This window comes from Engystomops pustulosus, chromosome 7, assembly GCF_040894005.1.
Source record: "Engystomops pustulosus chromosome 7, aEngPut4.maternal, whole genome shotgun sequence".
NCBI lineage: Eukaryota > Metazoa > Chordata > Amphibia > Anura > Leptodactylidae > Engystomops > Engystomops pustulosus.
The window spans coordinates 21,652,752-21,724,840 of NC_092417.1; the positions used below are offsets into that span (position 1 = coordinate 21,652,752).

The following is a 72,089-nucleotide window of genomic DNA, read 5'->3' on the forward strand; positions in this document are numbered from 1 at the left end:
ACTCTTGTGCTCTTACATCTCGGACAACACACGGAGAACACAACAGGTGTAATGTATGACAATATATGAAGAGCTACGGGAAGAGATGGAAACCTCCCGGCCATTACAGAACATATCCTCACTGATACACTGACTGACATGGACACGTGACTGATAATCTGCGCAAGTATCTTGTATCCTGTATTCTGTAACCTGGATGACGGCAATAAAGGAGACTTTTTATAAGTATCACCGAGTCCTTCTGGTGTCCACTGAGTGACATATTTTGGGAAGAATCACTTTGACACCAAGTATAGTTATTTGTATCAAATTACATTTAACAATACATAGAACAATAGACAATATCTATTATTAGACTTTACAGTCCTTAACCCCCTCTTTTCAAAATCCATAACTTTTTTTTATTAAGTATTGCGCAGTTTTCAATACATAACAATGTGTACTTCCTAGTCATGCCAATTAATGTACACTTAATGTACTGGGAAGCTGGAAAAAATATAGTGAAATTGACGAAAAAAAGGATGTGTGTCATTTTCTTGAAGGCTTTGGTTTTACAGCTTTCACTATAAGATACCTCCTCTTTAGATTAGAGATATCTCATTTATATACTGTAGGTTTTACTATGTTTTAATATATTTAAAATAATTGAAATATTTTGTAAAATATAATCATACACATTCTCACACCCTTAACTTTTTAATACTTCAGTGTATGGACCTGTGTGAAGCGTCATTTGTTGCAGGATGAGCTGTCGTTTACATTGACACCACTTTTTTTGTTTAATTTTATGTTATTAGGTCCCCTAGGGCAGTGGTGGCGAACCTATGGCACGGGTGCCAGAGGCGGCACTCAGAGCCCTTTCTGTGGGCACCCGGGCCATCGCCCAGCACACCAGACAAGACTCAAAGAATCTTCCTGCAGTTCCAAGCAACTTAAAAGATGCTGCTTTCAGTTGTATTCTGAAATGATGAAAATTTTCCATCTTTCTACTGTGTTGCTGTCCTCAGGAGGCAAATATGATTGAAAGTTGTTGAACAGGGAGCAATAAGTTACCGCTTTAATTTTTGGTTGTCACCTCGCAATAAATAAGCAGGGTTTTGAGTTGCAGTTTGGGCACTCGGCCTCTAAAAGGTTCGCCATCACTGCCCTAGGGTACTTGAACCATAGGGGGTCTGATCACAGGTACAATATACTTTGATATTACTGTATGACTGTTTGTTGTCATTTTACTGCAGAGTATAATTCAGATTGCTTAGATCAGATTGCTCATAGTAATGGACGTCATTGGGGATGACAATCCCAGCCATTATGGTGGTGCACATGCATTGTGCATTGGTCTCTCACCATCTGTCAGGAGGCAGGTTGGAGGTCCTGCTGTAGGAGTTTGCATGGTGTTCAGAGGATCATTCCTAAAACACAGAGATTGCACCAAATTGTACCGCCCATGCAGCAGAGCCAGTCTGGCTCCTCTACAGAAAGGACACTGATTCCAGCCACACAACTACTGGTCCTTGGCTGATGATGTACCAATACCACAGCCAGCCAACTCAATCCAACTCACAGACCTATCACCCTCAATAATTTTGCTGCCAGCCTGTTAATCCGTTGCTGTTGTTGTTATTTCACAAACTCTCTTCTTTATCTTGCTTCACTGTGCTAGTCCCTTACAGGGGTGGAAGAGGCCTACCTTAGGACAGAAAGCTACCGTAACGATTTTATTATGGATTGGGGCTCAGAAATGGGTATTATAACTCAGCTTGATGGTAAGCGTTCCTTCTACTATGATATAACTGTTATGTGATTTCCTTTGTAGGTCATTACATATACACCGGGAAGTGCAAACTATTACCTTATATACTCGAGTATAAGCCTAGTTTTTCAGCACAAAATTTGTGCTCAAAAACCCTAACTCGGCTTATACTCGAGTCAACTAAAAACATAAAGACAAAACTCACCTTTCTGACGTCACCCATAGGTCCTCTTCTGTCTGAGACAGAAGAGGACCTATGGGGGACGTCGGAAAGATGAGTACAGTGTTATTTTTTTTTCTTCTACAGGGGCTGGGTAGGCTTTATGCTACAGGGGTTGGGTAGGCTGTATGCTACAGGGGCTGGCAGACTATATACTGGGAGGCTCTAACCAATGCATTTCCCACCCTCGGCTTATACTCGAGTCAATAGGTTTTCCCAGTTTTTTGTGTTGAAATTAGGGGTCTCGGCTTATACTCGGGTCGGCTTATACTCGAGTATATACGGTAAGTGCAATTTAAAACTATTTCATAATTGCAGAGTTTTTTTTTTAATTTGTTCCTATTTATGAAGAGTTAATCAATACACACCCAACACTAATGCAGATGAGGAATACAGTACAACTAACTGAACTCCTCTCAATGATCAGTCACACATAAAACTGGTAAAATGGCCAACATTATATACAAGGAGGGAGGTGTTGTTCGTTTTGTTCAAAAGATGCCCAACTGCATTCACCACCCATATCTTCAATTCCAACATGGTATAAGAACACACGGGACCAATCTGCTGACATTACTTTCCCCATCTCGGCACTTCTTTTGGAAAGCTCTGGGAGGGCTTTCATCTCCCGAATGTATCTGAAGCTGCTATTGGGTGATATAGAGCGAGTGCACGGTCCTGTGAGGGCTCGCTTGTAGGGGGGGTCTATGATGGATGAGGGATGGAATATCTCCTTTTCTGCACCTTAACTGGTCTCTCCTTGCCTAGGGCATCGAATACCACAGATAGTCCTTCATTTTTCAACCAGGATTGGTAAGATCATTCCTGGTTTGCCAGACCTGAGCCCTAAGTGTGCAGAGACATTGGGCACCTCCCTCAACCTCTTGTGAGCCTGTCCTGTTGTTATGGGGTTCTGGGTGCAGATCTGTAAATTTCTCTTTGATAGGATAGGTCTTGAGTCCAAGATAACCAAGTGTGCCCCCTGCTGGTAGATGTGCAGTGATCCCAGTCTACCCCAGAGTGGACCTTTCTTACCAAAACCATAAGAAAGCATGGTAGCTCAGAATCCTCTAGAGCAGTGATGGCGAACCTTTTGGAGACAGAGTGCCCAAACTACATAGGATAGGATAGGTCTTGAGTCCAAGATAACCAAGTGTGCCCCCTGCTGGTAGATGTGCAGTGATCCCAGTGTACCCCAGAGTGGACCTTTCTTACCAAAACCATAAGAAAGCATGGAGCAGCAGTTCCATCCTCGAGTCGCCATTCACTGCTGTTCCACAAGCCCCGGCCTAGTTAGACGACAATTTACAATCCCTAACGAGTTTGTTGCACAAACTGAAACTGTGACCTTCAGGGTGGAGGTGCATTTGTTTCTTTAAAGCTAAACCATATTATTCCTGAAAATTGACCAAATTTTATGCCTGCATCAGAACTACTTCCTTATTCTCACTCCTGCGACACCAAACTGTGTACGCTATTGAATTACAACTTGTCTAGGCAATCTCGATGTAGGTGTAAGGATCCTGGGTGATGGTAAATGGGGCGCCCTTGTAGTCAGCAGCTTTACACAGGGATCACTCGGAGACAAGGGATGTCAACCATAAAACTTCAGGAACAACGGAAAGAACAAAGGCAGGAACAATTCGACAAGTTCAACATAGCTGGGTGGTTGGTGTTTGGCAGAGGTTGCTGAAAGCCTGGTATAGGTAGCATCAGGCTGGAGATGCGGAGCTGCTATGCAGTACTCCAAGGCAGGCTCTGGTAGGTAGCTCAGGATCCTCTAGAGCAGTGATGGCGAACCTTTTGGAGACAGAGTGCCCAAGCTACAACCAAATTCTACTTGTATGTCGCAAAGTGCCAACATGACAATTTAAGCAGTAACTTATTGATCCCTGCTGTATCACAGGTTTTAATCATATTGGTGTCCTGAGTTCAAGATGGAGAAATTTGGATCGTAGCTTCCCTCCAGGGTCCCCAGAAGAGGAAGAATCAGGGGGCCCAGAGCAGGAGCTCAAATGATAATCCATCTCTATCCAACCCTTCCTGCTCCTCCTGTAGTCCTGGCAGTCAAGGATGTTGCTTTAAAATGTTGCTGAGCATGGTGCGTCCTGGGCTGCATTGGATCACAGGAGAAAGCCTTGAGTCCTAGCTGGCAAACTGTATGTTGGGGTGAAGCCCTGGGTGCCCACAGAAAGGGCTCAGAGTGCCACCTCTGGCATCCGCGCCGTAGGTTCGCCACCACTGCTCTAGAGGTCTGATGGTTGCAGGCCATGTGGTGAGGAGTTCTGTGCCTCAGAAATCACTGGACTCTCCCTGGAAAGACCTCAGGAGAAAGAGCCAGAACCTTCCCTTGTGAGTGTCCAGCTCATTATCCAACCAGCACCTTTGTACAGTACAATAATAACAATGCATTTGATTGGTCACAATAATCAACACTCCTTCTCAGGCAGATATTTACCAGCCGCATTACCGATTATAGACACCAGAGGGCTCACAGAAGTGATCAGTCTTTGTGGCACACGTATCTATTGGGAGCATTATTTCGTAACACACTGCACTGACAGGGGTGTTACAGGTGTCCTAGTTCTGTGATAGTTCTTTGTTCTACTCCGGACCTCATGCTCATCCTCATGCTCTTCTTGTGCTGATTTCCTGTTTTGATGCACTTAGTCTCCAGATATTGGGGCACATTTACTAAGGGCTTTGCACTGCACTTTAGACGGACTGTGGACATTTTTCTAGGCTAAAACGGCTTGCACAGGTATTTAAGAAGTGTGTGCGCTGCTATTGTGGCGCATGTGACCCTTTTGTGGCGCAGCTGCGCTGGTTTCCATGTGACACGTAAATAGCACTTTTAGTGAACTAAACAATTTGGATACAGATTTTATCAGGTGGGGAGTAAAAATATGATATTATTAACTTTTGGGTAATTACCTCTACATATCTAATGAGATGTTATAATATTATTTCAAGTGGTGCCACACGTGGCGTTTTGAACACGTTTTTGGGCCGTTTTTAAGCTGTCTGTTAAAAAACGCATGCGTTTCCACTCTTGCAGTTTTGGGGGAAGACCCATTTGGTGGTAACATTTGTGTGCTGGTACAGTAAATGCCTTCTGCATGTTCTAGATGATCCTTGTATCTTTTTCATTTCATAGATGAGGCTACCCGGAAGTTTTACCAGCAGCTTTGTCAGTATAAAGATTGTGTCCTGAGGATGACGTATAAATATTTCCAGGATGATCTGCTCTACATTGTCAAGAATTTGAGTCTTTCATCACTTCTGCATGAGCTGAATTCCCGAAATATCCCAGACCTTGAGGTGAGAGGAGAAGGTCTACCATCCTGCCCTTACCAAGAGGCTGGATTCTGATGTTGTCTTATAGTAACACATGAGAACAATTTAATAATTTAGTAGATGCAGCTTTTTATATCTAATGGGGAACCCCTCAAATAGAAAAATCTAACACATAGGGGCAGATTTACTTACCCGGTCCGTTCGCGATCCAGCGGCACGTTCTCTGCGGTGGATTCGGGTCCGGCCGGGATTCATTAAGGTAGTTCCTCCGCCGTCCACCAGGTGGCGCTGCTGCGCTGAAGAGCATCGGAACGCACTGGATTACACCGGCCTATCCTGGATGAAGGTAAGTGCAAGCTCCGCGACACTTTCGGTTTTTTAAATGCGGCGGTTTTTCCGAATCCGTCTGGGTTTCCGTTCGGCCACGCCCCCCGATTTCCGTCGCGTGCATGTCAGCGCCGATGCGCCACAATCCGATCGCGTGCGCCAAAAACCCGGGGCAATACTGGGAAAATCGGCGCAAATCGGAAATATTCGGGTAACACGTCGGGAAACCGCGAATCGGGCCCTTAGTAAATGACCCCCATAATCTACACATAAATTAGGAGATAATGGGATATACTTGTGGATTCAGGAATAATTATTTCTCCAAATATTCCATATTTTTAATGTTTTTTGGATCAACACTTTATAGTAAAGACATACATTGACTGTGCAGTTTAACCCTTTGTATAATGACCCTTTATGTGTGATCTTTCTTTTGCTCTAGAAATATCTGAATGTACAAAATAGAAAAATATTGGCCCAGACTTTACTAGAGGATATTTTCCAGAGAGGTAGACAAGCTGTGACAGCGTTGTGGGTCAGTCTTCATGTCTTACAGAAGTATCAATGTTCTCCCGGTCTGAACGCTGTGCTGGAGGAGCTCCATCAGAGAGGTAGGTTCTATGGCTCTTTGTATATTTGAGGAATAACATATAGGATACCTGCGCTGACTGTTAAATATATATATATATATGTACACACACACTGATCGCTATGGGGAATGTGGTAGAAAGGGTTAACGGATGACTTACCTGACATATCTGCTGTCCCGATGCTGGGGTCAAGGTTTCCAAGTCCTGCATACGATGTGGTAGATGTCCGTTTGTAAATCCCTTTTTGATGTGGTCCAATATTTAGAACCTTGCGATCAGGTAGGAGAAGACAGTTCGGTGTGGGACTGCAACACGCAGTAGTCCGGAGTTGGCAGTGACGTCACTGTTAGTACGTAAGGGGCAAACGGACAAGGGTGAACTTGCACCAAATGTGTTTTCGAGAGCAACGACTCTCTTCCTCAGGGTAGAGTTCTACCCCCTCTGATGCTGCTGTGATTTGTCAACCTTCCGTGTCTCCCAACCTCCGGTGTCTTCCCTAAAGCGCTTTTGTAGATACGGTAAGGGAACTTCACATCTATATATTGTCTATTCATTGTTCTCTGTATATTTTTGGACTGTTTTAACCTACCAGTGTGTGTATCTTGACTTATATATGTTGATACAGAAGCTGGTAGGTTAAAACAGTTCAAAAATATGGGGCAGATCTACTTACCCGGCCCTGTCACGATCCCCGTTGTGCTTTGTCCGACGAGGATTCGGGTCTGCCACGATTCACTAAGATTGTGCGTCCAATTTCCTGCATGTGTTGCTTCCGCGCTGAGATCCGCCAGAATTCACCTTCTTCTTCCTGGTGTATGTGAGTGCTTGATCTTGCGACACAATTTCATTTTTAAATTCCGCGGTTTATCCGCATCCGTCAGGTTGTCCAACGGCACAGGCCCCGATTTCTGTCGCATGCAAGCTGACGCCGATGCGCCACAATCCGATCGCATGCGCCAAAAACTCGGGGCAATTTGCCGCAAAATGGAAATATTCGGGAAACCCTGCGGACCCTTAGTAAATGAGCCCCAATATATAGATGTGAAGTTCCCTTATCGTATCTAAAAAAGTGCTTTAGGGAAGACACCGGATGTTGGGAGACACGGAATGTTGACAAATCACAGCAGCATCAGAGGGGGTAGAACTCTACCCTGAGGAAGAGAGTCGTTGGTCTCGAAAACACATTTGGTGCAAGTCCGTTTGCCCCTTACGTACTAACAGTGACGTCACTGCCAACTCCGGACTACTGCGTGTTGCAGTCCCACACCGAACTGTCTTCTCCTACCTGATCGCAAGGTTCTAAATATTGGACCACATCAAAAAGGGATTTACAAACGGACATCTACCACATCGTATGCAGGACTTGGAAACCTTGACCCCAGCATCGGGACAGCGGATATGTCAGGTTAGTCTTCCGTTAACCCTTTTCATCCACATTAACCAATAGCGATCAGTGTGTATATATATATTTTTAACAGTCAGTGGAAGTTTCCTATATGTTATTCCACATTTATGATTTTCCATGAGCTAGGGTTACTTATAATATACCAGCGACGACAACCAAGCGCCACAGTGGGGACTTTCCAATAAATCCCCAATAAATCTCATCACACCTTTTTTTCTGCGCCAACGTTCACTTTTTGGTATGTACCTTTGTATATTTAACCTTGGAAGCAGAAATCTGGTGGAAAGCTTTTAATTTTGCTAGAAATATTTTACTTGTTTCTGCTCAGTGATGCCTCACAGTACCAGGACATGGTGAAAAACAAACCACTTGCTTTAAGTCCTTACCACTTTCTACTCCCCCAATGTTCACACATAAGGTTCTGAAGCCACCTATGTACTAGGAAGACTCACTGTATACATTCAGCACTCATGAGATCTCTTCCCATGAAAATCCTACAAATCTGTCATTACTTTATTAGGTGACTTCCTGGTGGAGCAAATCCTGCTAGATAAAGATGGACACCATCTTCTCCCAGAACTACAAGGTGAGTTCGAAGTACATTCTCCCAGTCCCCATGAATCTAATCCTATAAAACCCAAAGCAGATGAAGCAGGTGGACAGCAGGAGAATGTTCCTTTGTAAAATTTTGGTTAAAACCAGATCCAGATTATCTAGAGCTTCATCTTTACCCTTATTGTCTTTTTCCTATAGACATCCAGAGCCATCACAAGAAACACTTATATGAAATCACTCATGAACTTCTAGAGAACAATCCTCCACGATGTAACCACGAGGAACTGAGCTTTTCCTTCTGCACACGTTATGTGAACCTCATCATATTCTCCACTGATCACTTTAGGGAACGCTATGAGAATGAACTCATAAAGACCGGGCTAAAACATGCCGAATGTTTAAAGAAAAAACAAAACAAATTCCTACACATTTCTCCTGACAAGATTTTCCGCTGGTGCCATGAATCCAGACTGGTACCACATATGGTGCTGGTGAGCGGAGTGCCCGGTATAGGGAAGACCACGCTGATGCAGAAGTTTGTCTATGACTGGGTGAAGGGAGATCTCTATCAAAGATTCTCCTTTGTCTTTTTCTTTAAATTTCGGGAACTCAATAGACTGGATAAGGCAAGTCTGGAGACCATGATCCTCGGTCAATACCCATATCTGTGGAAGGAGCTTGGGAACATCTTACAAGATCCTGAGAAACTTCTCTTTATATTTGATGGATTAGATGAAAGCAATCATACAATGGACTTCACATCCCACCACTTGTGCTCTGATCCTAAAGAGCCTGAAAATTGTGGTCAGATTGTGGTTAGTTTGGTAAGAAAGTCTCTTCTTAATGGCTGTTCTGTTCTTATGACCAGTCGCCCGACTAGACTGGCATCAATAGATTGTAAGGTTTTCCAGCGAATTGTAGAAATCATTGGATTTTTTCCGAAACAACGACAGATTTACTTTGAAAATTTCTTCCCTGACCTTGAACTGGCAGAAAAGGCTTTTACCTATGTGAAGCAGAATGAGACGTTGTACACGTTCTGTTACCTCCCGTCCTACTGCTGGATCATCTGTACAGTATTATCTAAAAGCTTCCAATCAACGAGCAATGATCAGCAGGTCTCATTATTACCCAAAACTGTGACACAACTCTTTGCCATATTTGTCGCCAACATCCTGTCCAATCACAGCCTGGAGAAAAGTGGCGCCCAGAAGCTCCTGCAGTCCATCGGATGGTTGGCAGAACATGGAGTCATGAATCACAGGGTTATATTTGATGCTCAAGATTTAGAGTCTTTTTCTGTGGACAATAAGTCAAAGCTTTTGTCAAGCTTTTTGATAGAATCTGCGGAACCTGTGACCTTTTCCTTCTTACATCTCACTGTCCAGGAATTCTTCTCTGCCTTTGTGTATTATGCTGAATATTCTTCAGAGAAATTACAGAAATCATTGACTAGAGCCATGTCCTATCCTGATGGACGATGTGAGATATTCCTCCGTTTCCTGTGTGGTCTATCAGATGCCTCCACCAGGTCAATACTAACTGAATACCTGGACAAACAAGCAGATCAGGCCTCCAGAGAAGTCATCACTTGGCTGAAGAACCTCATTCTAGAAGAACAAGACCTGAAGGAAGGAGAAGACAAGAAACAACATCTACTGAGGATATTCTTCTACCTCTTTGAAACCCGGAACAAGGTTTTGGTGCAGAAATCATTACAATCATATGTAAGGATAGACCTTTCTGGAGTTCACATGTCAGCTGTAGACTGCACAGTGCTAGCGTTTATCATGGAAACCTGCACGTATATAGAGGATCTAGATCTAACTGGATGTTCTTCAGGCCTGGAAGGGTTAGAAAGACTTGCACCAGCATTACATAACCTGAATTATCTGAGGTAAGATAATCATTATACATTATATTTCTGTGATATTAACATAAATCTAGAACCAAAATCAAGCATGATAAACCAGGGATACCTACTCATAGATACAAGTATCTAGGCTCATTGTGAGATACTGTCGATAGGGATATTTTATGCAGGGCCCCAACAGCCTTCTTGACTTTTGTAAGGTGAGTCCTAATTAACCCATGATTGAACATGAAGACCAAGACACACGTCAATCTCTTAGTCAAGATCTTCTACCCTTTAATAATCAAAATGCATAATATATAACAGACTGGGAAAAAAGTGAATTAATTGTGCTCAGTTCTCAGAGACCTTGTACACAGATATTGTTTATACTAATGCTGAGAAGAATAAGATAAGTGGCTCCAGAATCACAATATAAGGTAGCATCAAGGACAGACTGGCTTCTCATTAAATGTCAAAGGGTATTAGCTGACAGGCAGCAAACAGGTTACATAAAATGAAGTTTGAATGATGACATTAACTTGACAATGATCAGGGAACATGGCCGCTGTATCTAAGATGGCGGGCAGTAGTCAAGATGGAGTCCGAAACCAGTGCGACCTCCTTAACACTGTCTACTGAGCCAGCGTATCCACTGTAAGTCCATCATGCCTGCTGACACGTCTTTGTCTTTTTATTCTTACAGCTTTTCTTATAATAATCTCCAGGACACAGCCTGCATCCATTTGGCCTCTGTATTAAGGAATAACCCCTACCTAAAGATATTTGACCTGTCTGACAACAGTCTGTCTGGTCCTCACCTTAGTGACTTGATGGACGCCTTGTCCAGCCCGACCTGCAGGATAGAGGCATTATTGTAAGTATAAGGGATGTGTACAGAACTGAGACATACGGGGCAGTATATCTAAACCTACAAATACTTGTTAGTGTAACTTATCATATGAGACATGTCACCCACATCTCATCTTCTTTCTTACAGTTTGTCTTCTAATTATCTACAAGACACTTTCTGCACCCAGTTGGCATCCGGAATAAGGAATAACGGCTCGCTGAAGAGACTTGACCTGTCTAATAATCGTCTGGCTGGTCCTCACCTCCGTGACTTGATGGAAGTTCTGTCTAGTCCAGCCTGCAAAATAGAGTTACTATAGTAAGTAGAATCGAGAAAGCAATCTCTCATCGGTCAATTTTCATGATCATTCGCAATGGCCGCCTTCATTGCTGCCTAATCTGAAAATGAAGTAAAGTATATTCCTGAATGGTGATGCCCAGAACAATTTTCACGGGTGCTCCTGCAACCCACATCCCGGGTCGCAGACGCACTCGTGCCCCTCTCCAATTTGTCACTTAACTCTCCACGCTCCTGCTCCCGTCCCGGGTTCCCAGCGCACGTGTCCCCGTCCCCTAGGGCGTGCGTCAGTACTAGTAAATTTAAAGGATGCCGCTTACTGGCACTGGCCACTTCCTTGAATTAGTTAAAAGCCGGCCCTTCCCAGCATTCCCCACCAGATCTTTGCTCTCTATGCCTCTGAGAAAGCTGTTACCTGTGACCTGTTTCTGTGTTTTGACCTCCCGTTGTGACCCCGGACCTGTTCCTGATTTTGCTCCTCTGCTGCCAGCCCTGACCTGCTGCTCCATCTCTGACCCGAACCTTTGCCGCCTGCCTTGACCCCCTGACCACGAGATTGCTTGCCGACTTTGTACCTCGACCTTTGCTGCCACCGTGGACAAGTCGCACCTGTGGTACGACCTCTTGGTACCATGCCGCAGCAAGACCAACCCGCTTTGCGGTGGGCTCTGGTGAAGACCGGGTGCCACTTAGACTCTGGTCCCAGGTGTCAGCTTGTGTCATCGTCCGCGATGGTCCAGGGGGTTCACTACCCCAGAAGCCTTACAAAAATGTAATATACGGAGCTCTGACAATCTTAAAATCCAATATATTTGTAAGTGGACAACCGAAGTAATCTAGGTCGGTCTTGGAAGGAGAAATTAGGCATTGAAGAGGTATCTGAGCCATAAACCACATGGTCAACTCAAAGACCATCATGATGTTGCTCTGATTCGCTGACTAGTTTGCCAACACAATCTACACTTGTAAGGAACAGGATCAAATCACAACTCCATTAGTTCAGAATTCTATCTTCAAAGGAAAGGAAATTGGTCTTCCAGAGCCTGGGAAGAGACGCTAACTATACATTTTTAAAGCTTAATCTATAAAAAAAAAAAGTCTTTTCTTGCAGGTTGTCCAGCCAGTGTAACTAAGCCCATTGGGTTTGATACTAATTCCGAACACATAACCTACATATCATCTGCTTATTCTTAACAGTTTGGATGGTAATGACCTACCGAACACGGCCTGCACCCAGTTGGCATCTGTAATAAAGTCTAACCTTTCCCTGAAGACTCTTTACCTGTATAATAACCGTCTGTCTGGTCCTCACCTCAGTGACTTGGTGGAAGCTCTGTCCCATCCGGCATACCGGATACAGGAAATACGGTGAGTGAAGAGATGTATAGAGATGGACACATGTGATGTACAAGGTATACGTGGATTTTATTTTGTTTATGTTTTGCACCAATGTTACATATTCTTCCCTATGGGCTGAATGTTCGGCCACAGCAGCTATTGTGAACCCCATCAGTGACTTTAAGAGGCTCTGGTGCTGTCACCTACATCAAATCATCAGCCAAGCAGGTCCTATGACCTCAAACACTTTTGGAGCACCAACAACCCCTGTGAGTGGGAGTCTAGTGAATTTGAATAAAAACATTTGCACAAGTTTCAAAATGTGCAAGTAATTAAAAAATGATGGAATATTAAACTCAAAATGCAGAATCCCCTTACCCAACAAAAACCTTTAAACTGTGTTAGTCATAAATTGGTCACACGCACAACAGATAGCTGGTCTGAGGTAGGACTGGCTCTATGCATGATCTGTCCCTGGTAGCAGACAGGGCTGAGGTAGGACTGGCTCTAAGCAGGATTTATAACTGGTAGCAGGCAAGGCTGAGGTAGGACTGGCTCTATGCAGGACTTTTTGCTGGTAGCAGGCATGGTTCAGGCAGTGCTGACTCCATAAAGGATCTAACTCTGGTAGTAGGCAGGGCTGATGTGGGGCTGGCTCTGGCTGTATGCAGGTTCTATCTCTGGTAGTAGGCAGGGCTGAGGTAGGACTGGCTGAATGCAGGATCTATCCCTGGTAACAGGCAGGGCTGAGGTAGGACTGACTCTATGTAATATCTATCCATGGTAACAGACAGGCCTGAGGTAGGACTGGCTCTATGCAGGATCTATCCCTGGTAACAGACAGGTCTAAGGTAGGACTGGCTCTATGCAGTATCTATCCCTGGTAACAGGCAGGCATGAGGTAAGACTGGCTGTATGCAGGATCTATCCTGGGAGCAGGCATGGCTGAGGTAAGATTGGCTGTATGCAGGATATAACCCTGGTGACAGGCAAGGCTGAGGTAGGACTGGCTCTAAGCAGTATCTAACCCTTGTAGCAGGCCGGCCTGAGGTAGGACTGGCTCTATGCAGTATCTATCCCTGGTAACAGGCAGGACTGAGGTAGGACTGGCTCTATGCCGTATCTATCCCTGGTAACAGGCAGGGCTGAGGTAGGACTGGCTCTGTCTGTATGCATGATCTATTTCTGGTAGTAGGCAGGGCTGAGATAAGACTGGCTGTACACCTTGTGTGGCTCAGACCTGGATAACTCTCTTGGGCTGTAGCTCAAAAACTGTGGATAAGACTGTTGTAGCTCTGCAGGCCGTCTGCTGTCTTCCTTTCTCTAGACATACCATTACTAACTCCCAAACCAGACCCAGTGAGAAACACTATGTATAACCTTGTCAGGCTTGTCCACCTGAAACTACAGAGGTTGCTTAGAAATTTTTAAGGGCCCACTCTAGGTCACTACATACTGTATATACACTAGAACCTAAGATAGGGGCCTGTGATGTGCCGATCGCCCTTCAGCATCTAAAAGTGACTCATCTCAGGCAAAATACTTGTACTCTTCTTTGCTCCTTTGCAAATGGCTTTAGAAGCAATTTATTTTTATAGCTAAACAATGTGAGGGAATTTCAGGAAGGACATTTCTTACCCTTCATGATAGAATCCCTTTAAGAAATAACCCTCTAAATTGGTGTTTGTTTTATTTTTTAGACTGGGGGACAATGGATTTACTAAGGAAGAGATTGAAAAACTAAGAATGGTGGAAACACTCCAGCCAGATAAGAAGATATATTACTGACTCTCCATCAGATGAATTTCTAGGTTGCTCTTATTCCAGCATAGTAAACCAATGTATTATACAACATCTGGACTGTACAACTGTATGATAGGCCAGAACCATAGTTCCTAACCATTGAGGATTCAGTGGGTCAGTCCCGGATTTCAGGCTTTGTCCAGGGACATCAACTCTATCGTTGTCCCCCAGATGTTGATAGAGTTGACTGAAGTGATAACGCAGAGAGCCGCAGCTATCACTGAGCCTCGGGTGTTGCGTTTAGCAGAGCCGCACGCGCAATTATATGATGTCATCCTGCCTCCTGGAGGAGAGGAGGACGGCAGCTGGGGGGAGGACGGGAAGAGGTAAGTATCTAGTCTTTATATATTTTACTAAGCAGTAAGAAAAATGAGAGAAGGCCACAGTACGAAGGGGAGATGCTGGTGGGGTCCAATATGAAGGTGAGCTGCTTTGGGGGCACAGTATTAATGGGATCTTCTGGGGGGACAGTGTAGGGGAGCTGCTGGGGAGCACAGTATGAAGGGGAGCTTCTTGGGGGGCACAGTATTAATGGGAGCCGCAGGCGATCAAAGTATTAATGGGAGATGGTGAGGGGGCACAACATGAGGGGGAGCTGCTAGGAGGCACAGTATGAAGGGGAGCTGCCGGATAAGCACAGTATGAAGGGGAACTGCTGGGGAAGCAAAGTATGAAGAGGAAATTCTTCTAATTGGAGGTGCTAGGGCAAAGTATGAAGAGGAGCTGCTGGGGGACAGTGTGAAGAAGAGCTGCTGAGGGGCACTGTATGACAGGGACCTGATAGTGAGGCATGGTATGAAGGGAAGCTGTCAAGGGGGCATAGAATGAATGTAGACAAAAAAGATGTTTTCCCCATTCCAGATGTAAAAGGAACACAAGGAGCCTCAATATTTGAGTCTTCTATGCTTTACCCATTTTGCTCTGAGACAGGGGCATTGTCCTGTATGAAAATTGCCGCTGTATGAGAGGTCCAACTCCTGCTGCAAAAAACATTTCCCAAACTATGACACTTCCTCCACCACCTTTCACTGACTTATTTACACACTTTGGGTTAAGTCTTTGTCAAGAAACTTGTTCCAAAAAGTGATCAAAAAAAGTTGCACCAAAATAGTATCACTGAAAAGGACAACTCAGCACGTAAAAAAATAAGCTCTGTCAACCAAAAAATATTAAAGTTATGCCTCCGAAAAGATGGCGATATGAAAAGAAATGAGATTTTCTCTATATTAGTTTTTCTCCAGTAAAAATGTAAAAACATATACAAAACTATATAAATGAAGTATCACCGTAATCATAATGATCTATAGGATAATATAGATTTTTAGTGTGTACGGCCCCCAAAAAAGACCAAAATTGACGATTTTCTTTTCCTCTGTATATTCAAGAGTTAATAAAATCTCATCAATAAGCTAATGACCTACTAAAATGAAGTATTTGTAAAGTGCATTTTATGTCACAGAAAATAAGCCCTTAAATGTCCAGATTGCCCAAAAAATGGCATTCAAAATTCCAAATCTCGTGGATATGTTAAAGCGTTACAAAGTTATAACCACTTATAGTGACACAGGGCAGATTTGAAAAAAATGGGCCATGTCAGGAAGGTGAAAAGTCACTTCGGGGTTAAAAGTTGTGACACCATATGACGAGACAGATCCATACCCTGTTGAACTGGCGGCAATTACAGCTGCAGTGATGAAACAATTACCCATGGAGATTCTCCGCATTATCCTGTCCTCTCTTGCATTTGTCTTGACTCCCAGTCTTCTTGGGGGACTTGAATGAGTTTCTGATGTTGTAGAGATGAAATATTCTAGAAATCACAGACTTGGAGCAACTTTTCTTGCTATGGCTGATAGAGTCACCTTTGGCTTTCATCTGGACAACCTGCTGCTGAAAGGTTTCAACCACTTTGGAACAGAACAACATTTTTGCCATCAGTGAAAACTGGAAAGTTAGGCAACAGTTACATAGGGCTTGTCAGATAATTAAGGAAATTAGCACCTGATGCCAGATAAACACCAATAACTTGCAGTTATATGAAAGTTTTCTCTAAATATGATCAGTATTTTACAATAATCTCATTTACATTTTTATTCTGTCATTTACAATATGTACAGTTTATAAAATAAGCCTAACATACTTCTAAATTACTCATGTTAGGATACAATTACATAGGACACACAATGGCCTGGACATTTAGGAAATTTTGTGTTCTGTAATTCTAATCGAATCCCTGAGCCGCAGAGCTAAACCTGTATTTAGAGACTTTTGCCTCAGTTATGGAAAGTTCCAGGGAGCTAGCCATTAACAGCCTGCTTTACCTCAGGAAAGATACAAAGTTACTATAAAATAAACAAAAGCATGAACTCTTTGATAGTAACAGAACAAGATGACATGCTTGTGCAGGCACTGGATAGTATATGACAGTCTAGGACAGTGGTGGTGAACCTTCGGCACGGGTGCCAGAGGGGGCACTCAGAGCCCTCTCTGTGGGCACCCAGATCATCACCAGAGGACTCCAGGTATATTCCTGCAGTCCCAGACAGCCCAGGACTTGCTGTGCACAGAGCTATTATAAAGTGACAGGACTACCTGGGACTACTGGAGGAGTGGGAAGGTGTGGACAGATCTGGATTATCATTGTAGCTGTGACAGAGCAGGGAGTGTAAATCACTAATTACATTTCTGTGTTGGCACTTTGCGATAAATAATTGGGTCTTGGTTGTAGTTTGGGCACTCTGTCTCTAAAAGGTTCGCCATCACTGGTCTAGGATTACTAGAGGAAAGCTGTCATAGACCAGATGTCCAATCATAGCCATGAATAGTTGCTAAGGGTTTTGAGAGATATCATATTTCTCTCCAGACGCCATCTTGTTCACCCTGACGCAATTTTGTTCAGCCAGAAGCCATATTGTCCACTGCCATCCATTTCATGATTCCTACTTGTCCTTGACTCCTATTGTCCTTCATCCAGCCTGTTTCTTCTACTTATCTTATTTTGACGACTGAGGAGCCTTCTTCTCAGTACATTTTGTAGCTGGGATAGTGAAAACCTTCTGTTTCCCTTAAGTCTAGTGTTTTTCCAGAAGAAACTATACATAAAGTTCATTAGGGAAAATAGCTTAAAGGGGAGGTTCTGGTATATTCAAGCTAGCCTATATTATTTCAGTATTTTATCTTCTTTTCACACCCTCTGCAAAGCTTTTTCTGCTCGGTTGTGTAGCTTATGACCGTATCTGTGTCATTTTCTGTGCTACGTATCCCAGTGCTGGGAACAAAGACCTATAAATTTGGCGACCACCTTACAATTGTAAAAGGGTCATTAGAGCCCTGGATAAAAAAAACCCTTACAGGTGTCAATTCTCTGGATTAGCTATTCAGCACAGCCAATCCTCACATGCCTGGTCCACAAATCGGTAATCACAAGTAGCTGTATGTTGTGGTTCTGTTAACCTGTGTGAATAGCAGTCTGAGCTGAACTCTCTCCATAAAGGACAGGTGTCTGCTGGATTATACAGCAGACACCTTTTGTTAACTGGAACCCGATCATGACACCTAAACAGTGTTGTCGCATGTGCAGCGATTGGTTGCCATGAAAGCTGATCAGAAGTATTGCAGCATAATTCATGTACCCTAAGGGCGCATTCACACGTGGCGCTGAACGCATGTGTTTCAAAATGGAATGGATCATCTGAAGAGAGATTTGTCTATTCTAATGGCTGTAAACATTTGCGCTTATAAAACGCAAGTGTCAACACAATGTTAACATTGCATTAATACATAATACATAATTAACAGCCATTTAATTAGGCAAATCTCTCTTCAGTTGATCAATTGCCTTGGTTTTTCAGATGCAGTTTTTGACGTCCAAACCAGGAGTGGGGCGAAAAAAAACGAGCATTATCTCACCCATTATCATCAGCTTTAGGCCTCAAAAACTGCATCTGAAAAACTAAACATGTGAACGAGCCCTAAGGGGCTGTAATAATAATAATAATAAACTGAATAATAAATGTCGCCACTGTCATCCTGTAAGGGTTGAACTGAAGTGTGTGAACAGGTACTTATTTAAATATAATGTATTCATTTAGTAATTAGAATCATAGACAATACAGTATGATTATTTTCACCAACTTTATTTATAACCCCCCGCTGACCCTCCCCATTCAGTAGTACACAACACAGCGCTATCGCCATTCACAAGTCACATGGAGTAGGGGCGTGTCTCACTACCGTCAATCATATCGTAACCCCTCCTGATTATTAACATATCACTGTTACTCTGCCGAATCGCCACGCCCACTCTATTGTATCCCCTCCCAAAACAGAAGAGCGCGGGATCTTTGCTCCGCCCAGTTTCTAAACACCGCCTTCTCACAGTTTTCGTGCCGCTTCCTGACGTCACTTCCGTCAGCGGCCACAGCGAAGGTTCGGTTCCGGAGGAAGACTTCCGGCCCGTCACCCCGGCAACCGGAGCTAGGAAAAGAAGTACCGGGAAGAAAAACGGAACCGGGTGGTGCAACAAAGAGCGGGAGTGTGCATCTGCCGGTATGGAGGCCGCGCGTACTGCTCCTGTACCGCATGCGTCTTTATTGTGTGTGTGTGTGTGTGTGTGTACAGATAATAGCACAGTCCGGTGTATTGGCGGACAGTGCATTTATGGGACGTCACAATTTTATGGATTTTAGGTTATTTTGCAGGGTATTATCGCAGGATTATGAGGGGGGGGGTGCAGAATTTGGAGGGAACCTATAGAAAATATATGTCATGTATCACTTTACACTACAGGATTGGACCTGATGCTTTTGGCTACGCAGTCAAGTCACGTCTCTGCAGCCATTGGATGATGTGGTCACATGACACTGCGTTATGTTTGACACCGTTCAAATTGGTAAAACCTGATGGCGACTTCTAGTCGTCCGATTTTCCATCAAACTGGGCGTCCGGTAACATCCGGTAAAAACGTTCTCCTGCCCCTGATGTGTAAAAGGGGATTCTGAATTGTAATCCATAAAAACGGACCACGTGCTTTAGGATTTCTCATTTTTTGGGGGGAGAATTTGGGGGGAGAATAACAATAAGTTCTCCACAGCAGATTGATGGGGGTGATGAGACGGCCTCAGATCTGAAGAACGGGGTCTGTTGTACTTCTAAAAGGGCATCTACCACCAGGATGAAGGACTGTATGCAAATGACCCTGATGGGCTCCAAGCTCCCTTAACACCTATGGAACCTGGAGCCCCTCAGGCTCATTTGCATACAGTCCTTCATCCTGGTGGTAGATGTCCTTTAAAAGGATGGAGCTGGTCAGACATGTACACTGCCGCTTCAATCACTGACAGATAGCAGTGTATGGTGCTCAGCCATCTCCGCCACAAGATAAATAGTTTCAAGTGCACATGTGATCGGCTGCTCTGCTCATGTGAGGGACCCCCATTTCCCTGATCCGTCAGTGTGTCATCACTTAGACCCCCACCTGTCAGAATGATGTCCCCTATCCAGTAGAGAGAGGCCATTTTCACCCCATCATGCCATCTAAAGATAATCTACCATCAAAATCCATCATGATAAACCAGGGACATAACTCATAGATCCATGCACCGTTACCGTGGTATCTTCTTATGTTTTTTTTATCCAAGGTCTCCTTCCTTCAAAAATCAACTTGTATAATATTGCTAATGAGCCTGAAGGGCTCTGGTGGGTGTTTTTCCCTCCATACTCTGGCTTCACACACTGTTATACTGTCTCCCCTGCTCCCTCACCACTTCCCATCTGCTTGAATGTCACACAGTTGGGAGGGGAAGTGCTCCTGGACAGTGATGCAGCTTGTGAATTTGCAGCATGGAGGGGCTCTGGTAACGCCCCCCTAGAGCTCTTCTGGCACATTGTCATTATTATGAAAGTTGGTTGTAAAAGGAAGGAGGCCGTGGATAACAAATATAAGAAGATTACACGGTGCCTGGATCTATGAGGAAATCTCCCTGGTAGTAGTGCCTGGTACTCCATTCTGTTATGGAGTAATATAATTGGCGCCTTAAACTGATGGTCAGTGGAAGACCCTCCATCATTGGCTTGCATGGGATTAGGAAGGGGGGACTTTGACAACATGGATGGGGCAAAATAGAAAACTGCAAAATGTAGGGGGCATAGAAAGAAAGAAGTAGAATAAAACTTCAAAGCAGGGAGGAGTAGGGAACTGCACAGAAGACTTGGCATCTAGTACTAGCAGGACAAGACAGGAGGAGGGCACAGGACGGGTTAATGAGGAAAGAGTTGGAAGTTTCATGCAGTTAGGGAATGTGATCGGCTGGCCTGAAGAGATGGGTATTAAAGCATGTTTGATAATTTAGTATTACTCTGATAGTCAGTGGTAGGGCATTCCAGAGAATTGGTGCAGTTTGGGAGAAGTCCTGGCGGGTTTGAATTGAGGAAGAGAATAATCTAAGATTGCTGGCAGATTGAAGAGCACGGGTTGGGTGATAGATTGAGATGAGAGAGGAGAGGTAGGGTGGTGCAGCATTGTGCAGAGCTTTGTGGATGAGGGTGATTATAAACTGAATTGGTCAGTGCGGCTGCAGCATCACAGGAATTCATTCAGGATTTTGTGCTCGATTACAGGTTTCAAGGGTTGTCTGAGATCAACTATTTTTTTTGGGTTTATTAAAATATATATACAGGCAGTCCCCGGTTTACGTACAAGATAGGTTCTGTAGGTTTGTTCTTAAGTTGAATTTGTATGTAAGTCGGAACCATATACTTTTAATTGTAATCCCAGCCAGAACTTTTTGGGTCTCTGTGACAATTGGATTTGAAAAATGTTGGATTGTCATAAGAACCAGGACTAACACTAAAGCTTCATTACAGACACCTGTGATAACTGTTACAGCTGATTATTGTAGCCTAGGACTAAAGTACAGGAAATTACCAACATCCAGAGGTCGTTTGTAACTAGGGGTCGTATGTAAGCCTGTATATAATTTTTTTTTTTTAGAAAATATAATACAGAAAGGTAAGCCCAACAATAGCAAATCTATAACTAGAACCATTAGTGGCTTCTCAGTATCTACACCTTGTATGTGTGTGGTCACTTGGATCCTTATATTCTGGGGTCTATATAGATATATATCTAAGGTCACATAGACATTATAAAGGGGGGGGGGGGGCTGCAGTAAGATCAGAGCTAAGCATTGATTTTCCCACAGGAGTTTACAAATTGAAAGCTGATCTCTGATTGGTTGGCAGCTATAGCAGTTCTGCTGTGACACTTCTGGCAAGTCTCCCCCAGCCTATCACTAGCCTCATCGGCTGTAGACTGCTGAGACCAGTGATGGGTATTATTATTCTATGACACTCACTAGTGGTTGGACCTATTATTATCCCCCTCTCCACTAGTCTCTGTAATGCCACATGTAAAACATTGTGGTTGTCATAATAGTGTCTGACCGGCCGCCCTTCATCCATGTCAGAGCTGTCACATACCACCATTGTAATGTAACCCGTGCCAGGAGATAAGGGTGTTCCCCAACCCATGTCTAGGGGGTCTGCTAAAAATGGATAATCTGCTGCCTATTGTCATGTAATACCCAGTCCCGTCAGCAGGTATAGTTGTGTCATGTAGTTTTGCCTTGTTTCTGCTTCCATGGGTTTCGTGATAAGCAATCAAAGCTGGATCACCAGGGTCTGCTGAATAGCTGATCACAAAGAAAATATATAGCTTATAGCTGTCACCTGATTGTATCCCACACTAAACTACCAGACTCCGCAGGTAGGGAATGAAATGTCCTTTCTGGAAGTCCTACTTGTATGAAATCTCTTTTAAAAATTATTTTCTTCCAAAGAGCAGAGAAGAGTGACTTTTGGAGGCTGCCAGTGGAGTGTCACTTCAGATCTGTAACACCTAGAATAATGTTTCTGGTATCATATAGCAAGATAAGAATCTCTCCTTTCAGATCAGATCCCGTGGTTCTGTGATCTACAGAACCAGAGATCCAGGCAGTTAAACAAAGGGTCGTTATTGGATTTTTACCTGCAACTCACCTTTCCAACTATGTCTTCGACTTTTCTACATCACAGAAGCACAATCCTGATGGGATCTGAGAGATGAGATTGTTAACTTTAAAATGGCACCATCGTGCTGCACTACCAGATGCCTAGAACTCTGTGCCAGTCCTAGAATTGTGCTATAACCTAGGCCAGTGATGGCAAACCTTTTGGGGACAGAGTGCCCAACCTACAACCAAAACCTACTTTTGTGTCGCAAAGTGCCAACATGACAATTAAAGCAGTAACCTATTGATCCCAGCTGTATCACAGGTTTCAACCATATTGGTGACCTGAGGACACAAATACAATAGAAAGAAGATTGAGAAATTTGGATTATAGCTTCATTCCAGGGTCCCCTGAAGAGGAAGAATCAGGGGACGCAGAGCAGGAGCTCCAGTTATAATACGCCTGTCTCCACACCTTCTAGCTTCTTGTGTAGTCCTGGCAGCCAAGGAGATGTCGGTTTAAAATAGCACTGAGAGTAGCACTCAAGCCTTCCTCCTTTGATCCAAGACAGCCATGGGTCTTGGATTGCAGGAGGAAGGCATGAGTCACATCTAGCAAATTCTGTGCTGGGGTGAACGCCTGGGTGCCCACAGAAATGGCTCAGAGTGCCACCTCTGGCACCCGTGCCATAGGTTCGCCACCACTGACCTAGGCTATAGCTATGGATGTGCTGGTGATGCTCACCTTCACTCCCCTCCACACCCACTTGGACTACATGCTTTGATAACCCCCACCCCCTGTTCCAAGGTGCTATAGAACCGAAGAAAGGGGTGTTCCTAGGTGCTGTAGAACCAAAGTGACGCTCCCCCTGCAGCCTCTAGACTTGACTCCTCTATGGTAAATATGACTTTGGATGATATTTTTTAATATATATCTAAAAGAGATTTTACATAAAAGAAGGAATTCTAGAAAGGACATTTCACCCCTTACCTAATAATAATAATAATTTTTTTATATAGCGCACACAGATTACGCAGCGCTGCACAGAGCTTGCCCAGGGAGCTTAGTTTAGTGTAGTAAAATCTGATGACGGGTTCCCTTTAAAAGGGAACGTTACAATGGTCTGACATTTAGATGTAAAGACCACATGGAGAATGCAGGATTTGTGGTCCTGCAATCCTGCACCACGTCTCTTTGCAGCAGATGTCACTTTCCAGCTTCCCCCATTATGGGTGTGTCCTGTGAGTAGGTTACAATAGCTCCATTGTGTAAGAGGTCCCCCTCCCCCTCCTGAGGGTTTGTGGTTTATGAAGGTTTCCCGAGGTTTTGTATAATTGCTTTGCTCTCTTTGTACTTGACAGCAGGATTTCGGGCTGACGGGGGAAACGCGCTGCAGGCAGCCGAGGGAGGGAACAGGATGGGGGGATGGGGAGCAGCGATAAGGAGGAGCCAGGAAAGCAGAGCAGCCAAGAGTGGCATCACATTACTTCAGCTGCTGCAAGAGGTGGGGCTGCGACTGCCTGCTCTGCCGTCATGGAAGAAGGAAGAGCTGACTGCCTGGCCACGGCCGCCTCTCACTGCTGGGACTTGTGGTGCACCCTAGATGTCCGACCTTGTAACACCACCGTGATCAGCGCCAGTGTGTCAGGAGAAGCGTAGTGTGAACAGAGCTCAGTCTCCTCTGTGTGGGTGGGGATATAAATAAATGGACCAGCAGGGGGCAGGATCGCTCAGACCTGAGCAGGGAGGAGGTAAATCCTTCTGGAGCAAGGGGGCTTTCCTCTGGATTGGGGAGGTAGATCATAGCGCTGTAGGTGGGTGCAGACCATTGTCATGGTACGGGATGGTAGATTGCTGTGTAGACCCCTCACTGCTGCGTCCATGCCCGGAGGCCCGGGCTGGCGGTGATGACTTACAAGGGGATGCTATGAGATATCGGTACTGGGGGTCCCAGAGGATCCGATGTATATAGTGACCTATTTCTGTCTGGTTGCATTGAAGTTAGTGAGAAATTTGTAAAGGCTTCTAAATAAGTCCCTCCTCTGTTAACCCTCACAATCCTCAGACCAGGACTGAGTCTCCCCATCCCCCGCTCTGTTTACAGTCAATTTAGAGAGGGTACATCGAGCCCTTCCTTCTGCACCTTCCCCAATGCTATACTGTCTGCCAGTACCGGGAGCTGCACACGTGATTTTCCCATGTTGTCCCGCAATGTCTAAATCTCTTCCTAATCTCCATGGTTTGTCTTCTGCCTTGTAGTCATGGAGGATCCGGAGATGGCAGAGCTGGAGGGCATGGTGGTGGACGAGCTGGGCATATCCATGAAGGAGCTCCGGGAATTCATCGACCGGGAGGTGGAGAAGAACGAGCTGGTGAAACAGAAGAAAGCTCAGCTGCTGGAACTGGAGCAACTGGTGAAGCAGAAGGAGGAAGAGGTGGCCAGCGTGGACAGCCTGTATGACAATGCGTCAAGGTGAGGCCACAAAGCCGAGATTATCCGCTACGCTGTCTTATGCACACACCAGTGACTCCTTCATTCCTTGTCTCCTGATCTGGCGACTCTTCCCGTAGACTGATGGACAAGCTCCATTGCATTGTGTCTATAGATGGGCTATAACATGGTCTAGATCTGGAGATGGGCAGGGCACTCCTGAATCGCTCTGCCCGATCATAGAGATAACTGTGCAGTCATGCTCCTCCTATAAGGAAAACGCATAGAGCTCAACCATCAATCTCAGTGTATTTTATTTCCCTGCAGGATAAGGGACAGGTGTGTGTTAGGGACAAGTTACACTCATTACCTCCCTTTCTCTCTTTGGTTGGTTGGTTGCCATGTGATTCCGTAGCTAGACAGAGGAGATCAAGGGAGATAAGGCTGTGGGGGGAGGGGTCACTAGCACATCAGGATCCATAAAAGCTCTCAGCACCTGCAGGACCTGTCGTGATGTCATAAGCATGTGACTGATCACATTCTTCAGGTTATCCAATTGCATACCAAGAATGGGATGTAGCAGGGCTGTTTGTGTTTGAAAGTTTGCATATACTGTAGTGGAAAAGTGTATGTATGAAAGTGTGAGGGCACAAAGCCAGAGCTCAGGCTCCCCATCAGTTGTAATGACTGGATCAGATCCTGCACACACAGCACAGTGTATATACAGGGAGACCTCTCCGAGCAGATCTCTTTGTACAGGAAAGTGGGGTCTGTGGATAGGGGACAGCTTCCATAGTGTGTGTGTGATACATATATACACACACACCTACAGACGCAGCCATGTGTTCATCTTTTTATTCCTATGTAGGTGGGCATAGTTTAGGGTGCATTCACACGTGGCAGTAACGCATACATTTTCAAACGAATCAGAACAGCTGAGGACAGGAGATTTAACAAACGCATGCGTTAACGCCATATCAACATGATGTTAATACAATGTAAACGGCTATGTAATCAGGCAAATCTCCTCATCTCAGTTGTTCTGATGCGATAGGAAAACACATGCGTTACTGCCACGTGTGAATACATTCTTAGTATATCTTTTTATTTAATGTGGTAGAGAACTGTGTGATGGCGAGGTCACTGCTCTGTGTCTTCCCTGCCTTGCTCTGCACTAGATCTCTGTACAAGGAGTTACACTGATTCTGTGTCCTGATTGGCTGAGCGGTTTGTGCACGTTCATGTTAATGCCCTGAGTGCTATTGGCATCACTGCCCTGAGCTGATGTCACAACAGGAAGTCCCGCCCACTTCAGGAAAAGCTGAGAGTTTTATAGATGGCCTCATATATCTATTTCCCCTATGTCTCAGGATAGGAAGAAGCCAGCAGCATGATACCTGTATCGTTGGAATTATTGTCAGTCTCTCTCTTCAGCTGTGCTAAAGCTAATTTTTTGTCAGTAACTTTATAGATGCGCTTTGACCCCTTTATGTCCGTGCACACTGAGGCCTGGAGAGGTGAGTAACCCACTGGACCGCAGGTCATCCCTCCTCCACCTCTGCTATAGCCACTTTCCTTAATCTAACACATCAAGGTTACATGCAGTAGCCCCCTTCCAACCTCAGACCACTAGGGATACTGGACCATGCAAGAATAAAACCATGTCTATACCACAGCTTGTAAACCTGCAAGTTGTTGGATATCAGTAATCTTATATACATATATGGCGCTTGTTCTATTCTCAGAGCTCTAGGTGATTGTGAGACGCTGGTGAAGACCCTGTATAAAGAGATGGGCATCCCCTACAAAGAGAGCAGCTCAGACGATGACGATTCATCTAAGCCGGTGGAAGTCATTGAGATTCCAGATGAGGATGATGACGATATTCTGAGTATAGGATCAGGTAAGAGGTGTTGTCATACACGTGGAGAGTGGCTGCCCAGGCAAAAATATCTCCATCTGGCGAGAGGAGGTGCCATACAGTCACTACAGTTGGTGTCAGACAGCCACTAATCGGATATCACCTATTGTAAGTGTAGCTGATTAATATTTTATGTAACTGACCTTGCAGCTCTGCCGCACTGGGGGACCTGACGATCATGTGGTGCAATAGGGGCAGCAGCGTATTGTAGAAAGAGAACATGAGCTGTTATATACCACCTTCCCGCTGTCTGGCAGCTTACACCCTTCCTGTGCTTACTAGGAAACAACCAAAAATCACTACCTGGTTCACCCACATTAAAGGGAAAGTGGTTTGTTGTTAAGGGTTTAAAAGTGTGCACTGAGAAAGGGACTGTTTCATTGGGTTCTGCGCAGTTCATGTCAGTGCTGCAGTGAATATGATGACGTGAAGAGAAATCTTGGCTAAACCTGTTTGCCCCCTTTAGGGGTGTCACCTCTACTATTATTGATACAGTACGTGACATCCATTTTGGAAGAACTTTTTGAAGTGGGAAACGTGTGTTTTGTTTTCTTCTCTAAACTTTTCTTTAGAGAGCAACAATAGTGAATCTTTATCTTTTCTTACAGATGATGCGGTTGTTACTAAAACGCCAAAAGAGAAACATCTGGTAAGTACAAAGCGGATCATATGTGGAAGGGGAGGGGGGTGGCAAATAATGGAAATTTATGGCAAGAAAACCATGCAGATCTTCATCTCTAATAAGACCTAGAATCCCCTCTACTCCTCCCCATCCCTATCCTCCACTCCCTTTCACCAATATCCCACCTCTTTCCTACCTTACATACCCCACCTTTTTTGTGTTTTCTTGTTAAATAATAATTTTGTAAACTACTATTTGTAGATACTATAGTGATGTTAGAACATTATTCAATATACCTAATTTTCTGCAATTCCATAACAAACTGTATAATAATGGTGTACATAACCTGTATCCCATATACAATTGTTCTCACTCAGCAAATGCATTATAACTGTTACCTGTATTCTCTTTTCAATAAACAAGATTGATAAAGAAACCTGCAGCGATTGTTGTACCTGCAGAACCATCTAAAATCTGACATCATTCACTTAAGTTTCTGCTGCCATAAATTTGTCCTAAATTGTATCTGGATGACTTTTTTTTTATTGTAGTTGAAAAATGCAATGGCTGCCATGAAGAAGTGCAAGCAAGATGTGCAGACCCTGGTGGATGCAATCCAGAAGAAGTCGGGTATATATCACACCTATCCTCACTATTCTCTATGTATCTGCTCCTATTCCTTGTGGTAGGGCAGCACAGGTAAAGATCTGGGTCCAGTCTGAAATCCCAGTCTTGTCTTTGACTTGCAGATGGGCCCCAGACAAGACTTTCATCTCACCCGTCATCACCTACCAGTTCTGTGGGTGGCTCCAACCAGGCAGGCACAGCCAACGATGTGAACAAAGATGGCGATCTGGTTGTGGGTATGCGTATACTGGGAAAGAAGAGGACCAAAACGTGGCACAAGGGAACCCTGATTTCCATCCAGATGGTCGGTGAGTTACAGAGTTGGAGCTGGACAAGGGAACCTAAACAGGAGGGTGTTTTCACTAATGTGCTGTGTGGCATGTGGTTCAATGCCAACGGGCCATCTAGTTTGTATCGGGCTTCCCTGATGGCACGTGTCAGGGTGAAAAATGGGTTTGGAAAGTTGAATTTTCAACATGCCTCATCCTTTTCTTCTCAATAAGATAGTGGCTTTATCCACACTGCCAATTACAAACAAATGCACCCTCCACTGAGAATGTGTATGGGAGGGCCGCAAAGAAAACCTCTTGACCTACCTGGTATAATGAGGTATAGGGCACAGGGTTACCTAGTATCCTAATCTATCAGAATTATAATAGAAAGTGGAGATCATAGTTGAGACAATTGTATAACAGCCTGCCATGTTAGTGCTGGCTCTGTATAGGTGGTTATTATATATGTGCTGTGCTATATTGTGCATTCATTTTTTTTTTTGTCATTGTGTCTGTAGATCACTAATTCTAATGTCATTATGTCTCCTCCTTTCCAGGGCCCGGAAAGAAATACAAAGTGAAATTCGATAACAAGGGGAAGAGCCTGCTGTCTGGGAACCACATAGCCTACGACTACCACCCTGCGCCGGAAAAGCTGTTTGTAGGGAGCAGAGTGGTGGCCAAGTACAAGGATGGGAACCAAGTGTGGCTGTACGCCGGCATTGTAGCCGAACCCCCCAGCAACAAGAATAAGATGAGGTATCCATACTAGTGGCGCTCAGCGATGCCGGATAGGTCGCCAGTTCCAGATGCACCAATATACCCATTACCAAGCTGTTTGACCGGGTGGTTGTTGCCTCCTTTTTAGTGTTGCCAAGACACATACATTGTACAGTAGCAGTGCCTGGTGTAATAATTTATGAACAGAACTTAAAGGAAACCTACCACTTGAAGTGGCAGGTTTCAGAAGAAAACACAGAGCACCAGCTCAGGGTGAGCTGGTGCCGGAGCTTATTTTTGTTAGTGTTTTAAACCGCTGTATCGCGGTTTAAAACACTTTTTAAACTTTATAGCCGGCGCAGGGCGTACCTCCCTGCGCCGGCTATAAAGTTTAAAAAGTGTTTTAAACCGCGATACCGCGGTTTAAAACACTAACAAAAATAAGCTCCGGCACCAGCTCACCCTGAGCTGGTGCTCTGTGTTTTCTTCTGAAACCTGCCACTTCAAGTGGTAGGTTTCCTTTAATGGGGTTCTCCCAATGTAAGTGAGCCCAAGGATAAAACTTTGTCTGGCAGCTGCCACCACTCGGCAGAGCCTACGCGCACACAGCAACTAAGTTAAGAGGTTATGTTACATATAACCAGTCAGTTATCTGAGGCCGGTCCACCTATTAGTGAGAGCAGGATCCCCCTTTCCATAATTGCTGAATACTGAACCCTTACCGATTAGGAAGCCATTCCCTATCCTGTGGATTGGGGATAACTACTTCATTTGAGACCAAGGGAAATTTGTCATCACAAAACCAGATAATCCCAGAGCAGTCTATGGCCAGCTTCAGCCAAAATAAGTTTCTTAAAAGAGTTTTAATACTTCCCTCTATGGGCCACTAGAGGGAGCTGCAGCTTTGTTCTGGCCCCTGCACACTATAATCACGGCTCATAGGAGAGAAGTTTCGGATTGAGACTCGATCTCCTAAGCAGAAGCAGGCTGATGACATTGGAGTGGGGGGGAATAGAAATGTGCACCCATTCAGTGTCTGCATCTGGGCTTTTAGTAGATATCCTAAAATATGAACAAATCTCCAAGGGTTTTGTCACCTGTCAGTACAGGCAACCTCCAGAAGGCTATGGATGATGACTTCTGCTCTGGGCCTAAGTGATTATGTGATAATGTATTTGGGTGCCGGTCTTTGCTTCTATTCTGTGGATCTTTTAAATGATAATAACATGTGATCTCCTGTCCCTCTCAGGTTCCTCATATTCTTTGATGATGGCTACGCTTCTTACGTGACACAGTCAGAATTGTACCCTGTCTGCCGGCCACGTAAGTAATATTCTTTTACTTCAAGTAGCTCTTAAAGGGGTTGTAATCTTTTGCAGAAGCCTTTAAGACCTCTTAAAGTTGTGCAAAAAGGAATTGTAATTGGATGTGTTCTCCACCACATCTTCCACCATTGCAGCTTCAGTCCTCTCCTCCAGGCTTTGCCGGATACAGTGTGGGGCTGCGGTGTGTGGGGCTGCGGTGTGTGGGGCTGCGGTGTGTGGGGCTGCGGTGTGTGGGGCTGCACACAACATAGTGAGCGATGATACAGGCTGAAGGAGGAGGAGAGCACGTACATGAGGGAGCATTGGTGGGATGACGCATCTATAGAGTCATTGTGCAGAGAACCTTCCTCCAGTTGGGGTTTACTATAGATTACTATTCACTCCGCTTTTGTTTGTCTTCACTGCTTTTAGAAGCCAAATCCTGGGAGGACATTGAAGACGTGTCGTGTCGAGACTTCATCGAGGAATATGTTACCGCCTACCCTAATCGTCCAATGGTTTTGCTCAAGAGCGGTCAGCTGATCAAGACCGAGTGGGAAGGGACCTGGTGGAAATCCAGGGTGGAGGAAGTAGATGGCAGCCTGGTGAAGATCCTCTTTCTGGTAATCTTCATGCCGCACTTTACTTGGTTGATAGAAGTGTATATGTTGTCCTTCACTCCCTTGGATAGTTATGGTACAAGCATGTTATGTAACCTGTCACTCATAGCTAAAAATCATTGTTCTGTGCAACATGGCCTCTATCTAGCTGCTGTGTGCATGTATGCTCCCCCTAGTGGTGGCTTCAGGAAGACAAATTTTTATCATCGAGTTTAATTAAAATGAATGTAGGCTGTGCAATTCAGTATCCTAAAAAGACAGAGCTTTGAGGCTTATAAAAGTGACATATTCAGTTGAAGTCTACCCATAAGAGCTGATGCTCCAAATGTTATAATTATAATAATCTTTATTTATATAGCGCAATCAAATTTCACAGGGCTTTACACATCATAGAGGACGCATACAAATATAATAATACATTACAGAGTACAAACAGTCATATGGAACAATAGGAGTGAGGGCCCTGCTCACAAGAGCTTACAGTCTATGAGGATGAGGGGTGACACAAGAGCTTACAGTCTATGAGGATGAGGGGGTGACACAAGAGCTTACAGTCTATGAGGATGAGGGGGGACACAAGAGCTTACAGACTATGAGGATAAGGGAATCACAAGAGCTTACAGTCTATGAGGATGAGGGGGTGACACAAGAGCTTACAGTCTATGAGGATGAGGGGGTGACACAAGAGCTTACAGTCTATGAGGATGAGGGGGTGACACAAGAGCTTACAGTCTATGAGGATGAGGGGGGACACAAGAGCTTACAGACTATGAGGATAAGGGAATCACAAGAGCTTACAGTCTATGAGGATGAGGGGGTGACACAAGAGCTTACAGTCTATGAGGATGAGGGGGTGACACAAGAGCTTACAGTCTATGAGGATGAGGGGGTGACACAAGAGCTTACAGTCTATGAGGATGAGGGGGTGACACAAGAGCTTACAGTCTATGAGGATGAGGGGGTGACACAAGAGCTTACAGTCTATGAGGATGAGGGGGTGACACAAGAGCTTACAGTCTATGAGGATGAGTGGGTGACACAAGAGCTTACAGTCTATGAGGATGAGGGGGTGAGACAAGAGCTTACAGACTATGAGGATAAGGGAATCACAAGAGCTTACAGACTATGAGGATAAGGGAATCACAAGAGCTTACAGTCTATGAGGATGAGGGGGTGACACAAGAGCTTACAGTCTATGAGGATGAGGGGGTGACACAAGAGCTTACAGTCTATGAGGATGAGGGGGTGACACAAGAGCTTACAGTCTATGAGGATGAGGGGGTGACACAAGAGCTTACAGTCTATGAGGATGAGGGGGGACACAAGAGCTTACAGTCTATGAGGATGAGGGGGTGACACAAGAGCTTACAGTCTATGAGGATGAGGGGGTGACACAAGAGCTTACAGACTATGAGGATAAGGGAATCACAAGAGCTTACAGACTATGAGGATAAGGGAATCACAAGAGCTTACAGTCTATGAGGATGAGGGGGTGACACAAGAGCTTACAGTCTATGAGGATGAGTGGGTGACACAAGAGCTTACAGTCTATGAGGATGAGGGGGTGACACAAGAGCTTACAGTCTATGAGGATGAGGGGGTGACACAAGAGCTTACAGTCTATGAGGATGAGGGGGTGACACAAGAGCTTACAGTCTATGAGGATGAGGGGGTGACACAAGAGCTTACAGTCTATGAGGATGAGGGGGGACACAAGAGCGTACAGACTATGAGGATAAGGGAATCACAAGAGCTTACAGTCTATGAGGATGAGGGGGTGACACAAGAGCTTACAGTCTATGAGGATGAGGGGGTGACACAAGAGCTTACAGTCTTTGAGGATGAGGGGTGACACAAGAGCTTACAGACTATGAGGATAAGGGAATCACAAGAGCTTACGGTCTATGAGGATGAGGGGGTGACACAAGAGCTTACAGTCTATGAGGATGAGGGGGTGACACAAGAGCTTACAGTCTATGAGGATGAGGGGTGACACATGAGCTTACAGTCTATGAGGATAAGGGAATCACAAGAGCTTACGGTCTATGAGGATGAGGGGGTGACACGAGCTTACAGTCTATGAGGATGAGGGGGTGACACAAGAGCTTACAGTCTATGAGGATGAAAGGATGACACAAGAGCTTACAGACTATGAGGATGAGGGGGTGACACAGGAGCTTACAGTCTTTGAGGATGAGGGGGTGACACAAGAGCTTACAGTCTATGAGGATGAGGCGGGACACAAGAGCTTACAGTCTATGAGGATGAGGGAATCCCAAGAGCTTACAGTCTATGAGGATGAGGGGGTGACATAGGAGATTACAGTCTATGAGGATGAGGGGTGACACAAGAGCTTACAGTCTATGAGTATGAGGGAGTGATACAAGAGCTTACAGTCTATGAGGATGAGGGGGTGATACAAGAGCTTACAGTCTATGAGGATGAGGCGGGACACAAGAGCTTACAGTCTATGAGGATGAGGGGTGACACATGAGCTTACAGTCTATGAGGATAAGGGAATCACAAGAGCTTACGGTCTATGAGGATGAGGGGGTGACACGAGCTTACAGTCTATGAGGATGAGGGGGTGACACAAGAGCTTACAGTCTATGAGGATGAAAGGATGACACAAGAGCTTACAGACTATGAGGATGAGGGGGTGACACAGGAGCTTACAGTCTTTGAGGATGAGGGGGTGACACAAGAGCTTACAGTCTATGAGGATGAGGGGGGACACAAGAGCGTACAGACTATGAGGATAAGGGAATCACAAGAGCTTACAGTCTATGAGGATGAGGGGGTGACACAAGAGCTTACAGTCTATGAGGATGAAAGGATGACACAAGAGCTTACAGACTATGAGGATGAGGGGGTGACACAGGAGCTTACAGTCTATGAGGATGAGGGGTGACACAAGAGCTTACAGTCTTTGAGGATGAGGGGGTGACACAAGAGCTTACAGTCTATGAGGATGAGGCGGGACACAAGAGCTTACAGTCTATGAGGATGAGGGAATCCCAAGAGCTTACAGTCTATGAGGATGAGGGGGTGACATAGGAGATTACAGTCTATGAGGATGAGGGGTGACACAAGAGCTTACAGTCTATGAGGATGAGGGGGTGATACAAGAGCTTACAGTCTATGAGGATGAGGGGGGACACAAGAGCTTACAGTCTATGAGGATGAGGGGGGACACAAGAGCGTACAGACTATGAGGATAAGGGAATCACAAGAGCTTACAGTCTATGAGGATGAGGGGGTGACACAAGAGCTTACAGTCTATGAGGATGAGGTGGGACACAAGAGCTTACAGTCTATGAGGATGAGGGGGTGACATAGGAGATTACAGTCTATGAGGATGAGGGGTGATACAAGAGCTTACAGTCTATGAGGATGAGGGGGGACACAAGAGCTTACAGTCTATGAGGATGAGGGGGGACACAAGAGCGTACAGACTATGAGGATAAGGGAATCACAAGAGCTTACAGTCTATGAGGATGAGGGGGTGACACAAGAGCTTACAGTCTATGAGGATGAGGGGGTGACACAAGAGCTTACAGTCTTTGAGGATGAGGGGTGACACATGAGCTTACAGTCTGAGGATAAGGGAATCACAAGAGCTTACGGTCTATGAGGATGAGGGGGTGACACGAGCTTACAGTCTATGAGGATGAGGGGGTGACACAAGAGCTTACAGTCTATGAGGATGAAAGGATGACACAAGAGCTTACGGTCTATGAGGATGAGGGGGTGACATAGGAGATTACAGTCTATGAGGATGAGGTGGGACACAAGAGCTTACAGTCTATGAGGATGAGGGGGTGACATAGGAGATTACAGTCTATGAGGATGAGGGGTGACACAAGAGCTTACAGTCTATGAGTATGAGGGAGTGATACAAGAGCTTACAGTATATGAGGATGAGGGGGTGACACAAGAGCTTACAGTCTATGAGGATGAGGGGGTGACACAAGAGCTTACAGTCTATGAGGATAAGGCGGGACACAAGAGCTTACAGTCTATGAGGATGAGGAGGTGACACAAGAGCTTACAGTCTATGAGGATGAGGCGGGACACAAGAGCTTACAGTCTATGAGGATGAGGGGGTGACACGAGCTTACAGTCTATGAGGATGAGGGGGTGACACAAGAGCTTACAGTCTATGAGGATGAGGGGATGACACAAGAGCTTACAGTCTATGAGGATGAGGGGTGACACAAGAGCTTACGGACTATGAGGATAAGGGAATCACAAGAGCTTACGGTCTATGAGGATGAGGGGGTGACACAAGAGCTTACAGTCTATGAGGATGAGGGGGTGACACAAGAGCTTACAGTCTATGAGGATGAAAGAATGACACAAGAGCTTACAGTCTATGAGGATGAGGGGGTGACACAAGAGCTTACAGTCTATGAGGATGAGGGGGTGACCCAAGAGCTTACAGTCTATGAGGATGAGAAGGTGACCCAAGAGCTTACAGACTATGAGGATAAGGGAATCACAAGAGCTTACGGTCTATGAGGATGAGGGGGTGACACAAGAGCTTATAGTCTTTGAGGATGAGGGGGTGACACAAGAGCTTACAGTCTATGAGGATGAGGCGGGACACAAGAGCTTACAGTCTATGAGGATGAGGCGGGACACAAGAGCTTACAGTCTATGAGGATGAGAGGGTGACACAAGAGCTTACAGTCTTTGAGGATGAGGGGGTGACACAAGAGCTTACAGTCTTTGAGGATGAGGGGGTGCCACAAGAGCTTACAGTCTGAGGATGAGGTGGGACACAAGAGCTTACAGTCTATTAGGATGAGGAGGTGACACAAGAGCTTACAGTCTATGAGGATGAGGCGGGACACAAGAGCTTACAGTCTACGAGGATGAGGGGGTGACACAAGAGCCTACAGTCTATGAGGATGAGGGGGTGAGAGAAGAGCTTACAGTCTATGAGGATGAGGGGATGAGAGAAGAGCTTACAGTCTATGAGGATGAGGGAGTGATACAAGAGCTTACAGTCTATGAGGATGAGGGGGTGACACAAGAGCTTACAGTCTATGACTTTATATTTCAGGATGATAAGCGATGTGAGTGGATCTATCGAGGATCTACTCGCCTGGAGCCCATGTTCAGCATGAAGACATCCACAGCTACTACTCAAGAGAAAAAACAAGCAGGACAACAGAGAACTCGCCCCAATGTGGGTAAGTATTCCCCCCAATTTTTTTAAATATTTTTCTTTTCCCTCTCTTTTTGGGTGTAATATATATATATATATATATATATATATATATATATATATATATATATATATATATATATATATATTTCTCTTCCGTGTATCCAGGTGCTGTCCGGAGTAAAGGGCCTGTAGTACAATATACACACGACCTAACCGGAAGCGAATCTCCATTTAAGCCCATGGAGCCCTCCTCTCCCCAGTCAATCCCGTCACCACAGCTTATCGACACAGAGTAAGTCTGGACACTACTTAGACCTTCATGTTTACAGTCTACTTGTATGACTGTCAGTTATGGGGGCTTCTAGGTTGGCAATATTGTCCCCTGGTTTACTTGCTATATTTTTATATAATGATATACTCATGTATTGAGTTGTATTAACCCCATTATCTTTCATTTCAGCTCTGACAGCCAACAGGCACAGTCTAAAAAGCAAGTAGCCAAGAAAAGTACAGCATTCCGTCCCGGGTCTACGGGTTCTGCACAATCGGAACCAATCCCTATTGAGCCCGTCGCTGGATTACGCCCTGTTGTTTCAAACCCTCCCAACCAGACCTTCCAGCCCATTCAACCCATTCAGCCTACCCAGCCCATTCAGCCCATCCAACACATCCAGCCTACCCAGCCCATCCAGCCTATCCAACACATCCAGCCCATCCAACACATCCAACCCATCCAACAAATCCAGCCCATCCAAACCATCCAGACCATCCAGGCAATCCAAGCTTTTCCCACTATTCAGACCATCCAGTCTATTCAAGGAACTCAGACCATCCAAACTATACAGCTGTCACAACCCAATAGGTGAGTCTCTTTTTACTACTAGTCCTCAACATCTCATCACTACTTAAAGGCATTTCCCGGAGGTTGAATAATACGTCTATGTATACAATACTTTTTACTATACGTTCTTCTAGGAATATCTCCCCTCCTGACTACGGCTTATGCATGGTGTTGCAATTAAGTTCCTCTCTATAGAGCTTAGTTGAAATACCAGCACTATCCCTGGTCAGGTGTGATGCTATTTTGTAGACATAAGCAGCCATGTTTTTAACCTCTGAACCCCCTTTAGGGTGCTGGTTTGAGTCCGTTTTGAAACGGAACCAAAACCCACAAGGCCAGAAAAGCATCTGATCGGCAATCGGCACCTCTTGTCTTGTCTTAACGCAAGACATCAGGTGCTGGTTGCCGATTGCATGCATTTGCATTCAAACGCATATCCGATCGGTCTTGGCCCACCCCTGTGCGTTTTGAATTCCTCTGTAAACGTGTGACCACACCTTTGGTTTATGACTTGCTTCAGAAGTAACACATGCTGCATTTTTGGAGTACATAGTGTTTGTTGTAGTCTCTAAGCAAGGTAACCTATATATCTGCGTTTGAGCTGTACGCACTAAGCGGTAGGGCAGAGGATACACTACGTTTTTGTTTTTTTTTGGTGGAGAAAAGTATCACGCGTCTTAATATGCAATCTACTTTTTAAGGAGTAAAACTGTCTATACAAGTGTCTATGAAGCTTGTACAGGTGTTAATGCGACCTCTATGTTAGGAATATTTTTATCAGGACTATTTGTACTCTTGATATAGTATTTCGTCATGTTCTTCTATTTTCAGCATCTCCCATTTCTATCTACAGGTTTGTGACCACCAATCCCACGTACCAGATCATCCAGACAAATCAGATGCCGACAGAGATCAGTTACAGGGCCCCAATGGACAAGCCCTTCTACCTACCTCACACCTGCAACTATAACTGCTTGTCGCGCGTCCGTTCTATCGCCCACAGGGGCAAAAACCCGATGCTGGTCCCGCTGCTCTACGATTTCCGCCGCATGACCGCCAGGAGGCGCGTGAACCGCAAAATGGGATTCCACGTCATCTACAAGTCGCCCTGCGGCCTGAGCCTGCGCACCATGCAGGAAATAGAACGGTACATCTTCGAGACAACCTGTGACAAACTCTTTTTAGAAATGTTCTGCCTGGACCCCTACGTGCTGGTGGACCGCAAGTTCCAGCCGCAGAAACCCTTCTATTACATCCCAGACATCACGTACGGCAGGGAGGATGTGCCGCTCTCCTGTGTGAACGAGATAGACAGGACACCCCCTCCACAAGTGGACTACAGCAAGGAGCGCATCCCCGGCAGAGGGGTCTTCATTAACACTGGCGGAGACTTCCTGGTGGGATGTGACTGCACAGATGGATGCCGGGACAGGTAGGTGGCCTCACTGCTATGGTGTATGCTCCGGTCACTGCGGGAGTATTCATGCATTATTAGCATCAATGTATAAGCCCCATACACCTTAGATGGATATCTGCTGATAGAGCATCTGAAGTGTATGGGGCTGAAGATACTCTCCTTACACTACACACCATCCTCTGAGCCACTCGTATGTGTGTAATGAAAAGTTATTCTGTTTTCCAGTATATTTTCTCTATCATTTACTGAATTACTGGTTTTAAAAAATCTGCTTGCCATCATTCTATTGGAAGCTTCATTGTTTACTTCCTGTGGATAAAAATGTGATGTCACACAGGTGCACCCTGGTCATGTGATGTCACACAGGTGCATGGCTCGTTATATCCCTGTTTATGTGATGTCTCAATGATGCACGGCTTGTTATATCAAATAACCAGGGATATAACGAGCCGTGCACCTGTGTGACCTCACATGACCAGGGTGCACCTGTGTGACCTCACATGACCAGGGTGCACCTGTGTGACCTCACATGACCAGGGTGCACCTGTGTGACATCACATGACCAGGGATACAAGGAGCTGTGTGATATCACCTGGGGCTGGTGTTTATCCACAGGAAGTAAACAATGAAGCTTTGTATAGAATGACAGCAAGCACAATAATGTTATTAGCTATGATCAGCCTGGAGACGTCACTTGTATGCGAGGCATGAAGCAGAGGCCGTCCTGTAATGTCTGTGCACTTGTGTGATTCTGATATAATTCTCTTATCGTAGTCTGCGTTTTCCTCTCCGCCTCTGACTACTTGTCTCATCACTTTCCACTCACCGCGCTCCAAGTCTTAGGGCAGCGGCTGAGATGCACAGGAATATGAAGGGCTGGCCAGTGGTCCTCCCTGGGTACTGCACATATATACAGCAGCATATGGCGCACAAACATCTGCAGCGTGTATTTTTTTTACGTTCCCGTAGACTATGCGGCATACGGAAAGAAATACGGGGGAAAATAGGACGCGCTCTATATTCACTCACTGTACGGTGGACAATATGGCAATGTACATGGATGGCCGTATTGCCCATTGGAATGCATGGGGCTGTATGTATGGCGGTTTTTATACGTTCTTTAGACGCTTGTGTGCATGAGGCCTAAGTCTGCTATGCCACAGGCATGATGGGAAATGTAGGGGGTCATGTAAGAGGAGGCTAAAGGATCCAAAGTGGCAGAAAACCAATTACAGCCGTTGTACAGAAGCTTCTCCAGTACATGAAATTGGCTTCTATGTATATTTCTGCCTCATCATTGATGTGAAGTTTCCACCTTTCTGATGGTTCCAAATTTGTCAGGACATAAAGATATCATCCAAAATATGGACCCACACTGCCTTCCCCCTCCCCTCTGCCCCTTCAGCACTTCCACTGCCCTGTGCCTAATGTAATCTCACACAGTGAGAAAGGGAAGTGCTCCTGCACAGTGTCGTTACAGCGCGGAGCGGCTCTGGTAACACCCCCTCCCCCCAGAGCTCTTATGGCTCATTATCATAATTATACAAGTTGATTTTAGAAAGATGGAGACCATGGATAACGCATATAAGAAGATACCACAGTCCCGGTGCCTGGATCTATGAGTAATGTCCCTGGTTTATCAGGATGGATTTTGATGGTAGATTTAATATTTATTTGCCCTTTAACCCCTTCCCGACATTTGACGTAATAGTACTGCATGGCGGGAGGTGCGTTCCCGCAAAATGCAGTACTATTACGTCAAGCTTCTGGCCCCGGCTCCTGAACGGAGCCGGGGCCAGAAGCTGCGGGTGTCGGCTATATATTATAGCTGACACCCGCCTCTAACACCCGCGATCGGAGATTTCTCCGATTGCGGGTGTTAACCCCTAACACGCCGCGGTCGTGCTGACCGCGACGTGTTAGGGGCGTTTCGCAAGAATCAAACCCCCCCCCCGCGGCGCTTACCGGGGGGGTCCGTGGTTCCGATCGCAGCCCCGGGACTGCCGGTGCCCGGGGCTGCGTGATCCTCCTTCCTGTAGCCGGGTCCGTGCCTTCTGACAGGACCCGGCTGTAACACACTGAGCATGCGCAGCATGCTCAGTGTGTTACATTACACAGTGTAATACATCTGTATTACACTGTGTAAGGTGAAGAAGAGCTTGAACAAGTGATCAGTGGATCGCTTGTTCAAGCTAACCTGTAAAAGTTAAAAAACACAGTTAAAAACATTTAATAAAAGCATTTTTTAATAAAAAGAATTAATTAAAGTTAAAGTCCCCTAAACACAAATATTCCCTATACATATGCAATAAAGTGAAAAAAACACAAAATCGCCAAAAACCCACATATTTGGCATCGTCGCGTCCATAACAATCCGTACAATAACTCAGAAACATTATTGGGCCCGCTCGGTGAACGCCGTAAAAAAAAAACCCCGAAAAACACGCCAAAAATGTAAATTTTTCATAAAATCTCTTCACAAAAATGTTCTAAAAAGTGATCAAAAAAAGTTATGTGCGCCAAAATGGTATCAATTGAAAGGACAACTCAACACGTAAAAAATAAGCCCTAAACTAGCTCTGTCAACCAAAAAATATTAAGGTTAAGTTCCCGAAAAGATGGCGATGCAAAAACAAATGAGATTTCCTCTATATTAGTTTTTATCCAGTAAAATTGTAAAAATAAATGAAAAACTATATAAATGAGGTATCACCGTAATCGTAGTGACCTATAGAATAAAGATTATATAGTATTTTTAGTGAACGGTGTACGACCCCCCAAAAAAACAAAAAGAAAGGAAACCCAAATTGAGAATTTTCTTTTCACCCATACATTTAAGAGTTAATAAAATCTCATCAATAAGCTAATGACCCACTAAAATGAAGTATTTGTAAAGTGCATCTCATGACGCAAAAAATAAGCCCTTAAATGTCCAAATTGACAAAAAAAATAAAGATTGTATAGCCAATAAAAAGTGACAATGCATAATCTGTTCTGAATGGCGCAGCTTCCCCTCGATGCCCTGGCGTGTGCCCATACAGCAGGTTACCACCACATATGGGGTATTATTATACGCGGGAGGGATTGGGGATCACATTTTGTGGAGCGTTTTGGTATTTTATCCACTGAGAATTTGTACATTTTATGAAAAACATATTAATTTAGCCAAAAACAATGTACTTTCAAAATTGTATCCGATTTTGTTTTAACCCCTGTAAAACAATTAAAGGGTTAACAAACTTCATAAAAGTTGTTTTACGTACGTTGAGGGGTGTAGTTTCTATAATGGGGTAATTTATGGGGTTTACTTTTATTTAGGCCTCTCAAAGTGATTTGAAACCTGAGCAGGTCCCTCAATAGCAGGATTTTGCGTTTTTTATGAAAATGTGAGAAATCGCACCTAACGTTCAAAGCCCCAGAACATCTTACAAAAATAAGAGTGTGCATAAAAAACCACGGAGGTATAAAGTAGACATTCAGTGAATGTTAGTTATTAAGTTTTTTGTGGTTATGACTCATGTGTGGAAAAAGTAGAACATTTTGAAGTTTGAAAATCGAGAATTTTTCCAAATTTTCACCAAATATCTGATTTTCTCATAAATAAATGCAAAACATACCACCAAAATTTTTCAACTAACATGAAGTACAATGTGTCACGAGAAAATAATTTTAAAATCACTTGGATATGTTAAAGCGTTCCAAAGTTATAACCACTTATAGTGACACAGGGCAGATTTGAAAAAATGTGCCGTGTCAGGAAGGTGAAAAGTGGCTTCAGCGTTAAGGGGTTAATTTATCCATCACCTTTCTTCTTAATAACCAGCTCTCTGCTGCGCTGCTGTTCTGTACATTGTAAGGGGGTTATGAGCTGATGTCTGGGTCCCCGATGATGTGACTATCTATCATTTATAGTCCAGACGCAGGAGACGACAATCCCCGACCATGTGACGTCGGCCTTGAGAGTCACTAAATGCAGAGGGAAAGTCACACATTACTTTGTATTCAGTTTTCATGTTTGTTTCAGGTCAAAGTGTTCATGTCACCAGCTGACGATTGAAGCCACACGCTGCACCCCCGGGGCTCAGGCAAACTTCTCTGCAGGGTACACTCACAAGAGGCTGGAGGAATGTCTACCTACAGGGTAAGAGGCCCACACTATGGGAAACTCCCATCTATACAATGTATCTCGCAGGAGCGTCAAGTGCACAACCAGCGGGGTCTAATGATGCCAATCCGGGTTATTGTATGTGGTCTCTTACAGGGTTTACGAATGCAACAAGAGGTGTAAGTGCAACAAGAACATGTGCACCAATCGCCTGGTACAGCACGGACTCCAAGTGCGACTGCAGCTCTTCAAAACCCAGAACAAGGGCTGGGGGATCCGCTGTCTGGACGACATAGCCAAGGGCTCCTTTGTATGTATATATGCAGGTATGTACTGTATACAGGTCATGCTGCGGGAAGGTCCTCTGGGGGCCACGGTGCGCACCCACTCCTCTTCTACACTCTCCTTCTATGCTAGGGGTATAATATTGCAGATATGATGGTTTTGGACATCTCCGTTCTCACGCAGGTAAAATCCTCACTGATGACTTTGCTGACAAGGAAGGTCTAGAGATGGGCGACGAATACTTTGCCAACTTGGACCACATAGAGAGTGTAGAGAACTACAAAGACGGTTACGAGAGCGACGTGAAGTCGTCCTCCGACAGCAGCGGCGTGGACCTGAAGGAGGAAGAGGAGGAGCGCAGCGTCAGCGACGAGCAGGAGGAGTCCAACGAGGAGAGCTCCGACGACAACTTTGGGAAGAACGAGGACCTCACCACCAGCTCCGTGTGGAGGAGCTACGCCACCCGCCGGCAAACCCGGGGGCAGAAGGAAAACGGGACGTCGGACGCAGCCTCCAAGGACTCTGCCTTAGCCAGACAAACCAGCCAGGAGGAGAACACGGACTGCAAACTGCCGGAGGAGACCTCCAAAAACAAGGTGGCTTCTTGGCTGAGCTCCAACACCATGACTGACACATTCATGGACTCGGACAGCCGCTCGTCACTCCGACTGGGAGAAGCTTCCGATGCCGAGAAACTGCCAAAGAAGGAGGAACACGGCAAGGTAAGGGGGGGGGGGGTCTTGTATTGTATCGAAAACCCATAGGCTCATGTACCATATGTAGAGGTCAGCAAGTTTTACCATGAAAGTACAGAGCCCCTAATGGTGATATATGTTACTAGTGATAGGGATATTTGTCAGGGTGAATATAAATATGTATATAATGTCTTTATGTATTTCTCATAATTCTTATTTCTATTGTCACATAGGATGCAGAGGACGCTGGAAAGCCGCCTGGGTATGTACAGATAGGATCGCCTAATGCTTAGAGGATGGGGATATGGGGAGGGGAGGATGAGGAGGAGAGGATGAGGATTATCATCGTACACAATGTCTTTGCTCCACAGGCACGGAGAAGCCAATAAATTATACGGTTATAACCCAAGCCCAGCGCAGCCAAAGGGTATCAGGAGACCCGTCAGCAAGACGGCTATGCACCAGAACCGGCGCCAGTCTAATGCCCAGACCCATGATGTGAGCAGCAGGTGTTATACATCCGATGCCTGCGGCACAGGCTTGTCTCCGATGCCATACATATACATTTTCTATCTTGTGGTTTTTTGCAGGACGTCCTGACGTTATCCAGCAGCTCAGAGAGCGGCGGCGGAAGAAAGAAGCCCGCAGCCCAAACAAACGCTAACGACAGCGACGAAATTCAGACCATCTCCTCCGGCTCTGACGTGGACGAGGACAAGAAGAACATCCCCTTCAGCGCAGGTCCAGGTCTGTACACGGCAGGGCATGGTGGACTCATGCCATGTGTGATGTCTCAGGAGGTGACAGCTGAGATCAGCCTCTGCACTCAGCCGTCATCTTCCTCCGGGGAGCAGGATACTGGTCAGATGGTACAGAACAGTAGATAGTCTGCCCTCTATATCATAGACCTGGACGACCCCCATACAATTATCTTGTAGTGTTTTTGTGCGCATCCAGTTCATGTCCTATTATTTGTCCAGGTGGGCCGGTGGTGAAGAGACAAGTGGCGGTAAAATCCACCCGAGGATTTGCCTTGAAATCCACTTACGGGATCACGGTAAAACCCAACATGCAGTCAGCTGAAGGGGGACCCGGACGTAGGACGACACGCCAGTTTTACGACGGCGAGGAATCCTGTTACATCATCGACGCCAAATTGGAAGGAAACTTGGGTCGCTACTTAAATGTAAGTTGCTTATATGTGATGTATGTCACATCTGTCTATACACGAGGAGGAGCCATTCCTGTAATGGGATTGCGTTAAGCCCTAGGATCACAGAAGCCTGGAATCATGTCCCCATCTAGATGTCACATCCTAAATGTAATATTGACCACCTATCCTTAGAGAGGACCTGTTACCAGGGTCAGCCCCACTAAACTTAGGGGATGAAATGTCCTTTTTAGAATTCCCTCTTGTATGTGAAATCTCGCCCATTTACCAATCAAAAAACATATAATTTCCTCCAAAATCAGGCAAATATGACACATCTCAGCTCATTTTCACATAAGAAGAGTCATGTTTAGTGGTTGCAAGGGTAGTGTCCCTTCAGACACCCCTATCTTCTGTTCTATAGCACCTAGAAACAAGCTGCTGGTGTCACATTAAAGATAAGTATCAGGCTTGTGGTTCTGTGAATTGGATATACAGGCAGCTACAGACATGGTTGGAAATACAACATGCAGATGATGGAGTTTCCATCTATATTTTGTTTTACCGCCTGTATGCCCAGTTCTGTAGCTCACAGAGCCACAAGCCTGATGGGATTTGAAAGATTGGATTTTTATCCTTACTAAAGCACCAGTAACGTGTGTGTGTGTGTGTTACGTGCTACAGAACAGAAGTTAGAGACTTCTGAAGTGACGCTCTCCTGCAGCCACTACTGTAGTGATCCTAATCTGAGGCCTTACCCGCCACTTTGTGTCCCCCTCACAGCACAGCTGCAGTCCTAACCTGTTTGTACAGAACGTGTTTGTGGACACCCATGACCTGCGCTTCCCCTGGGTGGCCTTCTTCGCCAGCAAGTAAGTAATGATGTGTCATGTATGATCATGTCTATAGCAATCTACAGTTCAGGCTGGCTCTGCCTGTGTAACTTGCCCGTCTGCACCCAGGATAAGACTGGTGGTGCTGGTGTCAGACATCCCTGTGCCCAGTATGACAAGCTGGGACTAGGTGCACTCTACCCGGGGACTACTGCTCGATCCAGAAGGACAGTCTAATAATGTCTAGTAATAGGAGCAAGGACAGAGTTGGCCTCTATCTAATTGTAACCCATGCAAGGCCTGATGGGACAGTACAATATTCTGGCCGCTGTGTAATTCTGCTCTTACAATACTAAACATCTGGAATAAAGCCTAGTGTCCACATCACTTCTCCTCCATAACCCTCCTCCTTTGTGTCCTGGTAGGAGGATACGAGCCGGCACAGAGCTGACCTGGGACTACAACTACGAGGTGGGCAGCGTGGAGGGCAAGAAGCTGCTGTGCTGCTGTGGGTCCACAGAATGCAGGGGGCGACTGCTGTAACTGCACTTTGCCAAATCTTCAATCCTGGTGCTGAAAACCTCCTCCCCCCAACTCCACGTCACTGCAAGATTTCACATGTCCAACCCAGTCCTCCTCCCGCACGGCACTGTGTACCCCATTACAGGCTCCTGGGGGAGAGGAGAAAAACTTCTTAGTCTTTATTTGTAGAGTTATGTTTTTTCCATGTCAAAATAATAAAAGTTAGTTTCATTGTTTAAGTTCCATGTTTATATCACTTTGCAGCCACAGGATTGGACAGGTGTTAACAATTTGGAGTCAAGAAACCAGGGGACAACAATTTAAAGTTCTGACATTTAACTTTATAAGCCAGTGATGGAGAACTTGTTGCAATATCAGGTTTGTGAAATGCCAAGAGTCACATGCTGGGACTACACTTCCCAAGAAGACTTGCACAGCAGGCTGGATGGCAGTGAGCTTCATATAATCAAAGCTGTCTATATATCACCTACTGTAATCCTAAGGAGGGTAACACTTTTTAATAAACCTGTTCTATGATCCTAGCACACACAGATCATGCAGTGTGTGTTTATATGTGGAGACTCCAATTCCAATGAAGACTTGCACAACAGGCTGGATGGTAGTACGCTCCTTCTCTTGCACTGCAGCCATTTATCAAGGCCGGTTTTTTTTAACAGCAGTCTTGGTAATCCCTTACCCCTGCGTAGTGTGCATCTAATAAGTGAGCAGATACTTGTCATTATTTGGGCATACGGCTCCCTGCAATCAAATCCAGTATTGGAGCTAAAATATGGTAAGTCCAGTCGGGTGGCTCTGCCTTTTTCCATGCCCCCTTTTAATGGACTGTTTCTACACCAAATGGGGATCGACAAAAGGTTCCTGTGAACTCCAGCACAGGAAGTAGAACTCCAGCACAGGAAGTAGAACTCCAGCACAGGAAGTAGAACTCCAGCACAGGAAGTAGAACTCCAGCACAGGAAGTAGAACTCCAGCACAGGAAGTAGAACTCCAGCACAGGAAGTAGAACTCCAGCACAGGAAGTAGAACTCCAGCACAGGAAGTAGAACTCCAGCACAGGAAGTAGAACTCCAGCACAGGAAGTAGAACTCCAGCACAGGAAGTAGAACTCCAGCACAGGAAGTAGAACTCCAGCACAGGAAGTAGAACTCCAGCACAGGAAGTAGAACTCCAGCACAGGAAGTAGAACTCCAGCACAGGAAGTAGAACTCCAGCACAGGAAGTAGTTCTCAGCTCACCCCACTCTGTTACTGTGCGGTTTCTCAGTTAGATCACCCTCCCTGCACAGTATCACTACAGCCGTCCCCTCCTGGCCCCAGCTTCTCCTCTTCACTTTCACTTGCTTGATAAGTCTTGGTAAATACTTTTTGTGCCGTCCTCTGAAGAATGTACACACCCAGTTAGCAATTGACTTTAACTTTTCCTAGGGCCACCACTGGCTGTGGAACTACAGATGGCCCCACTCAAATACACGAAGTTAGCCTCTACCCCCCTGCCTGTCCTGGCACCATTAGTGTTAAGACAGACAAGGGACTGCGTTCCTAAATCAGCACTGTGCTCCCAAGTTTCAGAATCCAATGACAAACAATGTCCCCATTTCTATGGCTTTTTCCCTGTGAGGTTAAAGATATATATATATATATCTATATATATACACACACCTATACAGTACAGAGCAAACGTTTGGACACAACTTCTCATTCAAAGAGTTTTCTGTATTTGCAGGACTATAAAAATTGTAGATTCACACTGAAGGCATCAGAACTATGGATTATCACATGTGGAATTATACACTTAAAGGAGTGAAACTACTGACAATGGACCACATGTATCACTTTTGTGTGCCTTTGTGTAGTAGTTGTGCCAGAATCTGTGATAAGTTAATTTCCTGCCTCTTATTAATCACTTTACTTTAACATCCCAGCATGAGAATGACCCCCACAGCAGCACCCAGGTGTGTGACACCCTGCACCGGCTTCTCCTGGAGGGGATCCCCCAGGGCAGATCTCCTGCTGCCCCCCTGCAATTCAGCACAGTATCCCCCTCAGACACCAGTGTGATCATCCTGCTACACGTGGGGACACTTGTCTGTAGTATCTGCAACATTCCGCAAAGTCCTCTCTTGCTCTGAGCTCAGGATTCTGCAGAATGTTTTGTAAATAGTGATGAACTGTAAATAGAGTCTGCAGCGTCTGTATTATCTGTACTAGTGTCTGGCTGAGCTCTGCTGCTGGGGATGAATTGTTCTGCACAGGGGCTCAGTGTCACTTCTCAGTTAACGCCACCTTCGGGCTGGAGTGTTTTTGCGCCCGTTTTTGCACCTGAATGAAAGTCCCAAGTGATGAATATCATTAGGCGCAGCAAAACATCTGGATTGGTAAGATAGATGAGGGAAACCTTATTTTTGCTGCGCAGCTAGTTTGGCATCTAATCGCAAAAATGGTGCAAAAACGGTGCGCCTGAATGAAAAGGCGCAAAAACAGAAAAAAAACGAGTGATACATGTGGCCCAATCTGTCTTGTATTCCAGGTCCTTTTGCTGTGGTTGCTGCTTTGTACACTCTTGGCTTCTCTTGATGAGATACAAGAGGTAGTCACCAGAAACACACAGGTGCCCAGTCAGGGGTAATAAGTGGGATTTCTGCCTTATAAATGGGGTTGGGGCCATCAGTTGTGTTGTGCAGGAGTCAGGTGGATACACGGCTGATCCTACTGAATAGACTGGTAGAATTTGTATTGTAGCTCGAAAAAAAAGCAGCTATGAAATAATGAAAAATGAGCGGCCATTGTTACTATAAGAAAGGAGGGCAGTCTGAAAAATAGGGAAAACTTTGAAAGCGTCCCCAAGTGCAGTTGCAAAAACCATCAAGTGCTACAAAGAAACTGGCTGACATGAGGAGCGCCCCAGGAAAGGAAGACCAAGAGTCACCTCTGCTGCGGAGGAGAAGTTCATCCGAGTCACCAGCCTCCAAAATCACAGGGTAACAGCCGCACAGATTAGAGAGCAGGTCACCGCCACGCAGAGGTCTAGCAGCAGACACATCTCTACAACAACCGGTAAGAGGAGACTGTGCAGCAGCTTCATGGTAACTTACCTGCGATGAAACCACAGCTAAGGACCAGCACCAGAGACACAAGGAATGGACATTGGACCATGCTTTGGTCTGATGAGTCCAAATGTGAGATCTTTGGCTCCAACCACCCTGTCTTTGTGCGACGCAGAAAAGGTGAAGGAATGGACTCTACATGCCTGGTCCCCACCATGGAGGAGGAGGTGTGATTGTGTGGGGGGGGGCTTTGCTGGTGACACTGTTGGGTGTGATGGTGGTGGGGTATTAGCCGGTCACACACTTGCTCACTCTGGGGTTTTTAGAGGGAAAACACCTTTAAGTTTTAAATCATAACATAAAATCACCAAAATCTTTTCTGAACAAATATTTTATTACATCGCAATTAATTAGTTCACTAGAAAGATGGCCGCCAGCCCCGCCCTGAGGCAGGACAGTCACATGTAATAAAAGATGATGGGACCGGGATATACTTCAAGGGTTAAAAATAACATCTAGGGAGGTTTGGTGTAACCGGACTCAGCCTGGCCAAATATAAGGCAACGTTTGGCTCCGATCGGCAATAATGAGACATATAAATCACAAAACGACTACAATAAATACATCCGATATCATATAAGACTGAGGCAACGAGTTCCAGACAGTGGTAGGTGGTCCGCCAACATGGAGGATGTGCAGTATTCACATTGATTGTCATAAGAAGGGTCATGTCCAACATGGCAGAACATCAGTTCAGGGCACCCCCTTGAATCATGAAAGTGGTTCAGCCCTTGGATTGGGCATCAAAACTCAGGACCGTGCGGTATCCAGGTCATACAACTCTCCTCCTCCAGCCCCAACGCAAAGGAAAGACGAGAAGAAGGTCATCTCTGGAATGTACGTGGACGTCTACGGCGCAGGAAGGTGACCCCGTAGTCGTCCTCAGGAGGTCCGGAAAGTGGTTTCATATACTTGTAGGGATTCACAGGAGCGAGCAGGAGGCGTACACTGAGATCTCTAGTTTATTTTAATTAAAGTAAAAAAACAAACAAAAAAAAAAACCCTCAAAAAATTAAAAAGTTGTCCAGTGGAGGAGCTTCACCCATCGCCTCCCGTGGCAGAGCTCCACCCCTCGCTTCCCGCAGCTTACAGGGGAAGGTCTATGAGATGTTGGCAAGGTAAGACGTCAGTAGTGTGTTGTAGGGGGCGGAGGGGGGAGGTCACTCCGCTTTGTGGTGGTTGTTGTTTTGCATGGAGTGACCGTTGGACACTGATCCGTTCTTGGTGAGTTCTTCATCGTCGTCATCCGGAATGTCGGTTTCGTCTTTGTCACTTCTTTCATCTTGTTCCAGCTGGAAGAGGAGAGTAGAAGTTATTAGAGAACGCTTATGTTACCAATTAAAAGCAAAGAACAGCTCGGAACAACAGGGAACCCGTCAGATAAACTAAACTAAATATATATATATGAAACCTGTTATTATACAGCAGTACAACTATCCCTATATTGTTCCTCTCCATACCTGTAAAAGTTCCATAGTCTGTTTGTAAAGTTAACTCACTATCTATGTAAATGAACCCATTTAAGTCCGATCATCATCTTCCCTTTCAACCGAGTCGAGGATATTTATGTTCTTCTGGCTCAGCCGCGCCTCCTGCTTCCTGATTGACAAGGGGGCGTGCTTTCTCTTTAACAGAGTCACCGCTTGACTCTGCTCAACTACCTCATTTTCCCTCAGGAATGAGAGATGTTGGCTGAGATTTGGCCTGAGGAAGGGGGAAAGGAAGGGGTTGATTTCTCTTCAGCGAGTCACACACAGCCAACAGCTCTCACTCTTGATGGAGGCGGAATGAGGTACACAGTGACTCAGCTGAAGAAGAAAGCATGACCACTGTTAAATCGGGAAGCTGGAGGTGTAGCTGATCTGGAAGAACATGAATATGCCAGACTCTGCTCAAAGGAAAGACGATAATCGGACTCGCATGGGTTCATTTGCATAGATGGCGAGTCAACTTTACAAAATGACTTTGGAACATTAAAGGCATGGAGAAGAACAATATTGGGATAGTTGTACTATAGTAGAATAACAATTTTTATAGATATGTTCAGATAATCTAAATGACAGGTTCCCTTTAAAAGGGGTATTCCAACCCAGCTGTGTAGTACCTTTAACCCCTAGGCGCACCAGGACGTTATAGTACGTCCCGGTGGCTAGATACTTAGCGCACCAGGACGCACTATAACGTCCTGCTTCTGGCACCGGCTCACGAACGGAGCCGGTACCAGAAGCAGCGGCTGTCAGCTGTCTAGTACAGCTGACAGCCTGCGCTAACACCCGCGATCGGAGCCGACTCCGATCGCGGGTGTTAACCCCTTACACGCCGCGGTCAAGCATGACCGCGGCGTGTAAGGGTCTTCCCCCTATGGATCGGATCCCCCGTGCCGCTTACCGGGGGATCCGATCCTCTCCTGGGCAGCTCCGAGGACTGGCATGTGCCCCGGAGCTGCCCGGTTTCCATGGCAGCCAGAACCCTTCCGGGTCTGACTGCAAACTGTCTGAGCATGCGCAAGCATGCTTAGACAGTTTACACTGCTCTACAATAAAATAGTATTGTAGAGCAGTGTATTGAACTTAAACCAGTGATCAGAGTATCACTGGTTTAAGTTCAAGTATGTAGAAGTAAAATTATGCAAAAACACTTAACACTACACATTATAATAAATAAAAAATAAATACATAAAAATATAAGCCCCTAAAATGTCACTTTCCCATAAAAACACTTAATAAAGTATAAAAAACATAAAAACACAAAAAACCCCCGCATGTTTGGTATTGCCGCGTCCGTAACAATCTGCATAATAAAACAGAATTGTTACTGGACCCGCACGGTAAACGCCGGAGGAAAAAAACGCAAAAAACGTTCCGAAAAAAAGATAATTTTTAATTAATACCCTATAAAAAATGCTCTAAAAAGTGATTTAAAAAATTTTATGCACTCTAAAATAAGCCCACTAAAAAGAACAACTGTTCTCGCAAAAAATAAGCCCCTAACCAGATTTGTCAGCCAAAAAATAAAAAAGTTATGCATATGAATAGATGGTGATGCTAAAATGAATAAGATTTTCTCCAAATTAGTTTTTATTCAGTACAATTGAATAAAATACACAAAACCCCCACATATTTGGTATCTCTGCGTCCGTAACAATCTGCATAATAAAACAGAATCGTTATTAGATCCGCAAAGTGAACCCCGTAAAAAACAACCTCAAAAAACTCTCTCTGAAAAAAAGATGATTTTTTATTAATGCCCTTTAAAAATGCTCTAAAAAGTGATTTAAAAAAGTTACGCAATCTAAAATAAGACCACTAAAAAGAACAATCCTTCTCGCAAAAAATAAGCCCTTAAACAGATTTGTGAGGTGAAAAATAAAAAAGTTATGCATATGAAAGACGGTGATGCTAAAATTAACAACAATTTTGCCAAATTACTTTTTATTCAGTAAAAATGGGAAAAAATTAAAAATATATATAAATGAAGTATTTTTGTAATCGTGGCGACCCATAGAATAAAAATAATATACTATTTTTATGGTATGGTTAACGGCCAAAAAAAAACCACATAAAAATGTTCCTAAAAATTGACGATTTTCATTTCCTCCTCCAACAAAGCTTTAATTAAATCTCACCAATTAGCCTGTAGATTCCCCCAAAATTATGTACCAGAAAAGTGCATCTCATGTGGCAAAAGAAATAAGCCCCTATAGGTCCTCAATAAAAAAAGAAAAAAATTATAGCCTGTACAATGTGACATAGCAAATCTGCTCTGCATGGCGCCTCCTTCCCTTCTATGCCCGGCCATGCGCCCATACAGCAGGTTACCACCACATATGGGGTATCCGTGTACTAGGGAGAAATTGGGTATCAAACTTTGTGGAGCCTTTTTTCATTTAATCCATTGTAAATGTTTAATTTTCCACCCAAAATGAGTGTATTGTGAAAAAATATTACAATTTTCAGACTGCACCTCCGTTTTGTTTTAACCCCTATAAAACACCTAAAGGGTTAACAAACTTCTTAAAAGTGGTTTTTCATACGTTGAGGGGTGTAGTTTCCACAATGGGGTAATTTATGAGTCTCGCTATTATTTAGGCCTCTCAGTGTCAATTAGAAGTTGAGCAGGTCCATCTAAGTACGGGTTTTGGTGATTTTACAAAAAATGTGAAAAATGATACCTAAATTCTGAGCCTCAGAACATTCTAGTAAAATATGTGGAATCTTAAAAAAACCATGCCAACATAAAGCAGACATTTGGGAAATGTAAGTTATGAATTTATTTGGGTGCTATGACTATCTGCATCAAAAGTAGAGAATTTAGAACGTTGAAAATATAGAATTTTTCCAATTTTTTGCCAAATTTTGTTTTTTTTCATAACTAAACGCAAAAGATTTCATCCAAATTTTTAAACTAATTTGAAGTACAATGTGTCACGAGAAAACAATCTCAAAATCCCCTGGATTTCTCATAGCGTTCCCACGCTATAACCACTTATAGTGACACAGGGCAGATTTGAAAAATGGGTCCGCGTCCTTTAGGCCAAAAGATGCTGTGTCCCGTAGGGGTTAAATGTTAACACGGCTTTGAAACACCATATCAAATTTAATGACTCCAAAGAGTAGCCCTTAAAGCATCAGGAGTACCCCAATACACACCACATTATAGAGTGATGACACAATCCTATACGTCCTAAGAATAATAACCCCACGACTTACCTTGCCCGTTAGAAACTTGTGGGCCATACCAAGGATGAGGTAAGCCCAGAATATGTGCAGGCACTGCAGGACCCACAGCATGACATTGAAGAAGTAGTAACCGAAGAAAGGTGGGTAGATCTCCAGAGGATAAACCCAGGTACAATGCAGGATCCTGCACATGATGGAAAGGCAAAAGATTAGGATTTGGCTTTGAAGTTCTGATGTAAGTGAATCTGCAATGTGTGAACAACACCATAATCCAAGCCGCTACTCACCAGAAGGGGAAGATTATAATCCTGGTGATGATAAAGACAAAGGCAAACACTACAAAGATGCCGTTACAGGTCTCCTTCCACCCCGCGTAGTTAAACATCTTTGCAGACTGTAAAAAAAAGGTAATTTCATGAAATCAGCAGGACTGTATGCATACAGCTCCCTCTAGTGGTGGCTGCTGGAAGCCGGAATTCTTTCAGATACATTTCAGGCTACGCAGGGGATTTGGAACACAGTGTCAGATATGTTGCGATTTTATAAATATGAACGCATCCTTACTATTAGAAGGGAGTATTATATATTGTGAGGAGAGGAGATAACTCTTTAGCGGCACAACCCTAAATAATTGCCCTGTGGCCTCACCTCCAGGAAGAAGTCAGAGGCGTCATGAATGGCCAGCACCAAAGTGCCCACACGTATGTAGTTGGCGCACCATGAGAAGCTGATGAGTACAATCGTGGCCACATGGTGGATGATCTGTTCCTTAAAGTCCTGCAGGTGACAAGAACAAAGAGAAACTTATAAGAATGGTCAAAAATACATTCAGGGGTGAGGAGCAAAATCTGACATTTCACTACATTTCTCTATAGCTCTATTCACATCCAGAGCTGCACTCAGAATCCTGCTAGCTCAAAGGTGCGCAACGTTTTACATTACATGCAGGAGAATATCATATACAGCCTGCAGAGAAACTGCTATAAATATCAGTACCTACCTTCCGCTTCACATCAAACGCCACCCTGAAGAGAAGAGACCAATAGAATCCCAGAGAGATCATATAATACCAGTACTGGGACTGCAGCATAGTCTGGAGGAGGAGGAAATAATAATTTATTCTAAATCTATAGAAGAATATAACTACTATAATACTGCCCCCTATGTACAGGAATATAACTACTATAATACTGCCCCTATGTACAAGAATATAACTACTATAATACTGCCCCCTATGTACAAGAATATAACTACTATAATACTGCCCCCTATGTACAAGAACATAACTACTATAATACTGCCCCCTATGTACAGGGATATAACTACTATAATACTGCCCCCTATGTACAGGGATATAACTACTATAATACTGCCCCCTATGTACAAGAATATAACTACTATAATACTGCCCCCTATGTACAAGAATATAACTACTATAATACTGCCCCCTATGTACAAGAACATAACTACTATAATACTGCCCCCTATGTACAAGAATATAACTACTATAATACTGCCCCTATGTACAGGAATATAACTACTATAATACTGCCCCCTATGTACTAGAATATAACTACTATAATACTGCCCCCTATGTACAAGAATATAACTACTATAATACTGTCCCCTATATACAAGAATATAACTACTATAATACTGTCCCCTATATACAAGAATATAACTACTATAATACTGCCCCCTATGTACAAGAATATAACTACTATAATACTGCCTCCTATGTACAAGAATATAACTACTATAATACTGCCCCCTATGTACAGGAATATAACTATAATACTGCCCCCTAGGTACAAGAATATAACTACTATAATACTGCCCCCTATGTACAAGAATATAACTACTATAATACTGCCCCCTATGTACTAGAATATAACTATAATACTGCCCCCTATGTACAAGAATATAACTACTATAATACTGTCCCCTATATACAAGAATATAACTACTATAATACTGCCCCCTATGTACAAGAATATAACTACTATAATACTGCCCCCTTTGTACAAGAATATAACTACTACAATACTGCCCCCTATGTACAAGAATATAACTACTATAATACTGCCCTCTATGTACAAGAATATAACTACTATAATACTGCCCCCTATGTACAGGAATATAACTATAATACTGCCCCCTATGTACAAGAATATAACTACTATAATACTGTCCCCTATATACAAGAATATAACTACTATAATACTGTCCTCTATATACAAGAATATAACTACTATAATACTGCCCCCTATGTACAAGAATATAACTACTATAATACTGCCCCCTATGTACTAGAATATAACTATAATACTGCCCCCTATGTACAAGAATATAACTACTATAATACTGCCCCCTATGTACTAGAATATAACTATAATACTGCCCCCTATGTACAAGAATATAACTAATATAATACTGCCTCCTATGTACAAGAATATAACTACTATAATACTGTCCCCTATATACAAAAATATAACTACTATAATACTGCCCCCTATGTACAGGAATATAACTACTATAATACTGCCCCTATGTACAAGAATATAACTACTATAATACTGCCCCCTATGTACAGGAATATAACTACTATAATACTGCCCCCTAAGTACAAGAATATAACTACTATAATACTGCCCCCTATGTACAAGAATATAACTACTATAATACTGCCCCCTATGTACAAGAATATAACTACTATAATACTGCCTCCTATGTACAAGAATATAACTACTATAATACTGCCCCCTATGTACAGGAATATAACTATAATACTGCCCCCTATGTACAAGAATATAACTACTATAATACTGCCTCCTATGTACAAGAATATAACTACTATAATACTGCCCCCTATGTACTAGAATATAACTATAATACTGCCCCCTATGTACAAGAATATAACTACTATAATACTGTCCCCTATATACAAGAATATAACTACTATAATACTGCCCCCTATGTACAAGAATATAACTACTATAATACTGCCCCCTTTGTACAAGAATATAACTACTACAATACTGCCCCCTATGTACAAGAATATAACTACTATAATACTGCCCTCTATGTACAAGAATATAACTACTATAATACTGCCTCCTATGTACAAGAATATAACTACTATAATACTGCCCCCTATGTACAGGAATATAACTACTATAATACTGCCTCCTATGTACAAGAATATAACTACTATAATACTGCCCCCTATGTACTAGAATATAACTATAATACTGCCCCCTATGTACAAGAATATAACTACTATAATACTGTCCCCTATATACAAGAATATAACTACTATAATACTGCCCCCTATGTATAGGAATATAACTACTATAATACTGTCCTCTATATACAAGAATATAACTACTATAATACTGCCCCCTATGTACAAGAATATAACTACTATAATACTGCCCCCTTTGTACAAGAATATAACTACTACAATACTGCCCCCTATGTACAAGAATATAACTACTATAATACTGCCCTCTATGTACAAGAATATAACTAATATAATACTGCCTCCTATGTACAAGAATATAACTACTATAATACTGTCCCCTATATACAAGAATATAACTACTATAATACTGCCCCCTATGTACAGGAATATAACTACTATAATACTGCCCCTATGTACAAGAATATAACTACTATAATACTGCCCCCTATGTACAAGAATATAACTACTATAATACTGCCCCCTAAGTACAAGAATATAACTACTATAATACTGCCCCCTATGTACAGGAATATAACTACTATAATAGTGCTCCCTATGTACAAGAATATAACTACTATAATACTGCCCCCTATGTACAAGAATATAACTACTATAATACTGCCTCCTATGTACAAGAATATAACTACTATAATACTGCCCCCTATGTACAGGAATATAACTACTATAATACTGCCCCCTATGTACAGGAATATAACTACTATAATACTGCCCCCTATGTACAAGAATATAACTACTATAATACTGCCCCCTATGTACAAGAATATAACTGCTATAATACTGCCTCCTATGTACAAGAATATAACTACTATAATACTGCCCCCTATGTACAGGAATATAACTACTATAATACTGCCCCCTATGTACAGGAATATAACTACTATAATACTGCCCCCTATGTACAAGAATATAACTACTATAATACTGCCCCCTATGTACAAGAATATAACTACTATAATACTGCCCCCTATGTACAGGAATATAACTACTATAATACTGCCTCCTATGTACAGGAATATAACTACTATAATACTGCCCCCTATGTACAGGAATATAACTACTATAATACTGCCTCCTATGTACAAGAATATAACTACTATAATACTGCCCCCTATGTACTAGAATATAACTATAATACTGCCCCCTATGTACAAGAATATAACTACTATAATACTGTCCCCTATATACAAGAATATAACTACTATAATACTGCCCCCTATGTATAGGAATATAACTACTATAATACTGTCCTCTATATACAAGAATATAACTACTATAATACTGCCCCCTATGTACAAGAATATAACTACTATAATACTGCCCCCTTTGTACAAGAATATAACTACTACAATACTGCCCCCTATGTACAAGAATATAACTACTATAATACTGTCCCCTATGTATAGGAATATAACTACTATAATACTGTCCTCTATATACAAGAATATAACTACTATAATACTGCCCCCTATGTACAAGAATATAACTACTATAATACTGCCCCCTTTGTACAAGAATATAACTACTACAATACTGCCCCCTATGTACAAGAATATAACTACTATAATACTGTCCCCTATATACAAGAATATAACTACTATAATACTGCCCCCTATGTACAAGAATATAACTACTATAATACTGCCCCCTTTGTACAAGAATATAACTACTACAATACTGCCCCCTATGTACAAGAATATAACTACTATAATACTGCCCCCTATGTATAGGAATATAACTACTATAATACTGTCCTCTATATACAAGAATATAACTACTATAATACTGCCCCCTATGTACAAGAATATAACTACTATAATACTGCCCCCTTTGTACAAGAATATAACTACTACAATACTGCCCCCTATGTACAAGAATATAACTACTATAATACTGTCCCCTATATACAAGAATATAACTACTATAATACTGCCCCCTATGTACAGGAATATAACTACTATAATACTGCCCCTATGTACAAGAATATAACTACTATAATACTGCCCCCTATGTACAGGAATATAACTACTATAATACTGCCCCCTATGTACAAGAATATAACTACTATAATACTGCCCCCTATGTACAAGAATATAACTACTATAATACTGCCCCCTAAGTACAAGAATATAACTACTATAATACTGCCCCCTATGTACAAGAATATAACTACACTATATGGGAATTACCTGTTTAGGGAAATCCTTCCAGACCTCTCGGAGATCATGGAACCAGGGTTTCTGTGCGCACACAAGAAAACAAGGTCATATCTACTACACATATAATACAGAGTGCAGATTATACACAATCCATTGCTACTATGAGAACAGAAGATACATGTAGGAGTCAGATCTTCATGGAGAGACAGAATGAGAATAGTGACAGATTAAATCACTATTCAAGACTGAAAGTTGCTAAGAGATGGTTCCTCCTTCCAACTCCCCCCATACTTGGTAGATTCCATTTCTGCTAAGCTCCACCCACCGTAAGACGACTACTTAATCGTGTTTGGCAATGAAGCATCATGGGAGCAAAGTAAAATGATAAAAATGTTGTATTTTTTTACATATTTTTTGAACGCTTTCCTGTAAATTTTCACTTCCTCACCCAAAAGGAGGAGTTCCACTTTAAATTCTACTACAAGCAAGAATTGTATTTGGGGGTAAGAAAGATTGTTGAGTCCTACTCACGTCTGCGAGGACCGCCATGCCAGCAATGAAAGCAAGAAGATAATAAATGAATCTCCAGCTGTGAAAAGAAGGCAGACATCTGATTGGCTGGGGGGGTTAGAACACTTAAAATATTAAAATTCTCTTAAAGGGGATGTCCACAATATAGTCAGTCTTGAGTTAGGATGATGGCCCCTGCTGGTTAATGAGACTTACAGGATAACTATATGAGAGAAGTTGCTGTAATACCCAATATAAAGCCATAGGGCGGCGCTATAGTAACGATCACCGTACCTGGCTTCCCGAAACTTCTTTTGTAGGCTAGGCCTATCCTGGTTTCTCCTCCTCCGGAACCATCTTTCAACCTGGCGGACAGTGAATTTACTCGCCCTCGACAAGTTTTCCAGGTCACTCTGAAAATTGACAAGAATTTACACTAGGAAGAAGTGTCATGGGGACAATCAGGTACATATGTTGGGCTCCGACACCTTGACTTATATTTCTGAAGGGACAAAGTTTATCTTTTGGTCGTGTATTAGACAAATCATAATTTTTTTCAAAAATCACTAGGTCCCCTCCTCCCTGACTACGACCTCAACACCAGTGTCAGACTGTAATGAACATTCAAATGCAATCTCAGCACCTTAATCAACATCCACCTCCACTTCTATGTGACTTTATCACCCTGACTGAGACCTCACCCCACCCTCCCTTTCCAATCGAAAAATCAAACCCTGACCCCCCCCCCCCCCCAGCTGTGATAACGGGGATCTCGTACTTGTTTGGGATGTTTCGAGCAGCTTTTATAGAAGGTCTCCAGCACCGGACTGTGTGCCGCCCGCAGCTTTACCTTGTCTTTAACACCGAGTACCTTGGCGAGTGGGGTGGCCACGTTACTGCAAGACATGACACAGGGGGGAGTCACATATAAGGCAGAGCGATGGGAGTGCTCCAGGACTTAAATACAGCCGTAGATCTGAAGAGGCAGAGCTGCAGTGTAAAGCATGAGGGCAGCAGTCCGATTACAGTTCTGCCAAAGCAATTTATAATAGTCCAGTATAACACAGTATAACCCATGATACAAGTAAGAAGAGTAAATCCTATTTTTTATAACCTGCACTTCCACACTTGACCACTAGATGTCGTCTAGAGCCAACGATTGACCCGATCAGATCCTTGAAACCCCTGCACTGCTCTCCATTAGCCAGCAGATGGCGCTGTGTTACTGTATGTCAGCGCCCTCTAGTGATTTACTAGGTACTTACATTTCAAAGATGTACCGTACTATGAGGAAGACGAAGGCCAGAGGGATGGAGATGTACAGGTCCGAGGCTCTGGCGTACACGCGCCCGTCCTGATCTTCCAGGTCGGCCCAGGTCAGGTTCACAGGTAGCCAGAGCCTGTGCCACCAGAAGTAGTCGTAAGCCGTCTGCAGCATCCTGCGGGGAGAGAGGCAAATACTTAGAGAGTGTGAACAGAGTCCAGAAGACGACAGATACCGGCCGCTTCTCCTAGTGCCGGCGACACCCAGAGAACAGGAGACAGGGGCGTAACTTGAGGGGGTGCAGAGATTGCGTTCGCACGTGGGCCCAAGAGGCTTAGGGGGCCCATAAGATCTCACTTTCCCATATGAGAAGACTATTACTATAAACCATACATTATAGTCAGGGCCTGGCACAGACTTTGCGCTGGGGCCCATCAGCTTATAGTTATGTCACTGACAGGAGAGAAGCCTGAACATGCACCAGTGACCCAACAGGTCATCCGGGTCACATCCAGGGCGGATACCGGACACTGGGAGAACAAATTTACACGTGACCGGGCTCTATCTCTATATGTATACAAATCTACCCCTGATGTATGTACAATGTCCTGGCCCCACACATAGCGAAGCACCAGGCTGGACTACAACTCCCTCCTTCTCCAGGTAATAACACACCGGTCCCGGCTGGACTACAACTCCCTCCTTCTCCAGGTAATAACGCACTGCCCCCGGTTGGACTACAACTCCCTCCTTCTCCAAGTAATAACACACCGGTCCCGCCTGGACTACAACTCCCTCCTACTCCAGGTAATAACGCACCGCCCCTGGCTGGACTACAACTCCCTCCTTCTCCAGGTAATAACGCACCGCCCCCGGCTGGACTACAACTCCCTCCTACTCCAGGTAATAACACACCGGTCCCGGCTGGACTACAACTCCCTCCTACTCCAGGTAATAACACACCGGTCCCGGCTGGACTACAACTCCCTCCTACTCCAGGTAATAACACACCGGTCCCGGCTGGACTACAACTCCCTCCTACTCCAGGTAATAACGCACCGCCCCCGGCTGGACTACAACTCCCTCCATCTCCAGGTAATAACGCACCGCCCCCGGCTGGACTACAACTCCCTCCATCTCCAGGTAATAACGCACCGCCCCCGGCTGGACTACAACTCCCTCCTTCTCCAGGTAATAACGCACCGCCCCCGGCTGGACTACAACTCCCTCCTACTCCAGGTAATAACACACCGGTCCCGGCTGGACTACAACTCCCTCCTACTCCAGGTAATAAGGCGCCAGTCCAAGCTGGACTACAACTCCTTCTTTTCCAGATAATAACACGCCGGCTTCGGCTGGACTACAACTCCCTCCTCCTCCAGATAACGCACCAGCTGGACTACAACTCCCTCCTTCTCCAGGTAATAACGCACTTCCCTCGGCCGGACTACAACTCCCTCCTTCTCCAGATAATAACGTGCCGGTCCCGGCTGGACTACAACTCCCTCCTTCTCCAGGTAATAATGCACTGCCCCCAGCTGGACTACAACTCCCTCCTGTTCCAGGTAATAAGGCGCCGGTCCCGGCTGGACTACAACTCCCTCCTTTTCCAGGTAATAATGCACTGCCCGCGGTCGGACTACAACTCCCTTCTCCCGGCTGGACTACAACTCCCTCCTTCTTCAGGTAATAAAGCACTGCCCTCAGCCGGACTACAACTCCCTTCTCCCGGCTGGACTACAACTCCCTCCTTCTTCAGGTAATAAAGCACTGCCCTCGGCCGGACTACAACTCCCTTCTCCCGGCTGGACTACAACTCCCTCCTTCTTCAGGTAATAAAGCACTGCCCTCGGCCGGACTACAACTCCCTTCTCCCGGCTGGACTACAACTCCCTCCTTCTTCAGGTAATAAAGCACTGCCCTCGGCCGGACTACAACTCCCTTCTCCCGGCTGGACTACCCCTATAAGTAAACTATTCAACATTCATTGCAATCACAGCACAGTCCAAAGGCAACTTTCAATGTGTTGAGCGCCAAATATTTGTCCCCGCATTCCCTTTCCAAAAAGAGCTGCAGGAGGTACGGCCAAAAATCATCAAGATACGAAGGAAAGTGTCCGACAAATCCTTTTATGATGTATTTCTGGGAACAAGGGGCAGGGGGTGCAATAAGTTTACAGATGAGGCGACACTGACGGATCACGTGGCTGCTTCTTCCCACAACAGCGCCACTCTTATCCATAGGCTCTGTCAGGTATTACACTTCTGCCCCATTTACTTGCTATGAACAAGAGTGGTGGGTTTCTAAGCCAGAAAAAAAGGGATATCGCCCCCCAAAAAACCCCCACCCCTTTATTTGTATTTTGTAGCTAGCGCTCCCCTTTAATGCAAATGAGCAGAGACTCCTGACTACCCCCAGGCAGGAGGATACTTAGACCTTGCTCCGCCAAATCTTAGAAAATGGACTGTAATAGATTAAATGGTGAAGATAAGAAGAAACCTACAACCCCTCGGTCTATAATTGCTTAACCCTTTACAACAACGCGCCCTTAAAAGGTGAAATATGACGAGATGGAGCTCACCTTTAAAACACACATGCAGACCTGTTTACAGGACGGGACGGTTCGTCCTAATCACTTGTGTTGTAGCAGCCAACAGACGCTGCCTGGAGCATAACCACTCGGCCATACCCCCCGCTGTGTAACCTTATATCCAATACCTCACCATTAGCAAACATATACGTTGTGAGTGACGGTTACTATACAGCGCGGCTTTGTGTCCAATGCCGGGAGTCATCAACTGCTCATAATAGACCGAGTGACAACCACCAATAATTCTATAGATTATCCCATGAAACAGAGAGCTCAGGATGAACAAACCAAGAGGTTATTCAGAAACACAGATTGCTTTTACTTCTGGCTAGTTTGTTACAATGTATCAGTGCAGGTGTAAACCGGGAACACGTTTAGGTTTTCTCTCACTACTGTCAAGGTGATAGTTTACCCAAAAACAAGTATACAGGAAATGTATCTCTCTCACATTCCAGAAGCATGTATACATCATGGAAGAAGCGGGTATTCTGCAAGAACCGGCGGAGGACAGAACGCACCGGCCGGCATCCCATCACTTGGAATTCATAAAATGTGGATATGCACATTGATCCTCCCGCCTGCAGAGGCGCTGTTGATGCACTGAGAGTAGTCTCATTGCCAATAGACAATCTTTTAGATTATGAAACAAATTAGCAGACGATTATGACCACCAAAAAGTCCTGCGAATGGATGGAGTGCCCATTTAACGGCAGAGAGGAGTCATGTTTTGCTTTAGAAGAGTCAAGCTTAGAGGTTGAAGGGGGGGGGGCATCATTCATGCCCCTATATTCTATTTAGCACATAGGAACATGCTGTTGGTGTTATATTAAAAGTAAGAATCTCATATTTCAGATCACATCAGGCTTGCGGATATGTTATCTACAGAGCTGGACTTCAGATTGTTATAAAAGAAAATAAAGGGCGGTAATTTTATTTTTATCTGCAGCTCACATTTACAACTGTGGAAATAGAATCTCTGGTCTGTAGCCCTGGTTCTGTAGAACACAGAACCACAAGCCTAATGCAATCTGAAAGCTGAAATTCTTACCTTTAATATGACACCAGCAACATGCATCTAGGTGCCATAGAACTGAAAAGCAATCCCCCTGTAAACGTGACTCATATTGGGCAAATATGACTCTTCTCTGCTCACAGGATATTTCACATAGAAGAGGACATTTCATATCGTACCTGAGGGAGCTGGTAGATCAATGGGGTAAAATCTGATGACAGGTTCTCTTCAAGATCATCCAATGTGTCGATGCTTTCATGAAAATTATAAATCAAGATGGCCGCCTATAGCAGAAATCTATTACAGTATCTCCATCAACGCTAGTAACACAGTAGAAAGCTTAATTAATTAATGACGGGGAAGGATTTAGCGCACATGTGACGTCCCCATGGGGTTCCCCAATTACAGAGAATACACAATGTGTCAGTCCCATGCAGCAGGTGCAGCGGGTTAATGAGCAAGCGGGCGACTCTCAGGGGGGCACCCGCACAATATGCTGATACCAGGGGGATAAAATTTATTACAGCGGTATAGATTGCTCTTTCATAATACAGTACCAGGATACCCAGAAGCCTTTGTGCATTTTTTTTAATATCTGCCAGGGCAAGTCAGCCATGACCCAGGGGCATCCAACATGGCTGCCGGCACTTTAGTGGAGATCAAGCGAATCCCCCTAAGGATAAGATGGCAAAGATAAGTGATAACTACCATGACGGAGTATTCAGAATCTAAAGCAGCAGCCACCCCTCCCTCTGGAATATTAAAGGGGTGAATCATCAAAGGCAGAACTTGCCAAAAGATACTTTTAGGGTGTAATTTATACGTTAGGATGGTGCCAGAATAACAGGTGGCATTAGGTATCGAGAGGTTATAATCAGGGTTTTCCAGTATTTCCTGTAGTCATCAACCATCTTCCATTAAAGATAGGGGAATGACGAGCTGATCGATGAGGGTCCGGATATTGGGACCCCTCACTGATCACAGGGATGGAGTTGTAGTACGAGTATGCGAGCGTCTGAAATTGACAAACACTGCGCCATACAATGTATAGTGGCCATGTTTGGTATTGGATTCCGGTGAACAGAACACAAGGCTTGTGATGAATATATTTGGATTCTGCTTTACAATCAATCAGATATGCAATAATTTTTTTAAATTTTGGAATACCCCTTTAAGTGTTACACAAGAGTTATTCACATCAAGTGGTATCCCCCTCTAGTGGGGTGAAGGCTGATGGGGGACAGCGGGAGCCCCCTTTAACTGCTTAGATGCCTCTGTCACGATTGATGGAGTCACCTAAGTAGTTAAGCGACTAAATCCAGCGTTCTCTTCCAGCTTTCTCCCTAGTGGCATCCTAAGAGTCCAGGGATTCCTCGGGACGCCTTTTAACGATTTAATGTTCAGTGTTCGGTCCATTAGGATGTGGGAGTGATAGGAAGTGGTTTCCTCACTGATCCCGGGGTCCTCCGGCATTAGCAGGAGCCTGGAGTTGGCGCTTACTCTAAAGGACCTCAGATGTCCTCACAACGCAAAGGCCCATTAGCTAATCTAGCAGTAAATCACAGCGGGTACTGAAGCATAACATACAATATTATATAGTAAATGTATGTGGAGTTCCCAGAAAGGGTTAATGGCACGATTGTGCGGCCTATCTATACGTCCCAGTACAGGCGTGGCGTGGCATCAGCGTCTGACACACATCTATATGAATCATCAATACGACGGGTTTCCTGGAAGACAATAACTGGGGGCAGCCCCACATTACCTCAAGAAACCTGACGTCATGGCAACCGGGTGACACCAGAGTGTACAGGCCGTGATCCTGCCCTGAGGAGACGAACTATACATGGAGTCTCCTGTACGATGGCGGATATTCCTGTCAGGGAATAGAGACACGTAGCAGCCCTGAGAGGGGCCTAAATTCTTATGTAGATCCTCAAAATTGTCATAAAACAGTGCCTATAGGTATCAGAAGCAGACACGTATCACCATGTATTAAAGATGTTGCCTAGAAAATTAAAATGGACTCCGAACTTGTTAAAGGGAACCTGTCACCAAGTTTTACCCCACTAAACCACTAGTCCCCTCATGTAGGGCATGACACGTCCTTTCTATAATTCCCTCTAAGTGAAATCTCACTCGTTTACTTGTAAAAAAAAGTCTCCCCCAAAGTCAGACAAATAATAATAATATGACTCTTCTCATCTAATTATCACATGAGAGGAGTCAAGTTTAGAGGTTGCAGGGGTAGTGTCACTTCATAACCTCCTATATTCTGTTATAGTATGATTTTTGTGTCATTAAGTGTAAGGATTTCATCACATCCGGCTTATGGCTGTGTGAGCTACAGAACCAGCGATACAGGTAGCTAAATAGAAAAGTTGGAAATGGAAGCTACAGATAAAGATCCAGTTTCCACCTTATTTTAAGCTGCCTGTATGAATCACAGAACTAGAATGGGATCTTTTAATATGACACTAATAGCTTGTTTCTAGGCGCTACCGAACAAAAGATAGGGACTTTGAAAGTGACACTCCCCCCTGCAACCACTAAACTTGACTCATCTCATGTGAAAGTGGGATGAGAAGAGTCATATTTGCCTGACTTTGGAGGAGATTTTTTAATAGGCAAAGCGGTGAGATTTCACATAAAAGAGGGAATACTAGAAAGTACATTTCATCCCCTACTTCAAGGGGGCTAATAGTTTAGTGGGTTAAAACCTGGTGACAAGTTCTCTAAAAATGACTGTACCCACGCTGGGTGCAATTCCGTTTCTAATGCTAAAATAGGCCCATCAATTCCAATTTCTGTTGATAAAATATTCCATTATTTAATGGTTAATGATAAACTTGAGGGGGTCAAATAAAAAAAAAAATCAGAGTAGCCCCCCCTTCATTCTAATAATCATTGGGGGCCCTAAAGATGACCCTAACTCTGTACCATCACTTTCTACGAGGAAATATTTACTCTGGTCCCACCGGTGCCATCACTAAGGAATAGCTCAAGGTGAGAGCGGTACTGTGGGGATTCCCCAGACGGAGTCTCCCTTATCCCAGCACCCGTTTCTGCCAGGCACAATGACTTTTCACAGCTCGTAATTTAGGAAGTGTGAGCGCTCATTGTTCATCCCTCCGAGGAATAATAACGGGTCCACTGTTCCTACAATCCCGAGAGAAGCACAGCCCTGTACAAGCCTCAGCCTCAGTTAAAGGGATACGAAGCCTATTGTTGAATGCCAGGACTATGAGTGGGCGAGGACTATGATAAGTCCCTGCTGGCTTAATCGCCAGAATCCAGAGAGTTTAATTGAGCTTCTGAAGAGTAGTCACCCACCACCGGTGGTGATGGCAAGCACTTTTCATCCCTTAAAACCGCTAACAGTGTCAGACAGGTGACAGGTAAAGCCCATGTGAACATAGATGGGTTTGACAAACATGAACTTGAATGACCCAAAAAACATTTTTTCACTCCTTTTTGAACTGTGATCACAAGTGTCAAGTGGGCGGTCCTCTTCCAGACTCTCAATAGAATTCACAATCCCGCCCCCTACTGAAGTTTTGGGTTTGGTAACTACTCCATCATATAAGTAGCAGGACAATCACATATCTAGTTCAGAGGGATTCAAATAATCACTGGGAAATACGGATTTTTCGACTTTAGCTTCTCATAGTGCACCAGGGGCTTGCCCTCATGCAGTTGTGCGCCAAGATCCCTGCTATTGGGGGGAACCCTGCTGTGCACCAAGCTCTCTGCTACTGGTTGCGTGTCCTCACACTGCTGTGCACCAAGCTCTCTGCTACTGGTTGCGTGTCCTCACACTGCTGTGCACCAAGCTCTCTGCTACTGGTTGCGTGTCCTCACACTGCTGTGCGCCAAGCTCTCTGCTACTGGTTGCGTGTCCTCACACTGCTGTGCACCAAGCTCTCTGCTACTGGTTGCGTGTCCTCACGCTGCTGTGCACCAAGCTCTCTGCTACTGGTTGCGTGTCCTCACACTGCTGTGCACCAAGCTCTCTGCTACTGGTTGCGTGTCCTCACACTGCTGTGCACCAAGCCCTCTGCACTGAAGCGCTCTACAGACTCTCTCCTCGGTGCTGACAACTGGAAATCTGCTACTGCTTTTACTCAGAGGAAGGGGGAATGGCGGTGAAGCAGCTCAATGCTGAGAGTCAAGTGCACAGCAGTGAGAGGACATGCCCCAGCTACCATCCTAGAATATAAATCCTTTTTTCTCCCCACAGTCCTGCTGCTACTAACATACATAAAAGTATGATCACATATCTATCCAGGAACAATACCCAACACGGTCTGCAACTGCTGGTGCTGAATGAATGGTAACCATGGAGTTCCCCTTTAAGCATCCTGCGATTTAATAGAGCCGTTTACTGATCCAGAAGCCTCCGGCTGGTGGAAATTTCCAGCTGTAGTGTATAGTTACACGGGCTCCAGAAATGATACAGCGCCGAGTGGATAATATTTGCCTCTTTTGCTTATGAACACAGGACGGCATGTAAATCTAAGGCCGGGCCCAGACGCTGCACTTCCCCTCTCTGTGCCTATTTACCTAACAGACTATCAATCCCCGCAATGCAAATGTTTACCATGCCGTGTAATACCTACCCGAGCGTTAACCCCTAGTGACCTAACCCTATTACGCACTTTGCAATAAGTTTGGACCTGTGTCACATGACTGCAAATATTCGAGACGCTGAAAGGCGCAGGCATATGACCCCGGGGTAAAAGGCAAGGTGACAGGCAGGTTATTTTTGCACAATTCTGTACATTGAAATGTAAGTTGCTGGAAACCGGAGACTACGACTACATTCCAACCGGTCCCCAAAGCCAAATTATGCGCCTCATAGTAAATTAATAACTAGGCCAGTGCTTTGCACGGTCAGTATATGGAGCGGAGGATGGGGTGACCAAAGTATTTGCGGTCCCTGGACAATTCCTTTAATTTATGGAAAGTTACCCCGGGTTACTCCAGACTCGTACAGACCTGCAGAACAGGCTCAGGTACTAAAATCCGCACTGAAGGAAGGAGAACACAAACCCCCGGAGGAAACAATGGAGGAAGTGTTAAACACACATGAAGGTCCCCATCATTATCCGCAACGGTATCCAGATCTGTCCCAGGAGGCCAAAGTGCAAGATTTACACCTGACACATAGGAATCTGGTTACTGACATTCCTCTAGTCACTGACAGGTGTGTATACCTGTGCGGGTATACGGGAATGCTTCAACTAATAATATGAGGTCCTCACATCAGGGTATGATTACTGAGACCACCAATGATCATGGGCACCACCACAAAGGTGTAGATGCCCGGCCATTACTACATTAACTCCTATGGAACATCTGACAGTGCCATAGTAATAAATGCAGCAGCGGTCAAGCGGATGTCCAGTACTCCACTTATGGGAACCCATGAGCCCCCCGATCCCAAGATCACTGGTTGAACCACCAGCAAGGGCACTCTCATCCTCGTGATTGGTGGTGGTCTCAGTCATGTGGAAAATACTGAATATTGGAGAAAACCCCTTTAAAACTCCTAACTAGTACCATAAATAACTTGAACCTCACAAGACCATAGAGCAAGGACACCAATTACCTGAGGTGCTACACGTTAACATTCGGGATTGGACTGGGGACAATCATTGAGCCCAAAGCAATATAACTTACAATACAATGCGCATACCCAAAAGGTATACACATAAATCATCTCCAATAGAGTATGCATGTGGCTATAGGAAGGAAAAGCCTTCATACAGACAGCTATTGATCATGTATGGGATCTTAAATAGGTTATGCCTGATAAAATATTTATCACCCATCTATGTAAATGAGCAAAGAAGTAGAGAGGAGATAAATCATCTGGAAGTTATGGGTTACTTCAACTTGCTTCTGGTGTCATTTTACAGATTAGAATCTCAGCTTTAAAACCTCATCAGGTTTGCATTTCAACTTGAGATAGTGAAATTTGGGACACTAAACCAGCCGCAGGTGCTTATGGACCAGTGATTTAGAATCCCAAATCGCACTGTAAGATTTTTTTTTTTTATGCGGGCACATTAAACAAACAAAAAACACATTACTTACAGTAATGTGGAATGAGGAACAAGGTAAGTAATTCCTACGTAGCACACACTGATTTCACTGCGCAAGCGCCTTAGGTATGGCGCATGCGCAATGAAGCCAGGGTTTAAGCCCAATTTCACCTGCGATAATGCAAGAGGGGGCACTGGCGCTGGATCTTCACCTAGCCTCATCAATCTCACACCCAGAGGAGTATAAATGTTTATTTTTATAAATTGTGCATACAGGTCAGTTTGGGACCCCGAAACACAGGTCCATAAGGACCTGTAGTGGTTTCAGGGTCCCAAACCGACCTGACAGATCCTCTTTCAGACATAGTTGGGAAAGTGCGCTGCTCTTAAAGATCCAATTCCTCAATATGTATAAAACTGTATCACTGGTTTTGTAGCACACAGACTCACAATCTTGATGTGTTTTTAAAGATGAGATTCTTTAGTGCCACCAGAGGTGTGGTGCTAGGTGCTACAGAGGCCAAGGTAGAGGCACATGAAAGGATGCTCCCACTCCAGATTCTAAGTCGGACTCGTCTCACCTGTGTAGGGTATACACTGTTATATATCTATACAAACCAAAGTTTATGATGCAGGTTCTTTGCACGTTGCGGATTACATTTTAGAAATTCTTGTCCACAGATCAGGAAATCTCACTCTGAAAATTACACCGTGTACCTTCCCTTCCAGGAGGGACCCCTACAGCTTGTAACAGTGAAGAGGAAACCCACAATAATCCAAACATTCCAGAAGCAGCCCCCCCTCCTCAGCAATAACATCTCCGCAGATACTGTAATCCTAACCCCTTCCTCACCCCCTACAAAAACATCCATTTTGCCATAGAAATGATTTTTCAGCTATTTTACCATATTTATTAAAAATCATGCCATATTTCTTCAACTGACAAACACCTTATGTTTCCAATATAAGCAATTAGAATGACGCCTTTTACGGCAGAACTTAGTAGGGGTCCGGATACTGAGATCCGAGTAATAACAGAACTGATTATTAGGAGTCTGGATACTGGGACCCAAAATAATACCAGCGACAAGGATAGGAGCTGAGTGTCGGATCATGAGAGATCCAACCATCAGTACTGACCCCCAGTATCCACAACAATAGGTGACCCAAAATGCCTAATATATATATATATATACAGGCGGTCCCCTACTTAAGAACACTCGACTTACATACGACCCCTAGTTACAAACGGACCTCTGGATGTTTGTAATTTATTGTACTTTAGTCCCAGGCTATAATAAACAACTGTAACAGTTATCACAGGTGTCTGCAGTGAAGCTTTAGTGTTAATCCTGGTTCTTATGACAACTCAACATTTTTAAAATCCAATTGTCACAGAGACCAAAAAAGTTCTGTCTGGGATTACAATGATAAAATATACAGTTCCGACTTACATACAAATTCAACTTAAGAACAAACCTACACACCCTATCTTGTATGTAACCCGGGGACTGCCTGTATGTGTGTGTGTGTATATAACTGCAGTGGGAGATTGCCGAATTCAGTACACATTAGCGCTCTATTCACACCAAGGACTCAGGACCCCATTTGTGATTGTTGAAGGT

At 44.3% G+C, this 72,089-nt stretch overlaps 3 protein-coding genes across 6 annotated transcripts in view; 2 read left to right on the top strand and 1 right to left on the bottom strand.

The window, feature by feature from the left end:
- The first annotated feature begins 1,317 nt into the window (after window positions 1–1,317).
- LOC140069401 (NACHT, LRR and PYD domains-containing protein 3-like) lies at window positions 1,318–14,801 on the top strand. Of its 2 annotated transcripts, XM_072115069.1 has the most exons (9): window positions 1,318–1,763; window positions 5,128–5,291; window positions 6,037–6,205; window positions 8,110–8,175; window positions 8,343–10,041; window positions 10,703–10,873; window positions 10,997–11,167; window positions 12,344–12,514; window positions 14,185–14,801. In XM_072115069.1, exons 1-9 carry the CDS (start codon window positions 1,721–1,723, stop codon window positions 14,270–14,272), a joined length of 2,742 nt encoding a protein of 913 aa, XP_071971170.1. In that variant the 5' UTR covers window positions 1,318–1,720; the 3' UTR covers window positions 14,273–14,801. The 2 variants fall into 2 exon arrangements, with proteins under 2 accessions (XP_071971170.1, XP_071971171.1); XM_072115070.1 differs by lacking the exon at window positions 8,110–8,175.
- A 3,847-nt stretch (window positions 14,802–18,648) lies between these two features.
- SETDB1 (SET domain bifurcated histone lysine methyltransferase 1) lies at window positions 18,649–46,056 on the top strand. 2 transcript variants are annotated; one of them, XM_072115072.1, is made up of 22 exons: window positions 18,649–18,835; window positions 24,536–24,749; window positions 26,453–26,610; window positions 27,237–27,277; window positions 27,802–27,880; window positions 28,000–28,185; window positions 28,707–28,908; window positions 30,119–30,192; window positions 30,606–30,796; window positions 35,862–35,991; window positions 36,135–36,261; window positions 36,430–36,831; window positions 37,664–38,242; window positions 42,252–42,368; window positions 42,489–42,658; window positions 42,801–43,339; window positions 43,546–43,574; window positions 43,684–43,810; window positions 43,903–44,059; window positions 44,293–44,498; window positions 45,246–45,334; window positions 45,721–46,056. In XM_072115072.1, the coding sequence occupies exons 2-22, from the start codon at window positions 24,538–24,540 to the stop codon at window positions 45,836–45,838; spliced, it is 3,933 nt and encodes a 1,310-aa protein (XP_071971173.1). In that variant the 5' UTR covers window positions 18,649–18,835; window positions 24,536–24,537; the 3' UTR covers window positions 45,839–46,056. The 2 variants fall into 2 exon arrangements, with proteins under 2 accessions (XP_071971173.1, XP_071971172.1); XM_072115071.1 differs by lacking the exon at window positions 18,649–18,835 and adding an exon at window positions 23,755–24,027.
- A 3,200-nt stretch (window positions 46,057–49,256) lies between these two features.
- CERS2 (ceramide synthase 2) overlaps window positions 49,257–72,089 on the bottom strand; it is a 25,806-nt gene continuing 2,973 nt past the window's right edge. The window contains exons 1-11 of one of the 2 annotated variants that reach the window (XM_072115074.1): window positions 64,597–64,751; window positions 60,817–60,990; window positions 60,330–60,447; window positions 59,846–59,964; window positions 59,573–59,630; window positions 59,072–59,122; window positions 54,621–54,713; window positions 54,269–54,397; window positions 53,908–54,014; window positions 53,651–53,804; window positions 49,257–50,233 (exon numbers count right to left, since the gene is read on the bottom strand). In XM_072115074.1, the coding sequence (XP_071971175.1) occupies window positions 50,102–50,233; window positions 53,651–53,804; window positions 53,908–54,014; window positions 54,269–54,397; window positions 54,621–54,713; window positions 59,072–59,122; window positions 59,573–59,630; window positions 59,846–59,964; window positions 60,330–60,447; window positions 60,817–60,989 (1,134 nt within the window). In that variant the 5' untranslated portion in view covers window position 60,990; window positions 64,597–64,751 and the 3' untranslated portion in view covers window positions 49,257–50,101. Of the gene's footprint in view, window positions 50,234–53,650; window positions 53,805–53,907; window positions 54,015–54,268; window positions 54,398–54,620; window positions 54,714–59,071; window positions 59,123–59,572; window positions 59,631–59,845; window positions 59,965–60,329; window positions 60,448–60,816; window positions 60,991–64,596; window positions 64,752–72,089 lie in introns of those variants that run through there. The other variant, XM_072115073.1, reaches the window with a different exon arrangement.

Coding starts and splice junctions, on each gene's coding strand:
- LOC140069401 (XM_072115069.1), top strand. CDS start 1,721: ATGGATTGGGGCTCAGAAATGGGTATTATAACTCAGCTTGATG. Junction 10,874..10,996: donor TGCAGGATAGAGGCATTATT/GTAAGTATAAGG, acceptor TCTTTCTTACAG/TTTGTCTTCTAATTATCTAC. Junction 12,515..14,184: donor TACCGGATACAGGAAATACG/GTGAGTGAAGAG, acceptor TTTATTTTTTAG/ACTGGGGGACAATGGATTTA.
- SETDB1 (XM_072115071.1), top strand. CDS start 23,982: ATGGACCAGCAGGGGGCAGGATCGCTCAGACCTGAGCAGGGAGGAG. Junction 27,881..27,999: donor TGCAATCCAGAAGAAGTCGG/GTATATATCACA, acceptor TTTGACTTGCAG/ATGGGCCCCAGACAAGACTT. Junction 36,832..37,663: donor CAGCTGTCACAACCCAATAG/GTGAGTCTCTTT, acceptor TTCTATCTACAG/GTTTGTGACCACCAATCCCA.